The sequence below is a fragment of the Cannabis sativa genome, chromosome 5 (assembly GCF_029168945.1).
Source record: "Cannabis sativa cultivar Pink pepper isolate KNU-18-1 chromosome 5, ASM2916894v1, whole genome shotgun sequence".
Classification (NCBI taxonomy): domain Eukaryota; kingdom Viridiplantae; phylum Streptophyta; class Magnoliopsida; order Rosales; family Cannabaceae; genus Cannabis; species Cannabis sativa.
In genome coordinates, this window is record NC_083605.1 from 47,090,358 (window position 1) to 47,162,446 (window position 72,089).

Below are 72,089 nucleotides of genomic sequence, written 5' to 3' on the forward strand. Positions count from 1 at the left end.
TTGCATCTGTCAACAAGTTAATCATGGCAATTTAGATCAAGCAATAATAGGTTTTATAAAACTTACACACAAGCTAAAACACATACTCCTGCAACAAGATGAATTGGATAGCTGGATGTAGGAATTATTTACTTTTAAATAAAAATTTTCGAAAATAATTAAATAATTAAAAAATATTTTTGGTATTTAAATATAAAATAAAATAATAAAAAAAAATTAAAATTAAACCTACAACTTTTGAAAAAATAGGTTTCAACTAACCTAAATATCATTCAAAAATAATTGCTAACCACCTTTTAAATTTTTAAAGTTATTTTATAAATTAAATATAAAATAAAAAAATAAATATTTTTTCAGATTTTATAATTTAATTTAAATAAAAATAATAAAATTTAAAAAATTAGCAAAATATCTTACTTCTATTTAAAATTACATGATTATAGTAATCTTATTTTAAATTTAAATAATGTCAAATAATTTTAAAAAAAAAATTAATTTAAAAAATATTTAATATCTGACCTTTAAATTTAAAAAATAAGACAAAATAATCAAATTTAAAAAATTAAGATATAAAATCAAGCAAAAAGATAGATTTTTACTTGTTTTCAAATTCAAATTACACTAATATCTAAAATTAAGTTTAAATTTATTTCTGATATTAGATTTGAAATTTGAAAAGTAAAAATCAAAATACAAAACTACACAAAAAATCGGAAGTTAATTCCATGAAATAGCATGAAAAATTGAAGAAAACGAAAAAATTTGCGAGCTGTACGGACAGAATGCATTGCATACTGTCCATGGGCGTGCACGGGAGGACCTGACCGAGAAACCTCAGCGTAGGAGGCTGCATGCAGCCTCTCCGCGTGCGCGAGGCTCAGTTTCAGACACAAAATCGTGTCCGTGCGCGTTATGTCCGAGGGAAGCCCCTCATACGCGCACGTGGGGTAGTTGCACCATCCCGATATTTTTTCGATTTCAAAAAATCATAACTAATTCAAATAAAATCGAAATTGAGTTCTGTAAAAAAGTAAATTGCTTAATTTTTTCCAAACTATCTAATAAAAATAATTCTAGAAACAGATTTTCAATTATGTTTCACGAAAATTCACAAACATCAATCAATCATCATACAAGACACAAAACAACATGATACCATCCAAAACACAAACAAATTGTTTTAAGTCCAAATTTCTTGCAAGCAAATCAATTACCATGGCTCTGAGGCCAGTTTTTGGAAATTATTTTACCAGGATCTTAGATCTACTCACAAGTATGTTGATTAACACCCTAAATATGAACTTCTAAAACTATTATAATTTTTTTTTTGAACAAATGGAAACTTTTTATTCAAAAGAATAAACAGGATACAAAACAAAGGCCGGAGGCAAAAACCAACCGCCACACAAGGAGAAGGGCAGCTACCAACTATTCACTACCCTCCATATATAACTGTCTTTTCCTTTAACATTGATACAATAAAACCCAACAACTCTTGCCTTAACCATACATTTAATCTCTTTACTAAGAAAGGAAGCTGAGTGACAAATAGCGTTAAAGAGACAATCATTTTTGTTTCTCCACAACTGGTATAGAGTAGCTGAATATATAGCATTCAAAACCAGCTCAGGCAGATCGGGCTTGGCTGGGCACTTTCTCTCCTGCAGCTCCCTGAAGCACTTCGGCCAACTCAAACAGCCAGCCCAATTTTCCACACTATCAACAAGCTTTCTGGTATAAATGCAGTCCACAAACAAGTAATTATGAGATTCCAAAGCATTCTCACAAACCACACAAAGATCCGAAGGGATGGTCAGAATTCTGCTCAAATGATCTCGGGTGAGCAATTGTTCATTGATGATTTGCCAGAAAATGAACCTGTGTTTAGGAATAATAAACTTGTGCCAAACAGTAGCAGCATAGTCAATCTTCGCTGCCCCAATGAGTTCAATATAAAATCTACAAACTTTGAACCTACCCCCTTTTATCGCCTGGTTCAGCAAGCCCATGTTTGTCACATTTCGGATCTTCAAAAGTTTCTTGAAATACCAGTTGAGGTCTGATTTTATAGGACAAGACCAAATATCCTGGGTCTTTAAGTAAATGGAGTTGATCCATTTAACCCAAAGGTTATCTTGTTTGCTCGAGAGTGCCCATAAGTGTTTAGCTACCATGGCCAAGTTCCACTTCTTCCCTTCTCTGAACCCAATGCCACCAAACTGTTTTGGAAGACAAACTTTCTCCCATGATGGGAGATGAAGTTTGCTTCTATTTCCACTCATACCCCAAAGAAAATCTTGACACTTCTTGTCTATAGCTACAACAACTTTTTGAGGTAAGATGAAAAGGCTCATCCAAAAATTCCGAATTCCAAGAAGAACCGAGTGGATTAGCTGAGCTCGGCCAGCAAAGGACAAGTTTCGACTAGCCCACCCACTTTGTTTCATACTAAGCTTATCTAAGATTACACCACAATCCGAAGCCCTCCATTTAGTAGGTCTTAGAGACACACCCAAATATTTGAGCGGAAAAGACCCCTCTTCCATTTGAATCACCTCCAAGATTTTGCTTTTAATCTCCTCTTTCACTCCCCCAAAGTAGACATGGGATTTCTTCTTATTGGCTGCCAAACCTGTAGCATGACAAAACTCCTGGAAAGCATCATTAACAAACTCCACAGACTTTAAGTTCCCTTTACAGAAAATTATGAGGTCATCAGCAAAGCATAGGTTTGTTAATCTCATGTTCTTACAAAGCGGGTGGAATCCAAACCCTTTTTTGTTTGCATAATGAGAAAGCAACCTAGACAGATATTCCATTATCATGACAAAAACAAGGGGGGATAAAGGGTCTCCTTGACGCAGACCTTTCTTGCCTTTAAAAGAACCTTGGATTCTACCATTAAGCAAAAGATAGTAAGTTGTACCTCTTAAGAAGATGAGTAACCAATGGACAAATCTCGAAGGAAAGCACAAATCGTTGAGAAGGTCTTCAACAAATTGCCAGTCAATAGTGTCGTAGGCCTTGCTCAAGTCGATCTTCATTATACAGCGAGCTGAGACATTTCTTCTAGTGTAGCCTTTGAGAAGATCTTGGAAAATCATAATATTGCGGGCTAGGAGTCTGTTCTTGACAAAAGCTCCTTGATTGTCACTCACTAGACTAGGGAGAACTTCAGTCAATCTAGAGCAAATCATCTTCGAGATACACTTATACAAAGTGTTACAACAGGCAATTGGGCGAAAATCACTAGCTTCTTTTGGGTCTAAAGTCTTTGGAATTAATGTAATGACAGCATCCTTCATAGAAATTGGCATAGTGCCCTCCTCGAAAAAACGAAGGATAGCCTTAGAAACATCAGCCCCTATGTCTTTCCATAAACTTTTGAAAAAACCTGAACCAAACCCATCTCGGCCAGGGCTCTTTGTTACATGAATCCCAAACATAGCCTTCTTAACATCCTTCACATTGAACGGACGAATAAGTCTCACCTGTTGATCTATTGTTAGAACCGGACCCTGAGAAAGAACATGACAATCAAGCCTCTTTGTAGCAGTACTTTGCCTTCCCATGAAGTTTCTAAAATGGTTGAGGAAATGCTCCACAACTTGGGTATAATCATCCACAACTCTTCCATTCATCTCGAATGTAGTGATCCTGTTCTCCAGCTTCCTCTTCTTCATCACAGAGTGAAAAAATCTGGTATTGTCTTCACCATTTCGAAGCCACGAAATCTTACTTTGCTGCCTAAGAAAGCAGGAATAGTGTTTCACAGCTGTAGCAAATTCAAGGCCTTTGTTATTTTCGATCTGATGCAGGATGCTATTGTTAGGATTTTTAGCCAGGTTCTCTTGAGCCAAAATGTACTCAGCTTTGCTTTGCTCATAAAGCTGCACAACATCACCAATCTCCTCCCTATTAAATCTCTTTAACACATGCTTCAATCTCACCAATTTACTAATCAAACCAGCTACAGTATTAGCATCTGAGTATCTGTTCCAACAGTTGAGAACAACCTCTCGAAATTTTTCATGTAACGCCCAATGGTTGCAGTACCTGAACGGTCTTATGCCCACATTACCAACTCTATTGCTCTTAACAATGCAGTAGCTATGATCCGAGATACAGTCCCATTTAAAACAAGCCTCTGTGTGAGGGAATTGATCCATTCAGTCTTCATTAATGAGGACCCTATCAAGCTTAGAATAAACTCTAGTACCCATGTCATGCTTGTTAGACCAAGTGAAATAGGCCCCGGAGCTTTTCAACTCTTCCACTTGGCCTAGGGAAAGCCAGTTTTGAGCATCTTCAATATCTTTAGGCATGATCTGCTTACCTCCATTCCTATCTTGAAAACAAAACATCGTGTTAAAGTCTCCAAGAATTACCCAAGGCTTGTTAACTACCCCAATACCAGCTAACTTCTCAAAAAGGACTTTCCTTTCTGATAACATATTGCTGCCATAAGCTGTAGTAAAGCAGAACTCCTCCATCAAGCCTATCACTTTGACCCTACAATGAATGAACTGGGCATCTTCCAACAATACTTCAACACGAACAAACTTCGATTGCCAAATCAACATTATTCTATTGCTAATAGTAGTACTCGAGTAATACTCCCAGTTCGGGAAGCTAGTGTCAACTATTTCCCTCACTTTTTCATGTTTTATTTTAGTTTCAAAGAGGGCACCAAGCCCAACTTTATTTTCTCTGCACACTTCCAACATTGATCTCTGCTTATCCCTCTTATTCATTCCCCTGACATTCCATCCCATTATGTTGCAGACTTCCATGGAATTTCATTGGAATTCATGCCCAAGTCCCCATCCCTAGCTTTGGATAGAACCTCATAACCATTTTTCATTGAAGCTTCTAAACCAGGTGTAACAGCCTGTTTGGAGCTTCTCTTCCTAGGAGTAATCTAGCTTGAATCTTCAGTTTCAACTGAATCTCTAACCTGCTTCTCATTCCCTCTTTGCTCATGTTCTGCTTCGGGTTTACTGCTGTTGGTTTTGTATTCTCAGTATTGGGGATATCATTCATAGCATCCTTTGCCTTATATTTCTGATCTATCACCCCTTTTTTCCTCCAAACCACTGGCCCCTTCTCTTTATTACAGTTAGCTATAATATGTCTTAAGAGATCACACGCCCCACATTTAGATGGAAGCCATTCGTACTCAATCGTCTGTTTCGCTAACTGCTTTCTTTCGTTAATATAGGCTATAGTTTTTGGTGGACAATCAGAGATCTCAATATCAACCAAAACTCTAGCATATTTAATCATAGTCCTACTCAATGTGACCTTATCAACCATTATTGGTTTGCCTATAGTACTCACTATCTATTTATAGCATGCCACATAGGGTTAGGTTTGAATTATTTGGCATTAAAATAATGAAAATATCAGATGATAAACCCTACAAAGGTGGCCGCCATGGCTTATTGGATTTGGGCCTCACTTTTGCAATTTTGCTGTTTTATCATTTCTCAATCTCATTTTCTCAAAAATACCAATTTTCAAATTCAACCATGTAAATGCCAATTCTAACTATTTAATAACTATAAATAATTATTAAATAATATTTTCATTTATCATATTTATTAATTGGACCATACAAAGTATCTTAATTAACAAATATGCCCTAAAACCTCTTTCTTTACGATTTCGCCCTTACTTAATGGAAAATTCACAAATAGACATAGTCTAATTTGAGAATTATAATTGATAAATCAAAACCAATTAAATGAGTCTTAGAAGTAATATTGTCTCAACTAGTGGGGGGACCATGGGTCTATATATCCGAGCTTCCAATAAGCAGATCAAGAATTTATAACCTAAATTCATTGACTTATTAATTATTCGTTGAATCCACGCATAGAACTTAGAATTGCACTCTCAGTATATAGAACGCTCTATATGTTCCACCATATAGACACGTTGTAAAGCCCGCTTAGTTAATTTGGAAATTAGCAGTTGTTTATGTTTAATTATGAAATTATTTATAGCTATTTAAATAATTTATGATACTGTTATTTATGTTATTCAGTAGCTTGCATATTTTGCATTTCTGGTGTCCGGTATTTTGGAACTCGGCGTTTGGCTCAGTAGAAATCACAACTTAGTATGTTAGTAATTTGGGGACGGGTTTTAGACATTGGGAATGTCGGGAATGGCCGGGAATTTAGAATTTTCCAAAAATACCCCTTTAGTATGATTTTTGTGATTTTATGGTGGAGGGGCAAAATGGTCTTTTTGCCCCAATGACTTTTTGTCTTTTAGTGACTTGATTATTTGAAAATTAAAATGTTTATTTCATTGTATATTTGGCTGAAATGGAATTGGTTTATATTACTTAACTTTATTCATTTTTTCACAAAAATATGCTAAGTTAGAAAATAGAAATTTCAAAAGAAAAACTCTCTCTCTTTTCCTCTCATTTTCGGCCAAGCTTGGGGAGCAGCTATGGCTGGATTTCTTTGATTGAATTCAAGTTATTTTAGCAAGATCAAAGTGAATTTGTTGAGGTATTTCTTGGCTTTAGTTTCTTACTTTGTTTTCTTGAAATTTATGATGAAAATGGTTATTGCATGCTTGAGTCTTTGTGGTTGTTGCTGCTGAAATGTTGTTGTGGTTTCTGAGATTGAAGTATGTTGATTTGTGATTAATTAGGTTGTTAGTAATGAGTGTTAAATTGCTTTGCTCAAAGTTGGAAGTTTTAGCTCAAAATATGATTTTCAAAGAATATTGATTGAATCTGTTGCTGGGTTATTGCTGAGGTTTTTGTTTGATTTCAGAAGCTATTTCAAGCATATTTGAGTAGAATTAATTAGGTTTGGATGCATGTTAGTGGATTTAACCAAGTTTGAGTTTTGGAACTCAAAGCTTGGTCTTTAATGGTGAATTTTGTCTCTGTGAGTTCTGGGTGAATTTGTTGCCTTTAAATGGTTATTTGGGGTATATAGAACAGGTCTGGAAGGTTTGGATTGATTTGGGTTAGAATTGAGCAAGTTAGGAATTTTTGAAAAATTCCTGCGAGGAACCGGAATTCCGGTTGTGCAACCGAAATTCCGGATGGGTGTCCAGTAATTCCCAGAACCGGAATTCCGGTTGGGCAACCGGTCTACCGGTTGGGGAATTTTTCCGAACCCTAGTTTTCCTCGTTTTTATGTTTTTAGGGGTATTGCCATGCTTTTTATCGATAGGGAAACTTTTAGTTCCAAGTTTTAGTCCCCGGGAAGTGATTTAGCGTGTCACTTATAGCGTTGTGATTTTTATGGTTTAGGAGCCAGTAATCCGCCGTCAGCTTCGGTTCCACAAGTTGACCGGCACACCCGAAATCGAATCCGTGTAAGATTAGTATAACAAGATGCATATGTAGATTACATGTTTAGCGTGCATGTAGGAAGCCCGCTAGATTACATTAGTCATGTATTTAGGCTTCGAACCATCCAACCCCGTCACGTTTCGCAGACAGCGGAGTATGACCACAGCCGGAGTATGACCGGCTCGACCGATCAGGCTGACATTTGGTTGGTGGTTCAGTGTTATTGACCTATCCCGTCGGTACAGGCTGGAGTATGACCAGCAGCCGGAGTATGACCGGTTCGACCGATCAGGAGGATACCTGTCAATAGTACCGTCCCTATGAACGTTCAAAACTCAGTACCATGTTGGACATGGCAGTAGTAGCTCAGTACCATGTTGGACATGGCAGTAGCGGGACTCAGTATCGTGTTGGACACGGCAGTTAGAATTATGTATGATATTATTATGCTTTTCTTACTGAGTCTGTCGACCCGCGCTTATGTTCATGTGTAGGTAAAGGCAAGGCTATAGCTGATGGACCGTGAGGGAGCTTATGAGATTGTACATGTCTGGGCGGTTAGGCCTGGCGCGTACGATCCTCGGGACGAAGAAGGCCGTAGATTTTTGTAACTGTCGTTAGACGACTTTTATTTTGATGTAATAGTTAAACAGTGAAACTTTTTGTAAATATTTTTATAATCGGGATCCCGAGTCTTTTATAATATGTTTTACAAGTTTAATCAAAAAGCAAAATTTTAATTAATCACGTTTTTCCATAAACCTCGTTGATTAGCAACGAGCTGCACAGTACGTTTAAAAATCACGTAATACGCTTTAGGTAGTTAGGGTGTTACAATTTGGTATCAGAGCCGCCAGGTTGTCTTCCGAAGATCGTCACGACATGTACAATCATCATCAGCAGTTAGCTCGGTTCACGGTTCAGTAAGCCTTTATTGCTTTAGTAGTTTATTTTATTCAGTTATGAAAAGAAAAGCCTGTTAGGAAGCATGTTAGTAGCCTGATAGTAGAATAGGCGCATGTTTCGTTTTTAATTTCCAAATTAAGCGGCATTAGTAAGCTCGCCTTGAATACGACCTGATATGCCAACTCTTGGTTTCGCAGGCGGTTCTAACTAGATGGACGCCAGGCGGACTACCAGGAGTCAGGGCAACTCCGTGGGGTCGAATCAAGGACAGGGAGCTCAGTTTCCCCCACCTGCTAGGGGCCGTGGTAGAGGTCCCCGAGGCAGGGCTCGTGGCCGGGGTGATGAAAACCCGCCACAGGCTGCCCAGGCTCCCCACCGATCGGTGGAGCCCCGAATCCGGGAGTTGCGGCTTGCGGAGATGCAAGCCCGGATCGAAGAACAAGACCTCGAGATCTCGAGGTTGAGACAGCCGGGGTGCTCCTGCAGTTCCAAGGTTCGTAGTTCCGCTGGCACCGCCCCGCCGCCTGTGCCGAGATAGTGGTGGCGGCCCATAGATTGGAACCATTGTATGAGCGGTTCCGGAAGCAAGCACCTCCGGTATTCCTGGGAGGTCCGGATGTAATGAAAGCCGAACAGTGGCTCACGGTGATCACCAAAATTCTGAACTTCATGGGTGTCACCGGTAATGACAGAGTGGTGTGCGCCACGTTTCAGTTCCAGGAGGACGCGCTGGTATGGTGGGACATGGTGTCTCAGATCCATGACGTCACCACCATGACCTGGGAAAGGTTCCAGGAACTCTTCAACGCGAAATATTACAATGAGGCGGTCAGAAGCGCCAAGAGGAAAGAGTTCGTTCACCTGACCCAGCGGGAGAACATGAGCGTCACTGAGTATACTACTCAGTTTGATCGGTTGGCGAGGTTAGCCTCGGGAATTGTGCCGACCGACTTCAGCAAGAAGGAGAAGTATCTGGACGGGTTGAATCCCAAGATCAGGCATGACCTGATGATCACCACAGACGACAGCACCACCTATGCTCAGATGGTGGAGAAGGCACTACGAGCTGAGGGCGCAGTGGGGTGCATGTCAGAATCAGCGAGTACTCCGGTTAGTGGCGGAGCTCCTACCCCTCCTGCATCAGGCTATAGCAGGGGGAGTAGTGGTTCGGCCATTGATCAGAGGAAGAGGGCACCCACTGCTTCCGGCGGCTCGAGTCAGAACAAGAGGTTCCGGGGGAACCAGAACAGTGGGAGTCGTCCTGGTGGTACTGAGACCCGATTCTCCTATCCCGAGTGCCCTAGCTGCAAGAGGCATCATCGGGGCGAATGCAAAGGTCAGGGATGCTTTCATTGTGGCATGCCCGGACACTTCAAGAGGGAATGTCCCCGGCCCGCCAGAGGCACCGAGAGCTCCAGCGATACCCACTCCAGCCAGGGTGTTCGCTATCACGCAGGCTGATGCAGATGCCAGCCCATCAGTTGTTACAGGTCAGCTTTTTATTAACAACTCGCTTTATTCAGTGCTGTTTGATTCTGGGGCTACACATTCTTATGTAGCGGCCAGGGTCTTTAGTAAGTTGGGTAGACCCTTTGATAGATATGAATCAGGGTTTGGAACCCTGTTACCTGGCGGAGAATTGGTTATCTCCAAAAGGTGGATTAGGTCTATGCCGATCAGGATAGATGGTAGAGAGTTAAGCGTTGATCTGATAGAGATGAGCTTAGTCGAATTCGATATTATTTTAGGAATGGATTACCTATCTAAATATTCGGCGAGCATTGACTGTAAGAGGAAGATGGTGGTCTTCCAACCGGAAAGTGAAGAACCGTTTGTATTTGTGGGTTCAGTTCAGGGATCTCGGATCCCGGTGATCTCGGCTATGTCAGCGAGAGAATTATTGCACGGTGGGTGCTTAGGGTTTCTGGCCGTGGTGGTGGACACCACTCGGCCAGACACCATTCGGCCAGAGGACATCAGAGTGGTTCGGGAATTTTTGGACGTCTTTCCCGAAGAACTTCCAGGGTTACCACCTCAGCGGGAGATCGATTTCGTGATTGACTTGGCACCAGGGGTGGATCCGGTTTCCAAAGCCCCGTATAGGATGGCTCCAGCTGAACTTAAGGAACTAAAGATTCAGCTCCAAGGGTTGCTTGACATAGGGTTTATTCGGCCCGGTCAGTCACCGGGGCCGGTTTTGTTCGTCAAGAAGAAGGACGGATCTATGAGGATGTGCATCGACTACGAGAGAGTTGAACAAGCCGACGGTGAAGAATAAATATCCATTACCTAGGATCGATGACTTGTTCGATCGCCCTTCAGGGGAAGACGGTCTTTTCTAAGATTGATCTCCGTTCGGGTTATCATCAGTTGAGGATCCGAGAGGAGGACATTCCAAAGACGGCTTTCCGCACTAGGTATGGACATTACGAATTTCTGGTTATGTCATTCGGACTAACCAATGCTCCTGCAAAGATTCATGGACCCGATGAATAGAGTATTCAAGGATTTCCTCGATATCCGTGTGATTGTGTTTATCGACGACATCCTCGTGTACTCTCAATCGAAGAGGAGCATGAGTTACATCTTCGCATGGTACTGCAACGACTTCGAGAACATAAGCTCTACGCCAAGTTCAAGAAATGTGAGTTCTGGTTGTCTCAGGTGTCCTTCCTAGGGCACATTGTGAGTAAAGATGGGATCAAGGTGGATCCCGGAAAGATTGAATCCGTCAGGGATTGGCCGAGACCGAAGACAGTGACAGAGATCAGAAGCTTCGGGGATTAGCCGGGTACTACCGTAGGTTCGTGGAGGGGTTCTCCAAAATCTCAATGCCCCTAACCGAGCTTACAAAGAAGAATCGGCGATTTATCCGGTCGATAAATGTGAAGCTAGCTTTCAGAGCCGAAGCAGAGATTGATTACCGCTCCGTGCTAGCTTTGCCTTCGACAAGGAGAAGTTCGTAGTCTATCAGGACGCATCCAAACAGGGTTTGGGGTGCGTATTGATGCAAGCCGATCGGGTTATCGCTTATGCCTCCCGTCAGCTAAAGGATTATGAACAGCGATACCCGACTCATGATTTAGAATTGGCCGCAGTGGTTTTTGCACTGAAGATTTGGCGGCATTACCTTTATGGGGAGAAGTGTGAGATCTATACCGACCATAAAAGTCTCAAGTATTTCTTTACTCAGAAAGATTTGAACATGAGACAAAGGCGTTGGTTGGAATTAGTGAAGGATTACGATTGTGAGATCCTCTATCATCCCGAAAAGCCAATGTAGTGGCCGATGCCCCGAGCGTAAAGGGTCCCGGCAAGTAGCTAGCATGGTTCGTATCTCACCTCGCCTAGCCGAGGATATGGTTAGATCCAAGATCGAGTTTGTGGTAGGTCACCTTCACAACTTGACGCCGCAATCCGATCCGTTGGAAAGAATAAAAGTCGCTCGTATGACAGATCCGGAGTTAATGAAGATCCGAGATGAGGTGTTGGCCGAGTCAAGCCAAGGACTTTTCGGTGTCGTATAGTGGGATGCTTTTGTATAAAGCCGTGGTTTGTGTTCGGAGCAGTGCGGAACTTAGAAATGAGATCTTTGAGGAGGCTCATTCTACTCCATATTCTCTGCATCCCGGCACCACCAAGATGTACCAAGATTTGAAACCGTACTTCTGGTGGAACGGTATGAAGATGAATTTGGTAGAATTCGTATCGAGATGCCTCACTTGTCAGCAGATCAAGGCTGAACATCAGAGACCGGCCAGGTTGTTGCAGCCTCTAACCCTACGCGTAATGGAAATGGGAGGATATTACAATGGATTTTGTGGTCGGGTTACCTAGGACCACGGGTATGTATGATTCCATCCGGGTAGTGGTGGACCGATTTACGAAATCGCTCATTTTCTCACGGTCGAACAACATTTACGGTGGATCGGTTGGCAGTTATATGTCGTGGAGATAGTGAGACTTCACGGGGTACCGAAGTCTATAGTTTCGGACAGGGATCCGAAGTTCACCTCCAAATTTTGGCAAAGTTTGCAACGGGCAATGGGTACCAAGCTGAAATTCAGTACAGCATTCCATCCTCAGACAGATGGTCAGTCCGAAAGGACAATTCAGATATTGGAGGATATGTTGAGAGCCTGTGTTATGGACTTTGAGGGTTCATGGAGTAAATATCTACCGTTGATAGAATTTTCGTACAACAACAGTTATCAGAGTACGACATGTGGATGGCTCCCTATGAACTCGTTGTACCAAGAGGAAATGTAGATCCCCTATCCACTGGGATGAGACAGGGGAGAGGAAATACCTAGGTCTCGTAGCCGGCCTACGGACCAATGAGGCAATAGAAAAGATAAAAGCTAGAATGCTTGCCTCACAGAGTGCATTAAGAGTTACGTTGCATCCGAAACGCAGAGATGTTGAGTTCCAAGTAGGGGAACATGTATTTTTACGGGTATCTCCGATGAAGGGGATTAAACGTTTCGGGAAAAGAGGCAAGTTATGCCCTAGATTTACAGGACCTTTCGAGATTCTCGAGAAGATAGGTCAAGTGGCATATCGGTTAGCATTGCCTCCACTTTATCAAGAAAGGCACAACGTATTCCATGTCTCAATGTTGAGAAAATACGTTTCAGACCCCTCTCATATACTCAGTTATGAGAGTCTTCAGCTTCAGCCAGACATGTCATATGAGGAACAGCCAGTGCAGATCCTGGATAGAAAGGATAAAGTCCTTCGGAATAAGACCATAGCATTGGTCAAGGTTCTCTGGAGAAACAGTAAGGTGGAAGAAGCCACCTGGGAGCTAGAGTCAGATATGAGAGCTCAATATCCAGAGTTATTCAGGTTAGATTTCGGGGACGAAATCCTTTTAAGGGGGGAATAGTTGTAAAGCCCGCTTAGTTAATTTGGAAATTAGGAGTTGTTTATGTTTAATTATGAAATTATTTATAGCTATTTAAATAATTTATGATACTGTTATTTATGTTATTCAGTAGCTTGCATATTTTGCATTTCTGGTGTCCGGTATTTTGGAACTCGACGTTTGGCTCAGTAGAAATCACAACTTAGTATGTTAGTAATTTGGGGACGGGTTTTAGACATTGGGAATGTCGGGAATGGCCGGGAATTTAGAATTTCCCAAAAATACCCCTTTAGTATGATTTTTGTGATTTTATGGTGGAGGGGCAAAATGGTCTTTTTGCCCCAATGACTTTTTGTCTTTTAGTGACTTGATTATTTGAAAATTAAAATGTTTATTTCATTGTATATTTGGCTGAAATGGAATTGGTTTATATTACTTAACTTTATTCATTTTTTCACAAAAATATGCTAAGTTAGAAAATAGAAATTTCAAAAGAAAAACTCTCTCTCTTTTCCTCTCATTTTCGGCCAAGCTTGGGGAGCAGCTAGGGCTGGATTTCTTTGATTGAATTCAAGTTATTTTAGCAAGATCAAAGTGAATTTGTTGAGGTATTTCTTGGCTTTAGTTTCTTACTTTGTTTTCTTGAAATTTATGATGAAAATGGTTATTGCATGCTTGAGTCTTTGTGGTTGTTGTCACGAAATGTTGTTGTGGTTTCTGAGATTGAAGTATGTTGATTTGTGATTAATTAGGTTGTTAGTAATGAGTGTTAAATTGCTTTGCTCAAAGTTGGAAGTTTTAGCTCAAAATATGATTTTCAAAGAATATTGATTGAATCTGTTGCTGGGTTATTGCTGAGGTTTTTGTTTGATTTCAGAAGCTATTTCAAGCATATTTGAGTAGAATTAATTAGGTTTGGATGCATGTTAGTGGATTTAACCAAGTTTGAGTTTTGGAACTCAAAGCTTGGTCTTTAATGGTGAATTTTGTCTCCGTGGAGTTCTGGGTGAATTCTGTTGCCTTTAAATGGTTATTTGGGGTATATAGAACAGGTCTGGAAGGTTTGGATTTATTTGGGTTAGAATTGAGCAAGTTAGGAATTTTTGAAAAATTCTGCGAGGAACCTAATTCCGGTTGCCAGCAACCGAAATTCCGGATGGGTGTCCAGTAATTCCCCGAACCTATTCCGGTTGGGCAACCTGGCCTACCGTTGGGGAATTTTTCCGAACCCTAGTTTTCCTCGTTTTTATGTTTTTAGGGGTATTGCCATGCTTTTTATCGATAGGGAAACTTTTAGTTCCAAGTTTTAGTCCCCGGGAAGTGATTTAGCGTGTCACTTATAGCGTTGTGATTTTTATGGTTTAGGAGCCAGTAATCCGCCGCTCAGCTTCAGTTCCAGTCAGGTTGACCGGCACACCTGAAATCGGAATCCAGGTAAGATTAGTATAACAATATGCATATGTAGATTACATGTTTAGCGTGCATGTAGGAAGCCTGCTAGATTACATTAGTCATGTATTTAGGCTTCGAACCATCCAACCCTGTCACGCTCTAAGTACAGCTGGAGTATGACCAAGCGGCCGGAGTATGACCTGGCTCGACCGATCAGGCCGACATTTGGTTGGTGGTTCGGTGCTATTGACCTATCCCGTCGGTACAGCCCGGAGTATGACCAAGCAGCCGGAGTATGACCGGTTCGACCGATCGGAGGATACTCCGTCAATAGTACCGTCCCTATGAACGTTCAAAACCCGCACCATGTTGGACATGGCAAGTAGTAGCTCGCACCATGTTGGACATGGCAAGAGCGGGATCTCGCATCGTGTTGGACACGGCAGTTAGAATTATGTATGATATTATTATGCTTTTCTTACTGAGTCTGTCGACTCACAGTTTATGTTCATGTGTAGGTAAAGGCAAGGCTATAGCTGATGGACCGTGAGCGAGCTTATGAGATTGTACATGTCGGGGCGGTTAGGCCTGGAGCGTACGATCCTCGGGACAGCAAGGCTGAGATTTTTGTAACTGTCGTTAGACGACTTTTATTTTGATGTAATAGTTAAACAGTGAAACTTTTGTAAATATTTTTATAATCGGGATCCCGAGTCTTTTATAATATGTTTTACAAGTTTAATCAAAAAGCAAAATTTTAATTAATCACGTTTTTCCATAAACCTCGTTGATTAGCAACGAGCTGCACAGTACGTTTAAAAATCACGTAATACGCCTAAGGTAGTTAGGGTGTTACACACGTCATTAGTTATCCATTGTTATAATCCTAATTTGATCAATGATCCTCTATATAGATGATCTACACTGTAAAGGGATTAAATTATTGTGACACCCTACAATGTACTTTATCCTTAAAACACTTAATCCCGTATAAATGATATTTCAGCTATGTGAAATGAGTACTCCACCATTTATTTTCGTTTGGTCAAGCTCGAAGGAAATCATCCTTTACTTTCTATTCGCCTGATAGAAGCTATAGATTCCATATTTATGTTAGCGCTCCCACTCAATTGCACAACTGTGTTCCCAAAATGTACGTATCACCCTGACCCAAAAGTAGGCTTAACTAACAAATCAAAGAACACGAATAACACTCTTGAGATTGAGCCTAATCATATCAGGATTGAGATCATTTGATCTAGGATCAACTAGGCGATATTGACTTGAATAGATATTACGGTAAGTTTAATAAATCTATGTCAAAGTTCAATATCGGTCATTTCCGATGCATACTCCATGCACCCAACACAAGCTTTACTTTAACCAATGCTCTGGAAAGAACATAGTATTTTACCAAATACAAGTAAACTCTGTTGTAGATTATCATATCAGTAAAACCCCGTGTTCTGATAAATCTAGGAATCTTTATTCACATAGTCATATTTACTTTCCACTGTGTTGATAACACAATAAATAGGATCAAGTATGTGAAAAGGGTTTTGGATGAATTTATAAATCAAATAGACAAGAAATTGATAACATTAACCAAAACATACAAATGAGTGAAAAATACTTATGTTTCTTTATTGATATTGAATAAAATGGATTACGTTGAAATGGAGTTTTATTTAGGGCATAAAAAATATGTTGTATGCCTTTATGTTAGTTTTGTCCATTATTACAGTTAGCTACTTTTACTGGTTTAGTCGGTTAGGTGGTTTGGTATATAAGTTCCTCTGTTCTCTTGTATCTAATTGATTAATCAATAACAGAATTCTCATTCATTCAAATCTCTTTTTCTTTCCCCATCAGAAAGGTAGTAAGCATTACATAAAGTAACAGTGTTATGGCCGGGGCTGCCCTAACCCTAGCTCCAAGGATCACAATTTTGGAGACCCCTAAATTAAAATTTATACATTAATATATATGAAAAAAAAATATATGTATATAACATATATAAACGTTTAATTCATTCATTTCAATAAAGAAGTAATAATACAATTAGTTTGTATGGGAATATTGATAGCAAGTTGATAGGTTCGATCCTCCAACCAATCCCTTTTAATTATTTTATGAAATAGCATTACATGCATATATTTTTACAGAATTAAAATCAAAGGTATTATATTTTTTTTATAAAAAAAAAGTCAAAGATACTATTAATAATACATAAAAATATTTATTATGTATTTTTTACATTATTTTTAATACTCTATTTTATATTTTTCTACAAAAATACTAAATATATAGCACTTTATGAAATACTCTTAATAATTAAATATTACTTTATCAAGATAGTTTACATAATAAAAATTAACTCTTATATATATTATATAAAAAAACTAAATTGATAGTGTCAATTTAATTAATATTTAAATTTTTATAAAAGGAAAAAGCCTCATTTTTAATTTTGCTTTATTAGGCTCTCAACATCTTAATAGGTGTATTTTAATACAAAGTCTAACACATTGTAATTTAATAAATAATATAAAAAACAAGAACTTTTTAAAATATTAAATGGCAATGCTCATACAAATATATTGCATGTGTTCTCAAATATTGTATATATATTGCGTGAAGCTTATTGCACCACTAATCAATCCAAAATATTGATATATAAATGTATAGTATATGAGTAATTAGATAAAATGTGATTAAAATTAGAAGAAAGGAATTATATTATTAATTTCTTCGGCAAACATTAATCCGCAATACAACTTATGAATTATTATTCATTGATCGAACAGTACATATAAAAATATAAACATAAAATTGGTTGTATGTAGGTAGTTAAAAATAATAAGTGAAATTAGGCCCATTTGTAAATAATATCAGGTTTGGTGCCACCAATAAAGTAAGTATATCTGCCACTAATAGAGTTCTCGTATAATAACAGTTATCAAAGTACAATAGAGATGGCTCCCTATGAATTGTTATATGGCAGAAAGTGTAGATCTCCCATTCACTGGGATGAAACAGGGGAGAAGAAATATCTAGGTCTGTAATCAGTACAACGGACTAATGAAGCAATAGAGATGATTAAAGCCAGAATGCTTGCCTCTCTGAGTAGGCAAAAGAGTTATGCAGATCTGAAAGGTAGAAATGTAGAGTTTCAGGTAGGAGATCATGTATTCCTACGGGTATCTCCAATGAAGGGAGTCAAGAGTTTCGGGAAAAAAGGCAAATTATGCCCTAGATTTACAAGACCTTTCGAGATTCTCGAGAAGGTTGGACAAGTGGCATATCGTTTAGCTTTGCCTCCAACTCTTTCAGCAGTTCACAATGTATTCCATGTTTTCATGCTACGGAAGTACGTTTCAGACCCTGCTCATGTACTAAGTTATGAAAATCTTGAGCTGCAACCAGACTTGTCATATGAAGAACAACCAATTCAGACAGAAATGATAAGGTTCTTCGGAACAAGACCATAGGGTTGGTCAAGGTACTCTGGAGAAACAGCAAGGTGGAGGAAGCCACCTGGGAGTTAGAGTCCGACATGAGGGCTCAGTATCCAGAGTTGCAAAGACCGCTTGACTTTAATTTAGGAATTAGCAGATAATTAGGGTTTAATTATGAAACTTGTGTATTAGTTATGAATTACTAGTTTACGGAGATTTATTTAAATTCAAAATGCATTTTATATGTTAGGTAAGATAACAGACTATAACAAAAAACTGTTATATATGTAACTAACTGACAAGACAATAACTAATATTAACCAATAACCGACTATATCTAAGAAAAACTAGTAGTTTTATTGAAATAGACTAACACATATATCAATATACTTTAGTGACTCTCTTCTAGGCTTCAGCGCCTACACATGTTTTTGTTTTTGTTTTTATCTTTATGTGTCTCATGACATATACAGCAAAGTTATTTTTTTTAATAATGATGATAAACTTGTCAAAGATTCTCTTTCTTCTTCTTGTTCTTTTTTTAATTAAATATTTTAGGTTTTTTATTTTTCATATTTTGTTAATAAATAAATAAATAATATTTAAATTTAAATAAAGTTTAATGTATCAAACAACTTAATAAGTTACTAAAAAGTATTTTTTTTATATTTTTATAATTAGACATTAAAAGTTTAAATAAAAATAAATTTATTTTTATAAAATATTTTAATAGGTTTATAATTTATAAATAAATTGAATAGTATCTGAATATCATATGAGTTACATTAAAAAAAGGTAACCTCAAGGTATATTAAACAATAAAATAACATAATATAGCCTAAAAATATGTAAAAAAAAAGTTACTTTAAATATTAATTGTCATTTTTTGGAGACAGAAAAATATATGTTCCTCACATATTAAGATAATTATTTATTATTTTCATATGTAAATTCTGAAATAAATTTTTTAATGGAAAAGTAACTAAATGATTACTTTTTTTAAAACTCCCAAAAAAACGAAAGTTTTTAGAAATGAGATTTTCTAACTTTTTCTATTTTCGGTAACTTTTTTAATTTCGATATGTGTGCTGAAGTGGCACATTGATATGTGTGCAAATAATTTTTTAAAAGTATTTTTATAAATAAAGTTAATTTTAGGTATAATATGTCGAAAAAAAATTACACCCCCCTCGCTTATCAAAAAAATTATATTCTCCCTCATTTTAAATTTGAGTTTGCCAATATATAAAAGGGATTATTTCACAAAAACATAAAAACAACAAAAAAATTACAAAAATATGGTTTCAAACATTTTTTACGATTTTTTTATTTTATTTACAGAAAATATGGTCTTTTTATGTTGTAATCTTGTTAATTTGTTGTTATATGTATGTTATTTTTATTTTACTTTTATGTAGTTTTCTTGTTGATTTTATGTTGTTTACGTGTTATTTTTTAGAAAACCATAAAAATGTAAAAAAAATATTCTTTGAACGTAAAAATATAACTATTTTACAAAAAATAATTGTAATTATTCCTACATAAAATATGACTATATATTTATACCGATGTAAAATTTAAATATGGTATGAACTTATTCATATTTTTCAAAAACAAAAATCATATATATTAATATCAATCTTTTCATTATTTACATATTATGAACAAAAAAGGTTTACATAAATTAAAATTTAATAAAGTGTCAATATAATACTTTAAAATTTTCATAAAACAAAGGCAAATATATAGAATTATAAGTGATAAGCAAGAGAGTTGTGTCCGATTTAGATTGTAATTGAATCGAAACAAGCATTAATTATTTTAATTTTTAGACTTTAATAAGTAATTAAATCAATCATGACCAATTTAAATAAAATTAAAATATTTAATTTTGAATTAACATATACAGTAGAACCTCTATCCAAGAATACACTTGGGACCAAATAAATTATATTCTAATTGAGAGGTTATAACTAAATAGAGTTATACTAAAAAAAAAAATAAAAAACCAAAAAATATTAATGTAATAATAATAACAATAAATAATCATTAATGCTATATCATAATAGAAATATTTTAGAGTAAATATAATTTCATACATGTATTATAATTTAAAATAAAATTATTAATTTTACATAACTAAATTTACAAAATACATTTATATATTTTATTAAGATATAATTATTCTTATATAGAGGTATACTTTGTTAATACGGGACTTAGAAAATGTATAACTAATTACAATTTAAAGGTTATTCTTATTTATAACTGGCCCAAATCGAGACTTAATTTTTTTATAACAAATTATTGGTTATTCTTGAATAGAGTATTTTTAAATAGAAGTTCTACTGTATATATATAGATCCATAAAATAAAAAATGGTAGTAAGCATTACATAACGTAATAGTGTTATGGCTAGGTAGGGCTGCCCTAACCCTAGCCCCAAGGATCACAATTTTGGAGGCTCCAGAATTAGAATTTATTTATTTATATATATGAAAAAAAAAATATGTATATAATATATATATATATAAACGTTTAATTCATTAATTTCAATAAAGAAGTTATAATACAATTAGTTTGTATATTGATAGCAAGTTGATAGGTTCGATCCTCCAAAATATCTCTTTTAATTATTTTAAGAATCAAATAGCATTACATTTATTTTTATAGAATTAAAGTCAAAGGTACTATGTTTTTTTTTTTAAAAAAAAAGTCAAAGATACTATTAATAATAAATAAAAAATATTTATTATGTATTTTTTATATTATTTTTAGGCTAATTAATAATTTTTCTCTCCGAATTTTGACATATACTAAATTATGTCTCCTGAACATTTTTGGCCGTTAAAATTTTCCCCTCAATTATTGAGATTGTTAGATTTAATGATTTTTATCTAATTTCATTCAATTTTACTGTTTGAGTGATTGTTTATGTACTAAACCATAATCTCCAGACTTTGATATCTACCAAATCATGCCCCTCAAACTTTGATATGTACTAAATCATGCCCCCTGAACTTTCATCCATGTTAGAATTTTACTAAAATTAGACAAAAGTCCTTAAATCTAACAATCTTAATAGTTGGGGAATTCTTTACGGCTAAAAAAGTTTAGGGGCATGATTTAGTACATGTTAAAGTTAAAAATAACTAATTAGCCTTATTTTTAATATTCTATTTTTTATTTTTCTACAAAAATACTAAAATATATAGCACTTTATGAAATACTCTTAATAATTAAATATTACTTTATGAAGATAGTTTACATATATAATAAAAAATTAACTGTTATATTAAAAAAAATTAGATTGATAATGTCAAAATTTAATTAATATTTAAATTTTTATAAAAGGAAAAAGCCTCATTTTTTATTTTGCTTAAGGCTCTCAACACCTAATTAATGGGTGTATTTTAATTAATGGGTGTATTTTGCTTGTCTTCTCAAATATTGTATATATATTGCGTGAAGCTTATTGCACCACCAATCAATCTAAAATATTGATATATAAATGTATAGTATATGAGTGATTAATTAGATAAAAGTTGAGCAAAATTAGAAGAAAGGAATTATATTATTAATTTCTTGGGCAAACATTAATCAGCAATACAACTTATTAATTATTATTCATTGATGGAACAGTACATATAAAAATATAAACAATCATGAATTGGTTGTATGTTGGTAGTTAAAAATAATAAGTGAAATTAGACCCATTTGTAAATAATATCAGGTTTGGTGCTATCCTCTTTGAAGCCATAAACACCATCATTATGAGCCCTCCAAACACACGTGTTAGCACATCTTAAGGAATCTCTGCTTGCCCTAAACAAATCAAAAGATCCAGTCGCCCCAATCCATGTAAGACCACAGTTATACAACGTAGTACCTGCGAAATTGATTCTAAATTTGAACTCGTATTCTCCATTGTTGGCCACAACATGAGCTCCCAAATCATCATCAGCAGACTTGCAATGAACTGTAAGTTGGACCCCATCCTTCAAGTTATTAAAGATTTTTACCGTTGTTTTGTATACAAATACTCCTCCGATTTTCTCATCATAATTATTATTCACTACTACAAAAGGCCAAATTCGCGACGGTCCCAAAAACGCTTTTTTTGGAGACCCGTCGCTAAAAAAATTATCTGAGTGTTTAAAACCGTCGCCTATATTGTACTATAGGCGACAGTTTTGAACACTCGTAAACAATAGGCGACAGTTAATAAATGTAGAGAAAAAATTAAAAAAAAAATTGATGCACTATTCGCCACGGTTTAGAACCGTCGGGGAAAGTATTCGCCACAGTTTTAAAATGTGGCTCATTCTTTGCCCGACGGTTCAAAACCGTCGGGTATAAGGTTAAAGTAAAATTATATAATTTTTGCTTTCCCCCCATTTTGCCTTATTATTCCCTCCATTTATTTCCATCTCTCACCCACTCACTCACTCTATCTCCCTCTCTTGATCTCACTCACTCTATCTCCCTCTCTTGATCTCACTCACTCTATCTCACTCATCTATCTCCCTCTCTCTCTCTCTCTCTAACGGTGACGGAAATCACACCACCGGCGACGCAGCTCCGCCACCCCTCCACTGCCGAGAGCCCCTCCTTCAACCTCAGATCCGATCATCGATTCTGCTTCAGCTCTTGATACTCTGGTATGCTTCAGCTCTTGCCTTTTGTAAGTTTTATCTTTCTAGATTTTTGTTTATCATTTTTTTATTGGGCTATCTCAGAAAGCTGATATGTACAACTTTGGTGTCTTGCTTTTTGAAGTTCTTACGGGAAGAGCACCTTCACAATACCCTTCTCTGGCCAGTACTTGGCCTAATCGCGTTGAGGATGAAGAACAGATTTTGGACCTCCCGAAATGGGTTCGATCAGTTGTGAAGGAAGAGTGGACAGGTAATGAATAATGCTCTGTTTTATTTATTTATAAATATCATTTTTTGTTGTTTTAAAATTCTGGATTATTGAATTGAATCAAGGTTGTTTGGATGCCGAGAAAACAGAGAACCATTGAGAATAATGACATGTTCAATTAGTTTTTGTTTTTAGTCATTTTATATATGAATTATAAAGATGAAGAATGAATCAAATCTGTATGTGAGTAATTTTTGTCAAAAAAAGAAAACTTGGAATTGTTTCTTATTGTTAATCCATTGGTTCGTAGCTGAGAAATTAGAAGAATCTATAACTGAGACTATATAATTTTGTCTTTACAATTGTTCTTTCTATCTCTTATGCTAAGTTTAATTATGATTGATAAAATTGTGTTTTATGATTACTTTTGAAATTAATAATAATAATAATAATAAGAAAGATTTTCATTTTGAAATTAACTTATCAACTCTGAAAATAAGAGCCCCAATTAGTATTTTATCTTAATAAAACATGACATGTTGATCAAAACGACAACAATTAATGCAAAACGACATATTCTGAATCTGATTTATGATATTCTGAAACAAAAAATTAAGAAAAGAAAAAACAGTGGAAATCAGATACATTTACATATGATTCATGTATAATAGAACTAAAACTAAAATATTTTAACAAGAACAATTTGTGTATTAAACTTACTAATTAATTTAGGAGAGACTCTGGAAGAAGAAGCTTTGGATTAAGAGCTCAGCAGGTCAGGCCATTGGAATCAGATTCGATGAGCTTTAAGGGCTTCAAAATATGAAGCAAATTTACACAAACTTTTTTTATGGCATAAGCAAACTTGTTTCTGCACTAGTTTCAAAATTTATATATAATATTTACACCAACCAATAGGATCATATTCTTGACTCATAAACAGATTTAAGAAGTAATAGGAATCCGAAGTAATTGGCCAAACTAGGTAGTTAGTTTGTAGATTAGGACAATTTGCATCTGAATGATCAAGTTTTTCTCTTCTTTTTCACATGAACAGGTAAGTTAAGTTTCTTCTTTTTTTTTTTTTGAATTAACTAGTTTTCTTCTAAGTAATTAATATTTGTGATCAAGTTTTGATTTTGTTATCTGTTTTGTATTGATTGCTTTGAGGGTTTTTGTTATACGTGATACCTAAGTTTGAATATTGGCACTCTTTTTTTCGTCTCAAGTCAACTTCCGAATTTGGCCGTTAGCAATTTTAATGGCTAGTGATCTATTAATGCTATTTCAGTTGCGATTTTCAACTGTATTCTTTTGTTTATTGCTGGAATTTTTTCATGGGTTTTCCAGTGCATCGATTATACAAAGAGAATTTACTTTGTTATGAATTTTTTATTGTTCATCAGAGTTTTTGATCCATGAAGATCCGATTCAATAAGTCTAAGATTCTGTTTGACTCTTCCTTTTCTTACTTCTTGATAATATTTCATGTTAAATCTCGGGGTTTCTGTTTTCTATTTTTTCAGAAATAGTTTTAGTTATTATATATCACCGATAGTAGAATACAAAATCAATGCTTGTTTCAATTGTGGCTAAAGTTCTTGAAATTTTAATGGATGAATGACTTATTATTATTATTATTATTAATTTTTATTGGCAACAAAGATAAATCAAAATTACATTGTGTTGTAGCAGAACCTCCATCAGAAGGATTAAGATGAGCAACACGATCAACTAAGATTCTTTCTGCTTCTACTGTATATGAAAGAGGTCCAACAAAAAAAAAGTGTAAGTAACTCTGATCAATAATAGCTAAAAGAGTTAATAGCCCATGAAAAAGCAAATATTATTGATGCATATTTTAAATTTAATTTTTAGGTATCGAGTGGTTTGTGTTGATTGAAGAGTACACAAGTAGCTAACTTTATCGGAGAAAGGTATAATCACTAAAACTTTAAATTCTTAATTTAGTGGAGTTTGAATATCTTAGATATTCATCCGTAGTGAAGTAGGTTCTGTGAATATACATGTACTGCGGTCGGATGGGTGGATAGTTTTAATATTGTTTTGTTAGTTTTGTATTATTTTGTGTGTTTGTTTTTTGTTTTTTGCATGTTTAAAATTTTTGGGAACGTCCAATTACAGTTGTTATGCTGTCGAAATTTCGGTCGAATTAGGATAAATTTCATTAAAAATACATAAATTTTAGATAAAAAATGTAAGAACTTAGTGAAAATTTATATGTGTGGTGATTAATAAATACACATTCAAACAAATAATTTAATAAAGTTTTTTTTTTCTTTTTTAGAAGTTGCAAAATGGATAGAAATTGGATGAGTGCGAATAGATTATCAGCAGAGTATAAGGAAGGTGTTGACTTTTTTTTGGATTTTTGTCATAAGCACGCAAAAAATCCAAAGTTGATTCTTTGTCCTTGTCTTAAATGTGGTAACATGGAGCGTATGAATACTAGTAAAATAAAGGAGCATTTATTTAGGAACGGAATAGACAAGAGTTATAAGGTTTGGTGTTACCACGGGGAAAATATTAGATTTCATGGCGAGGAAACATCTAAGTCTAAGAAGGTTAAGAATGTTAACTTGGATTATCAGGATGATCACATTCCAGAAATGATAGGAGATGCACAATTTCAATCAAATGTCGATCCATTGGAATTTCAAAATTTTGTAGAGGATGCTGAGAAACCTATTTACCCTAATTGTAATAGGTTTACTAAATTGTCTACGCTTGTTAGATTATACAATATAAAAGCGAAACATGGGTGGAGTGATAAAAGTTTTACGGATTTACTAGCTTTTCTAGTAGAGTTATTACCTGAAGGTAATGAGATGCCTTTGTCTTTCTACGAGGCAAAGAAGACACTGTCTTCCATAGGTATGCAATATGAAAAGATACATGCATGTCCTAATGATTGCATTCTATATCGTAAGAGTTTTGTGGATGCAATATCGTGTCCCACGTGCGGTGAGTCTAGGTGGCAAAAGAAAAAGAATTCTGATGAGGTAAAGATTGGTGTCCCTGCAAAGGTATTATGGTACTTACCCCCAATACCTCGTTTGGTTCGATTCTTTCGAAATGTCAATCATGCAAAAAATTTGACCTGGCATGCCACCGATAGAAAACTAGATGGTAAGATGAGACATCCAGCTGACTCCCCTGCTTGGAAAACAATCGATGCTAGGTGGCCTGAATTTGCAAATGAACCTAGGAATATCCGTCTTGGTCTTTCTGCAGATGGAATTAATCCACATACCACCCTTAGTAGTAAGTATAGTTGTTGGCCAGTTTTGCTTGTGATGTATAATTTACCGCCTTGGTTGGTAATGAAGAGAAAGTTCACTATGCTCACATTGTTGATAGCCGGCCACTTCACATTTTCGGTAATAACATTGATGTGTATTTAGCTCCTCTAGTTGATGATTTTAGTCAATTATGGTATGATGGTGTTCCCCGCATACGATGCCTTTAGGAATGAAGACTTTAATCTTAAGGCTTTATGACTGTGGACCATAAATGATTTTCCAGCTTTTGGAAATCTTTCTGGATACAAAAGGTGAAAGTGGTACAATGCATGCCCGATTTGTGAGGAGAGAACATGTTCTATGTGGTTAAAACACTAGAAGAAAATGAGTTATATGGGACACCGAAAGTTTTTGCCTACAGGACATGTATTTAGGACTTGGAAAAAAGCATTCGATGGTAAGCAAGAATTAGAAATGCCGCCGTCACCTTTGCAAGGAGAAGAATTGTTAGAAAAGTTGAATAAAGTTCAATTCCACCTTGGAAAGCGAAAATTGACTTCGAAGAAAAGAAAAGGTCAGCGTGAGAAAAGTGACGTTGCTTCAAGTGAACATCAGGGGCCATGGAAAAAGAAGTCAATATTTTTTGAGCTCGAATATTGGAAGCATTTGGCGTTGCGTCATAATCTAGACGTGATGCATATTGAGAAGAATGTGTCAGACAGCTTGCTTAATACCTTGTTCAATATTCCCGGGCGGAGTAAAGATGGAATTAAATCTCGCCTAGATTTGAAAGAATTAGGAATACGGGCCAATTTACACCCACAAGTTGTTGGTGGACGTACATTTTTACCACCGGCTTGTCATGCTCTGACTAAAGTAGAAAAACAATCTTTGTGTAGTTCTATCTCCAATGTGAAGGTACCGGAAGGGTACTCCTCAAATGTCTCTGACTGGGTAGATATGAGTAAGTTAATTTTGAGTGGTCTGAAATCTCATGATCATCATATATTAATTCAACACATTCTACCAGTGAGTATCCGTTCTGTGTTGCCTAAAAAAGTTCGATATGCAATCACAAGGTTGTGTTTGTTCTTCAAATCTCTTTGTTGTAAAGTGATTGATGTCACAAAGTTAGAGAACCTCGGGTTAGAAATCGTAGAAGTGTTGTGTTATTTGGAGCAATTTTTTCCGCCTTCTTTTTTTGACATAATGGTTCACCTAACAGTGCATTTGGTGAGAGAGGTAAAGTTGTGTGGACCAGTGTACATGAGGTGGATGTACCCATTTGAACGATACATGAAAATCTTAAAGGGTTATGTGAGAAATAGAAGTAGGCCCGAGGGTTGTATTGTTGAATCATACATTGTTGAAGAGACGATTGAATTCTGTTCAGACTACTTGTCAGAGGTTACAACTATTGGCGCTTGTCCTACTCGGGTCAATAGTGAAATAAGTAAAGGGAGTAGGGGTGTTTCTGTTTGCGGTGTAAGTCGAGCTGATCGTGAAGAAGCGCATCGTCTCGTCTTGCAAAATATTGACGAGGTCCAACCATACATTGAGTAAGATTAAATCAACTATTCATACTTAAAACAAATTAATAATATTCAATTGAAACTAAAATCAATCGAATGCTTTATTATGTTGAAGGGAACATTTTAATTGGATTAAGAGTAATAATCCGACTAAGGCAAGGAATCAAAAATGGGTACAAGATGAACATTATCGAAATTTCAGTACATGGTTAAAAAAAAAGGTATTATATATTAACATTATTGTTTTGTTTCATATCTTATATATACACATGTGCTCACTATTTCATTGGTGCATATTAGGTATATGCTGAAAATTGTGAATCCCCAAGCAATGTATCCAACACACTGCTTTGCATATCACGAGGTCCTTCGTGTGATGTACTCAAGTACCAATCGTACTATATAAATAGTACTAAATTTTGTACCAAAGATCGTGATAAATCTAGAAAAACACAAAATAGCGGTGTCATGATAGTTGCTAGAGCTTTCCAAATATCTAGTTCAAAAGATAAAAACCCAATTGAATGTAATATGTCTTTTTACGGTGTAATTCAAGAAATTTGGGAATTAGATTACAGTAGTTTTCAAATTCCTGTTTTTCTTTGTGATTGGGTTAGGAGTGATAATGGGGTTAAAGACGATGAACTTGGATTCAAATTAGTGGACTTGAATCGAATAGGCCACAAGTCTGATAGGTTTGTAATGGCGTCTCAAGCCACTCAGGTGTTTTACATGAGTGACCCATTAGATGCACGCTGGTCAGTTGTCATGACAACGCAAGCAAAAGACTATGCTAACCAAGAGCATAATGGCGATGATCTTATGATAAGTGAGCAAATTCATCAAATCACTCCACCACCTATTGATGTCACCGTTGGGGACGATGTCGTATCATCTCGTGATGATGGGGAGGGGTTATGGGTGAATGAAACTATCAAGCCATGAGTTTTTCAACATGTGTTGGTATTCTTTTTAACATGTATTCTTTTGTGGCTATCAATTTGTATATTATTGTATATTCTAATGTAGATTTTTAAATTTGTGTAGGACTATTTATTATGGAACCAGCACCAAATGACGATGATGAGTGGGCTCAATATGAAGAATCATTCATGCCTGAAGAACATAATAATGAAGTTGAAGAACCTAATATTGAAGTTGAAGAACCTAATATTGAAGTTGAAGAACCCCCACCAAAGCAGAAAAATACTAGGGGTAGAACCAAAAGACTAGATATAACGAGGCTGGCAAGCGAGGGCAAAAAATTAGAAATTGAGTACAACAACCTCGGACAACAATGGGGAAAAGCAGCAACTGATTTAGTTTCCCGGATTGGGGTGTGGGTTCGAATTAACATACCACTTGTGAATAAAAAGTGGCCACAAATTGATAAGGAGCTGAAGAACAGATTATGGAATGATGTTAAGCTTAGTGAGAATGTCTGCGGTCTGAGATATTAAAATCTGTCTGTGGAGAGAGGCTTAGAGAGGCTTATTAAAATATGACTATATATTTATACCCATCTAAAATTTAAATATGGTATGAACTTATTCATATTTTCCAATAACAAAAATCATATATATTAATATCAATCTTTTCATTATTTACATATTATGAACAAAAAAAGGTTTACATAAATTAAAATTTAATAAAGTGTCAATATAATAGTTTAAAATTTTCATAAAACAAAGGCTAATATATAGAATTATAAGTGATAAGCAAGAGAGTTGTGTCTGATTTAGATTGTAATTGCATCGAAACAAGCCATTAATTATTTTAATTTTTAGACTTTAATAAGTAATTGAATCAATCATGACCAATTTTAATAAAATTAAAATATTTAATTTTTAATTAACATATATATATATATAGATCCATAAAATAGAAAATGGTAGTAAGTATTACATAACGTAACAGTGTTATGGCTAGGGCTGCCCTAACCCTAGCCTCAAGGATCACAATTTTGGAGGCTCCAAAATTAGAATTTATTTATTTATATATATGAAAAAAAAATATGTATATAATATATATATATATATAAACGTTTAATTTATTAATTTCAATAAAGAAGTTATAATACAATTAGTTTGTATGGGAATATTGATAGCAAGTTGATAGGTTCGATCCTCTAAAATATCTCTTTTAATTATTTTAAGAATCAAATAGCATTACATTTATTTTTACAGAATTAAAGTCAAAGGTACTATGTTTTTCTTAAAAAACAAAGTCAAAGATACTATTAATAATAAATAAAAAAAAAATTAGTATGTATTTTTATATTATTTTAGGTTAATTAGTAATTTTTCTCCCCGAATTTTGACATATACCAAATTATGTCTCCTGAACATTTTTGGTCGTTAAAATTTCCCCCTGAATTATTGAGATTGTTAGATTTAAGGACTTTTATCTAATTTCATTCAATTTTACTGTTTGAGTGATTGTTTATGTACTAAACCATATACTCCCTAGACTTTGATATCTACCAAATCATGCCCCTCAAACTTTGATATGTACTAAATCATGCCCCCTGAACTTTCATCCATGTTAGAATTTTACTAAAATTGGACAAAAGTCCTTAAATCTAATAATTTTAATAGTTCATGGGGAATTCTTTACGGCTAAAAAAGTTTAGGGGACATGATTTAGTACATATTAAAGTTCAGAGGAAAAAATGACTAATTAGCCTTATTTTTAATACTCTATTTTTTATTTTTCTACAAAAAAATACTAAAATATATAGCATTTTATGAAATACTCTTAATAATTAAATATTAGTTTATGAAGATAGTTTACATAATAAAAAATTAACTGTTATATTAAAAAAAATTAGATTGATAGTGTCAAATTTTAACTAATATTTAAATTTTTATAAAAGAAAAAAGCCTTATTTTTAATTTTGCTTAAGGCTCTCAACACCTAATTAATGGGTGTATTTTAATATGAAATCTAACACATTTTAATTTAATAAATAATAATAAAAAAAAGGAGAACCTCTTAAAATATCAAATGGCAATACTCATACAAATATATTGCATGTGTTCTCAAATATTGTATATATATTGCGTACTGAAGCTTATTGCACCACCAATCAATCTAAAATATTGATATATAAATGTATAGTATATGAGTGATTAATTAGATAAAAGTTGATCAAAATTAGAAGAAAGGAATTATATTATTAATTTCTTGGGCAAACATTAATCGGCAATACAACGTATTAATTATTATTCATTGATCGAACAGTACATTTAAAAATATAAACAATGAATTGGTTGTATGTTGGTAGTTAAAAATAATAAGTGAAATTAGGCCCATTTGTAAATAATATCAGGTTTGGTGCTATCCTCTTTGAAGCCATAAACACCATCATTATGAGCCCTCCAAACACACGTGTTAGCACATCTTAAGGAATCTCTGCTTGCCTTAAACAAATCAAAAGATCCAGTCGCCCCAATCCATGTAAGACCACAGTTATACAACGTAGTACCTGCGAAATTGATTCTAAATTTGAACTCGTATTCTCCATTGTTGGCCACAACATGAGCTCCCAAATCATCATCAGCAGACTTGCAATGAACTGTAAGTTGGACCCCATCCTTCAAGTTATTAAAGATTTTTACCGTTGTTTTGTATACAAATACTCCTCCGATTTTCTCATCATAATTATTATTATTATCATTATTATTAGATAATACTATCGATGATGATGATGATGAAATCATATTGACCATCATCATCAGTAGTACTGAGCAAATCAAAGCTTTTTCCATGGTTAATAATTAATAGTACGTGTTTGTACAAGCAATATAGTAGAGAGATAGTGTTTTTGATCATATATCGTGTGTCTTCTGTACATATTTATATAGACAATATTGTGATGAGGGGTGGTTTGTAAAAGATAAGAAGATAATCATGAAATGAATGCATATCTCACTATAATCTATATATTTAGGATATGGAATTATAATTAATGGGTTACAAGATTTTTTCTTTCTTTCCCGTTATTATAACAGATATTAGTTTTTATATTTATAGTATTCTTTGATAAAGGACTTTAATCTCTAAGTTGATTGCTTTTTATTTTCTGTATCTGTATTTTATATATATATCTCTTTATATATATATATATATATATATATATATATATATTTAGTGTTTTTCGCCAATTGAGAGAGGTTAAAGAATGTGGGTGTTTCACAATCTCGCTAGATTGATGATTAATATGATAGATTTTTATGACATGATTAGCAAAATTTTATTTAGGGTAAATTGCGCCATAAATACTTAATGTTTTAGATTTTATACACTTAAATACCTAATGTTTATTTTTGGAGACAAAAATCCCTAATTAATGTTACAATTCTCTTACACTAGTAAACATCCCGCGCTTCACGGCGGATATATAAAATATTTTAACTTATATATAAAAAATAAATTATATATTTAAATTAATAATAATTACCTAATAACATTATATTAAAATTTTAGCTTTACTATTAAAAAATTTGTGACATAAATACTTAAAATATTAAATTTATTGCTAATAAATACTGAAATTTGAAAAATAGTATAATAAATTTTCATTTATGGTTTAATTTTTATTCTAATGTGTGTGTTAAGTTCTCGGTTCGAATTTTATTGAGTGTGTTTTAAATGTTTGAGTTTTAGTATTTTACTGGAGTTTTAATGTTTGAGTTTATGTTTATGAGATCAATTTTTATTTATTTATTTATTTATTTTTTATAGATTTTGAGAACTTGAAATTTGATGTTGTTTTTATTGATTATTGGGATTGAAAGTTTGATTTTTCATACAGGAATTAAAGTTTACCTTTTCGTTTCATTTATTGAAAAATATTAGTAGAAAGTTTATGGAATGAGAATAAATACTTAATAAAAAAATTAGAAAAATAGAGAAAAAAGAATGAGTACTTTAAAGCATTTTTAGACCGTCACTCATACTTTTCCTTTATATAGATATATAGATTTTGTAAGAGCTTATCTATGCTAAGAACTATGAGAATTCAATCTATGAGATTGCAATTCAAGACTTGCAAAAGCTGCAGAGTCTTTGGAGGAGTTTCATTTATATAGGCAGTGTACAGTGAAAATAACTGAAAAAACAGAAAACTAAAAACTGTTACAACCAAAACAGAGACAACTGTTTTAACTAATTTTCTGTTACAACATGAGTTGTATCATCCCCCCTCAAGCGAAAGGGTGTTGAACACACTTGTAGCTTGTGTTTGAGATATTAAAATCTGTCTGTGGAGAGAGGCTTAGTGAGAATGTCTGCGGTCTGATCACAAGAAGGGACATAACGAATTTCGAGTTGTTTGGCAATGATCTGATCTCGGATGAAGTGCAAGTCGATTTCGATGTGTTTAGATCGAGCATGGAATATAGGATTAGCAGGTAAGGATGCAGCTCCCAAGTTGTCAGCCCAAATAATTGGTGTAGTTGATATAGGAACATTCAGTTCACTGAGAACAGAGCGAATCCAGCGAACTTCAGCAGCTGTATTGGCAAGCGCTCTAAATTCGCTTTCTGTACTCGATCGAGCAACAACAGGTTGCTTTTTTGAAGACCAAGACACTAAGTTTCCCCCAAAAAATATAGCATAGCCACCTGTGGAACGTCTGTCATCAGGGCAGCTGGCCCAATCCGCATCCGAGTAAGCTTGGAGTGAAAGTTGAGGTGCTGGTTTGATCAGAAGTCCCTCAGTAATGGTACCTTTGAGATATCTGAATAGTCGTTTACATGCCTCCCAGTGAGTGGTTGTTGGAGCATGAATAAATTGACTTAACTTGTTGACAATGAATGCCACATCAGGCCTAGTTAAAGTCAAATATTGTAAGACTCCAAGGGTGCTTCTGTATAAAGTTTGGTCCATAAATGGTTCACATTCTGTAAGAGACAACTTGTGTGTAGAGGATGTAGGATTGGGACAAGGTTTGGCACCTTCCATATGTACTTTAACCAATAAATCCGAGATGTATTTGGTCTGTGATAGATAGATGCCAGATGTGTTTCTCACAATTTCAACTCCAAGAAAGTAGTGAAGTGGACCGAGGTCATTGATGGAGAAAACTGTGTTTAACTCAGAGATGAGCGTGTTGATGAGCATCTTGTTAGGCCCTGTTACTATGATATCATCAACGTATACGAGAAGCACAATTAGATCACTGCCAGATCCTTTGATAAAGAGAGAAGTATCAGACCGTGATGCTGTGAAGCCTTTGTGAAACAGAGTCTGTTTCAATTTATCATTCCAAGCACGAGGTGCTTGCTTTAGTCCATACAATGCTTTATGGAGTTTGCACACATAGGTAGGTTTGTCATTATCAACAAAGCCAGGAGGCCGTGGCATATACACGGTTTCTTGAAGAGTGCCATTCAAAAAGGCATTTGACACATCAAGTTGGTTTAGGGACCAGTTGTTTGAGATAGCAAGTGTGAGGAGGATTCGAACAGTTGCTGGCTTAACAACTGGACTAAAAGTGTCTGTGAAATCAATGCCTAGAGTTTGAAGGTATCCTTTTGCAACAAGTCGTGACTTAAGTTTGTTTACAGAGCCATCTGAGTTAAGTTTGATGCGATGGACCCACTTGTTATCTACTAGAGTCATGCTTGAATCATATGGAACTAAAGTCCAAGTTCCATTTCGTTTAAGTGCCAAATACTCATCTTACATAGCCTTGAACCATTTGGGATCAGCAAGGGCTTGCTTAAGGGTTTTGGGTTCTTTAGGAGTAAGGGATTCTGGGAGAGGATAATTGGTTGAGAGGTATGCTTTTGGCTTATAGACACCATTTTTGGATCTAGTGGTCATAGGATGAGTGTTTCGAGATGGTTGAGATGATGATGGTTGGGATTCGGGTATTGCAATACTTGTACTATGGTGGGGAGGTTGAGGTGAGGATTGTGGCACAGTATTTGGGATAGGGGGCATGACTGGTGGTTGAGAGGATAGTGTCTCGGGTGTTGGTAAAACAGGCAGTGTAGTAGCAGGTTGGGAATCATGGGCATCTTGATGCAAAGCTCGAGTTGGAGTTGTGCATGGACCAGTTGCACCAGCAGTTGTTGTGTCAACAGAAGCAGGAGGTATGTTAGAAAAAAGATTTTCCATGGGATTAGTTGGAAAACTAAGTGATGGAAAAGTAAGATTAGAAGATGTATGTACCTGCTGTTGTGTTGGTGCAGATTTGGTGGGAAAATCTTGCTCATTAAATGTAACATTCCTTGCAATATAGGTTCGACCTGTGGAGCTTCTGCAAAGATAGCCTTTATGCTGTAAGGAATATCCCACAAAAGTGCATTTTTTAGATCGAAGTTCGAGCTTGTGTGTTTGGTAGGGCCTCAGATGTGGATAACAGGAGCATCCAAATGGCTTAAAGAATGTATAATCTGGTGACTTATGAAACAAAACTTCATATGGTGAAATATTACCAAGAACTGTTGTTGGTAGTCTGTTAATTACAAAGACAGTGTGCTGAAATGCAAGCCACCAATTGTTGAGATCAAGACCAGATTCAGCTAGAAGTGTCAAACCAGATTCTGTAATATGCCTATGTTTTCTCTCCACTCTCCCATTTTGTTCATGGTCATGAGGACATGGGTGTTGGAATTGAATGCCATGTTGGGTAAGAAACTTAGAGAATGACCTATACTCTCCTCCCCAGTCTGACTGAACAGTTTTGATAGGGAGATCAAACTGTTTTTCAACAAGTTTTTTAAATTCAAGAAATAAAGTGTATGCTTGAGATTTGAGAGAGAGGGGAAAATTCCAGGTATACCTGCTATAATCATCTATGAAAATGATGTAATACCTGTGACCTTCAAGAGAGGGAATGTGTGATGGACCCCAAAGATCAGTGTGGAGTAATTCAAGGGGCTGAGATGCTCTTGAATTTGACAGATAGTAAGGCAGTTTGTGACTCTTTCCTATTTTACATGCTTCACAAAATCTAAGAGCTTTTAAACTATGTGGAATATTTATACTTGACAGAATTTGTGCTAAAATTCGTGGGGATGGATGACATAGTTTAGAGTGCCAAATATTGATATCTGAATTTGTAGAAGAAGTAGCATAAAGACAGATAGTAGAGTCATTTTTATTAATATCAGTATTGTTACAATGGATAGCAGCTGGTGTAACAGTTGGAGTACAATGCAATTGACAACACTTAGACTCTGAAGAAGGAACATTAGATTGTGTGCAATCTGAGGTGGAAGCCATTGTGGTGGCCACATGACACTGAAGCTCTAGATCAGATTCTGATGTAGGCTGTTGGGGAAGCATGTAAAGACCATTTTTAACTCTCCCTTTGAGTAGGACATTCCCTGTGAGTTTGTCCTTAACAAACCAACATTTGGAGTGAAATTCAAGAAAGACATTATTATCATTGGTTAGTTTTAAAACACTAACAAGATTTTTCTTTATGTCAGGGACTTTTAGAACAGAATTAAGTTTCAAAGGTTGAGAAGTAGTAGGAATAGAGTGAGTACCAAAATGAGTTATGGGAAGTTTCTTACCATTTCCAACTGTGAGAGTGTCAGGACCAGCATAGGGATATTCATTTTCAAGATTTTCCATGCCAAGGGCAATGTGGTTTGTGGCTCCTGTATCGGCATACCATTCTTGGTCAATGGCAAAATCAGGGATAATTGAGGAAGAGTAGGCTTGATGTTCCTCAGAGTCATCAAGTTCTGTGAGAAATGCTCGAGATTCTCCAATTTTAGGGGTGACAAAACCTTTGTCAAACCTATAATGACAAATAGAGCAGTGTGGCCAAGTTTATGGCGAACTTGACAAATCAACCGTTGATTAGTAGGAGCACCTCTACCAAAGCCTTTTGGGGGAAGACGATTGTTGTAAGGTTGATTTGAACTGCGACCTGGAGCAGAGTAACGATTTGCAGCAGGATTTCCATAGCGATTGGGTCCAACTGCAAGATTGGCTGTGATTTTGTTGCTGGTATCTGCAATAGTACAGTGCCTTTCTAACCTACTCTCATGTGTTAGAAGTAGGGATTGGATAGATTCAAAGGAAAGATCATCAACAAGACTAGTTACATGAACAACAACCGGATCAAATTCTGGGCCTAAACCATTTAGGATATGCATGATTAAGTCATTTTCATCCATGGGACTACCAGCAACAGAGAGAGAGTCAGCAAGAATCTTTACCTTGTCAAGGTAATCAGAGATTGAAAGATTGCCTTTTTGAATGGTAGAGAGCTGAGATTTAATTTGGAGAAGACGAGCTTTAGATTGACTAGCATACCGTTGTTCAAGAGCGCGCCAGGCAGTGTGCGAGCTTTGAAATTGAGCCAAAGATCCAAGAACGGATTCAGACATGGAGGATCGAAGCCAACTGAGCAAGAGTTGATCTTTTCGCTTCCAGGCAGTGTATTCAGGATTTGTTTGGCCATTGACCAATCTTTCAGGTGGAGAAATTCCTCCGAGGAGGATATGATCAATTCCATTGTCGATAACAGTGGGTATTACCTGTGATTTCCAGGCAAGAAAGTTGGAACGATCTAACTTGATGGTGAGAGATGAGTGAAGAGAATTTTGGAACGGATTCCATGGATGAGTAGCAGGAGCAGAAGCAGTATTGGTGGGTGTGGGAGCTGAGGAACGAGGTGGATTTTCTGGGTTTCGAGGATCCATTAGAGACGGAGGTCAAGGGCAATCTGATACCATGTAAGAGCTTATCTATGCTAAGAACTATGAGAATTCAATCTATGAGATTGCAATTCAAGACTTGCAAAAGCTGCAGAGTCTTTGGAGGAGTTTCATTTATATAGGCAGTGTACAGTGAAAATAACTGAAAAAACAGAAAACTAAAAACTGTTACAACCAAAACAGAGACAACTGTTTTAACTAATTTTCTGTTACAACATGAGTTGTATCAGATTTAATATTCTTAATATCAGAAACTAAATGCTACTTGTTTTAAAAAAAAATATCATTCTCATAACAATTTTCACATAATATGGGCACTTCAATTCGATAATTTGTTCCATATACTGCATTGGTTCACTCAGCTATGATAATTTAGTATTGCATCTCTCTCTTATTTTTTTTAACGGTGTGAGAGAATTGTAACATTAGGTATTTTTGCCTCTAAAAATAAACATTAGGTATTTAAGTGTATAAAATCTAAAACATTAAGTATTTATGCCGTAATTTACCCTTTTCTTTATTATTTAATTTGCCATATATAATTAATACCTATTTAATTTAATTATGAAACCTTTACTTTTTTTTCAACTAATTTTCCTACACTTTCATTTTATAAAATTTGAGAGATATTCAGTATTATTTTTATTTATTTATTTATTTATTAACCTTCTTTATTTTATGTAGTCTAACATTAATGGTTTTTTATTTTTGGTATTTATTTAGTTTTGACTTTTTGGTTTTAATGTCGTTTTTATTTCATTTAATAATAAAAGTTTTATTTATTGAGTTTTCCTTTTGATTGTATATTTTTAGAAGATACATTGGGCTGTTTTTTCATGCTTATTTTTATCTTAATTTTAAAGGAAATCTCGGCATAATATATATATGTATATATATATATATTAATATTTGGGTAAATACCATTTTGGACCCTGTATTTTGCAAAAGTTAATAATTGGACCATCTGTTTTGTTAAATGACAAAATGAACCATGTATTTTCTAAAATGGTACAAATAGGACTCTGAATTAATTTTTTGTCAAAATAAAATTTAATTATAATCCGATCTAAAAGAGTTATGACAAAATTGTTTACATTTTTTGTATCTCTGTTCGCATAAGGAATTGTTTTCAAGTTAATTATATTAAAAAAAAAAGTTGTTAAAAATTAAGCTCAGGGTCCTATTTTTACTATTTTAGAAAATACATGGTCCATTTTTACATTTAACAAAACACAGGGTCCAATTAGTAACTTTTGCAAAACACAGGGTCTAAAATGGTATTTATCCTTAATGTTTTAATAATATTTATATTTTATTACTTTTTATCATATATATAGTATTTTTTATGTTTCATTTATCTTATATTTTGTGTCATTTTATTTATTAATTACATTATTACAGTATATTTTATATTAATTTTTTTTTGGGTTTTTTTTCAATATTATACATAAAAATAATTTTATTTACAAAAATACTTTTAATAAAATTATTTATACAAATACCAAAGTGCCACTTCAACATCAATACTGAAATTCAAAAAAATTACCAAAAATAGAAAAAACTGGAAAAATCTTGTTTCTGTTATAAAATAATATAAAATAGATGAGAAGAAAGAAGAAGAAGAAGAAGAAGTGAGAAAGAGAAAGTGAATGAGAATTTCTCAGTTGCTTGTTCCAATGTGGTGAACCCCTATTTATACAAATACAAGAGTCAAATATTAAGAAACTAAGAAAAAGGGAAACTAAGAAAAGAGGAATGATGATTACAATTAATGGTAATAAATAAAAGATTTGGACATCCAAATTATTAATATTTCCCCCTTGGATGTCCATAATATCTGTCTTATTAAAAATCTTGCTGAAAACTTGATCAAATGAAAAAGAGTATAGTGTAAACTAACTCCCCCTCATTTAGGCATTCGTGGAGATTTTCTAATCGACGAATTTCGATCTTGTCTGCTGTCTTCTCAAATGTTGATGTTGGTAATAACTCTGTGCATAAGTTTGCAAGATTAATTGACACTTGATTGAATTTGTCGAACACCAATATGCATTTTCTTGAAACGTATAAAGAAAAGTTTGGTGAAATGTGTTCTAATTCTATCTCATTCAATGCACTCTCCTTTTAGTTGAACGATGCAAACAGTATTACCTTCATAGAGAACTGGTTGTGTTGATACTTCTTTATTGAGTGCAATCCATATATTTCCAGAATATGCTATGTCAATGATCTCACTCTCACACATTCTCTACTTGCTTCATAAAATGCAAGTATGTTAACATGATTTATAGTTGTCTCGTTAAAAACCTTGCCAGAAAAACTCAATGGGACAAAATCTGAGCGAGGGAAAAAAAGTGCAACATGAATATGTCTCCCCCTCATGCACATATATCCATAATTCTTTTGGTGATAATATATCTCATATCACTTTTAAAATATCACCATATACAATCTTTGATCATATATTTTCTATAACTCTTTCAGAGTATGTATGGACTTCTAAATTATAGATGAGGGGTTTGTGGAACATTAATCTTTATCCAACTAATTGTATCATTCATGTGTATATACAATCTTGTTCATACTAAAATTTAACATTTCAAGTAGATATGAACATAACACATTTAAGATAATATAAATTTTCATTTGTGACAATGATGGTACTCCAAGACCATATATTTGTTCCATCTTGTTGTATGATCTTAATTTCCATATCAAATGATCATATATCTATAATTCTTGATGCATATGAAGTACTTCAGGACTTCTCTACTAATGAACAAACTTTTTACATTTAATATTTCTCAATATACAAAAGAAATAAAAGTTTGTTCTTCAATTAATCAAAATCTCTTCAAGAGTCTATCACAACGTATAATTTACGAATTTATACTGCATAGACAACCATACGTATTTTTTAAATAATAATTTACTTACATGTCTTTATTTCATACAAAAATATTTGTCATATAGTGCGTGCGACTTTGAATTTATATCACTTAAGACATGTATTAAATTCTTCTAGAATTTTTAGATAAGGCTTATTTCCAATTCTCACTATATTAGGAGCTCCAAATAAATAACATTTTGTTGCAACATTTATGTGACGTTTATAAATCCTCATAAAATATATTCCAAGCTATAATCAAATCATGATTATATATTTTCTCAATATTTAAGCCTTATTTTAATTAATCTCATGTCTATGCAAACTTTGTACAACAATTCATTATGTACAAATACATATATGCAAATTTCTCATTAGAAATATTTATTTGCACACCTTACAGGTCTTACTTCACTTTGTGCGAGTAAACTTGCCTGGACTGCGTCATACACTACTAAAATTTGGGCTTTTAGTGACACTCTTTAGTAACACGCATAAAAGTGCTTGTCACTAAAGAGCTAGGAAGGATTTTTAGTGACACACACAATTAGACTCTAAACTTTCAATGTTAGCCTCATGTAATGTTGGTCACTAAAAACATAAAGTGTCACTAAAGAGTAATATCCGTAATTTTTCTATTTATTTTTTTTATAAAAAATATTGACCAATAGAATCACGCCAGGAGAGACTGGGAAAGTGTGTCCCCACATGCCTGGCGTGTCACTATATGTACTCAACCCTAATTAAAAAAACACATATATTATTAATTTTTTATTAATAATGACATTAATAAAGAATAATTAAAAGGCACTTATGTAATTGTTGGGGTGTCACTATACGCTGGAAAAATTAAGGACATTTTAAAAAATAATTACTGAAAAGAAAAAAAAAAGCACTTATGTTAAAAATAATTTTAGGGTTTTAAATTAATAGCCTTTTCATCTGTGCGCCTCCTCTCTCTTTCTTTCATCTCTTTGCCTACTGCTCCTTCCTCTCTTTTTCCTTCTACCTAGATCCAACCTTAACTACAGCAACCCATTGTACAAAAAAACAAACGAAGGGCTGTTCATGGACGATGAAGCTTGAGAGCTTCAAGGTTCTCAGTCGACGAAGGTTTGTGTCGATGAAGCTTCGAGTTTGTGTTCTTCGTCCCAGTGCAGATCTCTCTTTCTCTATTTCCTCAGGTCGATGAATGTTTGTGTCGATGAAGCTTCGAGTTTGAAGGCGGTTCGTTGAAGATGGGGCTTCGAAGCATCAAGTTTCAGGGTTGTTCACGGACGATGAAGCATCAGAGCTTCAAGATTCTCAGCTGTTAGAACTCGACCGAGATTTTGGGTTCATGGTGGTTCATTATCGATGGAGGATTGGGGTTCGTCGTGGTCATTGAAAGAAACTGATTGTGAATTTTTTTTTTATTTGTTTTAAAATTGGTCTGTAATTTTTTAGGTTCAATTCATGGTGGTTCATTGTCAATGGAGGATTGGGGTTCGTCAGTCTCGATCAAAGAAATTGATTGTGATTTTTTTTTTGTAACTGATTGTAATTATTTTAGGTATTTTTTAGATTCAAATATGTTCATAACAGTATTGTAAGATTTTTTAGCTAATATTTACGTGTTCTGAAATTAGTTTTGTTTGAATAATCTATGTATAGTAAGATTGTGTATATGGTATAATTTATATATATATATATATAGAAAGACTGCTTAATATTATATATTTACTTTGATTAATTATTTTTGTAATATTTTGTATAACATTTTGCTATTTATTTATTAAAGAATATATTATTTAATATTATAGCCTAAAAAGTTAAATATAGCCAGAATAATTATAAACAAATAGTAAAAATATATATAAAAAATTAAATTAAAAATTTAGATATAGTGACACACCTTTAGGGTGGCTGTTACTTTTTTAGTCTGACAAGGTATGAATCTAAAACCCTATAGTGACGCGCGGTGAGTGATTCTAAAAGGGTTTAGTGACTCATCCTGAAGTGTCACTAAATCTCGCATTTCCAGTCACCCACATTAGTGACACGCAGTGAAGTGTCACTAAAAGATTTTAGAGTCTTTCCATGTGCATCACTAAAGTCTATTTTTCTAGTAGTGATAATATTTTGGCCAAAAATCAATATGTATGTCGATAATTCTCGACAAATCTAATACCATGATCCTTGCTATCTCATGTTAGTTAATTGCATATGCAAACATTCAACATCTATTGTCGACAAAAATTTCATTATATGATAATTTCCTCCCATGTTGACATAACTTATAGAGATCTCTTTAAATTACATATTTTTCAAATATGATTATCATTTATAGGTACCTATATAGAACCACCTCAGGGATTCAATTATAATCAAATGTGTTATGCCTAACTTCTCTTCGGAGTCTATTCTAGAGTACCGTTTCCATCACGGTTATTATTTTTAAATCATCAATACTTTATAACATTAATGTATCTCCATGAGTACTTCTAGATTTAATAACTTCAGGATAAATCAAATGAACATTTATTAATAATTTTTACATTGTTCATTTACGCTTCAGGCGTTTTCAACTCATTCTATCTCAACTTTGAATAATATTGATTTGCAGTTTGTATATATCATTTTGAACTATATCGTTCTTATATACTTTGTGCAAGGATCATTTTTCAAAAATTATCATCGATCCCAACTGCTTCCCTCCCCCTGATCGAGAGAATTTTTAAAAACTGTGATATCTAATAATATTAATACACTTGTAGGGATTTTAATATATCACAATGAATCAATATCTATTTAAACTCATATATACAATATGACATTAAACTTCAGGTTAAATAAACTTCTGTTTCAAGTTCAATACTTATGAACTTAATTCATTTCTAAGAATTAGTCATACGTGTATAATTAGAAATATATAAATTTACACATTTTGTAAATGCATGATCATATAATCTTATCACATCTGTAACACCCTGATTTCCCGAGATGTCACATAGGATAGTCCGTATAAAATAATTTAATAAGATAAAGACAATAAAATACTTCTTTATTGAAAAATATCTAAGCATGAGATCTCACTGTTTAAAACAAAGTACTTTTAGTACCGTAAACTTAAATAATAACTAGTTAAATCAAAATAATGGTTCCACAATGTTTAACATTTAAAAACATTAAAAACAAAATACTGCGCAAGCCCCTAACATGCAGTCCATGCCTTGAGCTCTTCAATCTCACTGCTTAGCCTTATCCTTACCTGCACACAGAGTACCCGTGAGCTAACGCCCAGTAAGAAGAGCTATGTAGGACATAACCCTCCTAAATAGATACTTGACATAAGTTACTCTTAATATTAATCAACAATAATTCACATTCCATAAATATATTCACAACACATGTTGTTCGCACATGCATAAATCAAGTCTCATACCGCACATTATACTCACATACGATAATCAACTATGCACTCATGTTGATCAGACATGAGGTAACCTGCCCTGCCTTGTGTTATTCTCACACTTGGTATCCAACAGGGCAATCAATTACCATAAGTTGTACTCATCCATGATAAAGTTATAACCTGCAAGTGGTATGCTCACACAAGCAGCAAGACCCTAATACTATTCTCATGCTAATGATGCTAACAAAATGTAAGGAGATCATCACAACACATATAATTTAAATAGCCAACCAACCTAAGTTGTATGCATAAATTGTTGGGTTTTGTGCCCTAAATAAAACCCATTTCAATATAATCAGATTTACTAGTTAATAAAGATCAGAAATAATATTTTATGTTGCATGGTTCACATGATTTATTTCATGATTATAAATTCTGTTAAGTCCAGAACATATGTATTTGTTAATGATTATAGTGTTGTCAGCACAGAGGAATATAATCTTGATTATATGTTCGAAAGTTTAATTCCTTGATTAGTCAGTTCACTGGATTTAGACTGGCATGATAATCTGCGATAGGTATGCTTACACCTTGGATAAGTGTTATGTCCTTTCCAGGGCATTGGCAAAGTTTACCAGTATTGGATGTATAGAATATACGTTGGAAGGGACCGACATTGAACTTTGATTAGATATGTTAAATTTACCGTATTATCTATTCAATTTAATATCACCTAGTTGATCCTAGATCAAATGATCTTAATCCTGACATGATTATGTTCGATCTCAAGAGTTTTATTCGTATTCTTTGATTTTTTAGTCAAGCCTACTTTTGGGTCAGGGTGATACGTACATTTTGAGAACATGGTAGTACAATTGAGTGGGAGCGCTAAACATAGATATGGAATCTATAGCTTCTATAGGTATTTAGAAGTGAAACGATGATTTCCTTCGAGCTTGGCTAAATAGAGATAAATGGTTGAGTACTCATTTCACTTCGCTGAAATATCATTTATACAGAGCTAAGTGTTTTAAGGATAAAATACATTGAAGGGTGTAGCAATAATTTAATCCCTATACAATGTAGATCATCTATTAGAGGATCATTGATCAAATTGGGATTATAACAATGGATAATTTATAGCGTATCTATATCGTGGAACATATAGAGCGTTCTATATGACTGAGAGTGCAATTCTAAGTTCTATGCGTTGATGCAACAAGGAATTGATAAGTGAGTGAATTTACTTGGTAAATTCTTGGTCTGCTTATTGGAAGCTCGGTTATATAGGCCCATGGTCCCCATACTAGTTGAGACCATACTGCTTGTAAGACTCAGTTAATTGATTTTGATTAATCAGTTATAATTCTAAAATTAGACTATGTCTAGTTTATGAATTTTTCACTAAGCAAGGGCATAATTGTGAAGAAAAGAGATTCTAAGTTTTATTTGTTAATTAAGAGAATTTATATGTCTAATTAATAAATATATTAAATGACAATATTATTTAATAATTAATTTTTAGTTATTAAATAATTGGAATCGACATTTAAGTGGTTAAATTGGAAAATTGGCTTTTTTGAGAAAATAGGATGGAAAAATGACAAAATGGCAAAATTACAAAGTGGGGCCCAATCCATACCCTATGGCCGGCCACTTAGTGTGAATTTTACTATTTATTTTTCTATTATTTTAATGCCAAATAATTCTAACCTAAACCTAGGTGGTTACCTATAAATAGATAGTGATGGCTCACACTTAAAGTTGATGAAATTTCTTGCCTTCAGGAAAATTGAGCCATCTTACCTATACCATAGTCGAACCTTCATTCTCTCTTTTCTTCTTCAATTTTCAAACCTTGAGTGATAAAGTGAGTGCCCACACACATCAAGTGGTATCTCAATCATAGTGTGTAAGACTGTGAAGAATCCAATCAACATGAAGGAGAATCAGGCTTAGGAAGGAGAGAAAGAGATCCAGGTTTAGATTTTGATAATGCTCTGCTACAGAAAGGAATCAAGGGCTAGAGATCTGAACGGAAGGAATCATTAGATTCCACTGCATCCAATGTAAGGTTTCCTAAACTTTATATGTGTTTATTTCATTGTTTTAGAATTCATATTAGGATGTTAATAAAACATATTTGTTAGTAAATCTAGATCCTGGTAAATATTTCTAACATAAACATACACCCTGTGCACAGATATCTACTCTTCTTACCTCAGTTGTTAAGACCACACTTGCTACCTCGAGCACGTCAACGAATTTCCTTGTTGAGAACAAGATCCAAAATATTCATTAACACAACAATACACTCAAAATACATTCAAGTATGAATCTTTAAACTCATACAGAAACTTACGTAAAAATACGTAACATATAAGTCCATTTCACTTGCATGACACACCATACATAAGCATTTATTATTTTGATTTACACCAACATATTTCATGCACTCAAATAAACATTTTTAACGTAAAACATGAATTCATACAATACCTTTTTACGTAAAATTTTACTAAAATACTATTTATTCTAATTAAAACCCAAATAAATAGTTAATTAATAACAAATACTTATAATAAATACCTATAGAAACTAATTAATTATAAAACCTATTTCATTTTATATCGTAGACAGTAAATGGTATTACAAAAATATATTTTACTATTTTAACAACACTTAACTATTTTTTCATAATTAATTTAAGCATTAACTAAGTAAATTTATGAAAGATACCAAAAATGATTAAAAATTGAATCTAACTATTCTAACACAGTTTATATTCTGTACTAAGCCACAAATAATTTACATTAAATTTTCCAAGCAACCTAGGTATTTTTCATAATCAAAATAAGAAATAACATCAATAATTCATGAAAAATACACAATCGCTTGAAAATTCAATCTATCAATTTTATAACAGTTTATATATTATAGCCCATCATATAAAATAAATCTAGATTTTTCTAAGCATCCTAAGTATTTTTCATAATTAATTTTTGAAATAAACTAAATAATTCATAATAATTCCAAAAAAAATCAAAAAATTATGAAACTTCACCAAGCACATTAGAATAAAATAAGGAATCAAAATCTACAAAAATATTTAAGAAAAACACCTCAGAAATGTTCAAAACGTGATCACCGACGTTCTCGTCGGTTTCGTCGACGACAAAGTGTAACTTTGTCCCCGATTGCTCTTCACACGTCCTTTTGATTGGGGAAGCTCTCCACAGTGCTCAAGACCTCAAAACGATCAAGATCAACCCAAGAAAAGAGGTCCAAGTTGGCAGATCGGAGTCGTCTCCTTCGTTGGCGGTGTACCGTCTTTAATGGAGTCAAAATATTGGTCCTTCATTTTGGACGTTAAAACTTTGTTTTCTTACATCAAAAACAATCCTTAGGGTCCCATGCACTCATATATAACCTCCCTTGACCCAAGAACAAGCTTAAACACGTTCGAATTTGTGTCTGCTTAAAGCTGCACCTTCGAAGCCTCAATAATGGCGAAACTCGAAGCAAGGACTTTCGACCCTTATACCACGTTAAAAAGCTTCCTTAGGTCATATATAAGTGATCCCAAACCCCCACTTTCACCCAAGTTGCAGTCCACTTGAAGAACGAAAAATTTTCGGTATCGTATACGCCGTATACGTTCTCTCTCTCTCTCTCTCTCTCTCTCTCTCTCTCTCTCTCTCTCTCTCCCTCTCTCTCTCTCTTTCTCTCTCGTTCACTCTCTGTTTTGGTGTACAAAATTAGAACTCAAAAACCTAATTTCTATTGTGATTAAACCCAAGCAAAAAGATCACTTTCAACCGAAGTGGAATGATTTTCATTCCACAAAAATCTCGGTTGTTACGGCACGGTTATACATACTCGTATATATGCATATATGCATATATACAAAACAACAACAACGATATTCTAATGCTCTGATGCTTAGGCGCGCTACAGTGATTTTTCAAATAATATACTACGTTGCTAATCAAGGGTTTTCTTCGAAAATTGTGTCAAATCAAAACTTGAATAAAATTAATAAACTTTATAAGCATACATATGTATATATATTATATAACCGAGATCCCGTGCTAAAAACTTTTATAAACATTTTGAATATATTTTTTTTTCAAACTTGTCGCATAGCGACTACAAAATATATCCCCAGCTGTCCCGAGACCAAACACTCCAGATTTCTTCGCCTTGACATGTACAATCATTACCCGAGCTCGGAACTCACTCCTATTCAGCTTCAGCCTTTCTTTTACCTACACAGAAAAGTAGAATCTATGAGCCAATAGACTCAGTAAGAATAGCATACAACAAAATATAAATAATCGACCTGTGTCTAGGCGCCCATACACTATTCAAAAGGCTTACCAAATGATCAAGAACGTTCTTAATGGTTGGTGCTATTGACCATGATATCACCCACTACCAGCACTATGATCGCACTGCGGGACCGGCACTATGTTCGTACCGCTATGATAGCATCAATAGCACCCAAGAGTATAATTGGCCATGATATCACTCTTAACTAGTACTGTGCTCGTACTGCCGAATCGACACAATGATTGTGCCGCTATGATAGCGCCAATTAATACTCTCTGGGGTGAATATCACTCTTAACCAGTACGATACCTGTACTGCCGAACTGACACAATGATTGTGCCGCTATGATATCACCCAAAACATATATAGTCACAAACACAGCATGCATATATATAATGTGTTCTATGCTAGTCTAACGTCATTACCGAATTTAAGTGTGCCAGACAATCTGAATGGAAAATTACGCGTTGAATGGAGGCCCTATGTCACAACATAAAATTCATAAGTGTTTACCCTAGAACACTTCTTTAATGCCTGAAAAGAACCTAGGATTTTCTACTCAACTTTGTAGTGAAGAGACCCGAAAATAAAATACATAATTTGACTCTGATTTCTATACCATATTGTAGAGCTCGTTATAAGCTTTAAAACGGTATATAGAACGTCTAAAATGGATGCCCGAGTGAAAAGTTATGGCCAAAATACGAAAATCGGCCTTCCCTGATACTGTCAACCGGAATTCCGGTTGTCTGGGCAGATTTAACACGAAAATTCTCAAACTTTAAGCCCCCCAAAACCTACTCAAATCTTCCCCAATCACCACCAAATTTTCCAGAACATCTATATACCACATAAAGAACATATACCATAGCTTAAATAAAACAAAAACCACATGAATCAAAATCCACCATTTGAGAGCAAAGCTTGAGTTCACAAATTCAAACTTTCTCTAGACTTGCTTCAGCTACAAAAGAAATCCAAAACCAGCTACTACAGCCAAAATTCAACCTATAAAATAACTTCTAACTAAAACCAAAATATACAAAACCTAATCCCCCAATTTGAACCTAAAAATCCAAAAAATCCTCAAATAACTTAGTAGAACTTGATATAATTAAATTAAGGTGTTACCTTGAGGTTAAGCTCCTAGATTTTAGCTAGATAATCGCTAAAAACCAAAGATATTGCACTAAAATTCTGCTGGTCTTCCTTGGCCGAAAATAGAGAGAGGACAAACAAAAATGGAGTTTGCTCTTCATTTGATTTTTCATAATTATCACTTCGTTTAAATGAATTAATGATAAAAATTAAATTATATTTTATCTAGACCAGCTACCAAGAAGAGGACATGCCACCTATCCATAACACCACAATGACCAAAATACCCTCACTAACATGCTTAAATGGTAAAGTGGTTTAAGGGTAAAATGGTCCAACACCATAATCCCGCCTAATCTCGATATTCAAAATATCTCAAATATTATTTCCCTTTAAGAATTAGGCTCTAAACTTACCCATGTGACCCTAATGGCCATCCATTGCATATTCTATCGTCACCGAGCAAAAATTATAAAAATTGCATAATTTATATCTAGGATAAATAATACTATTAGAGTTTAATAAAATCTCCAATATTGAGAAATTATAACTCTAATGCCCACTTCTAAAAATGAAGTCCACAACACTACAAAATTATATATAATTATAAAATATCAATAATTAATGCTAATTGTCTCTACTAATCCATAATTTCACATGCGATCATTACAGATATAATAATAATAATTATTGTAATAATAATAATAATAATAATAATAATAATAATAATAATAATAATTGTGTTAAATATACTCTTTTAACACTATAATAATATTTACCAATATTATTATACTAAAAGTAATAATCACAATCATTATTATTACTATTCTCACTAATAATAATATGTACCAAAATCAAACCAAATCACATATTCATTTAATAATATCCAGATATATATATTTATTAGGCATTATGCACATGCTAATAAAAATCAAATATTATATCATCACAAAAACCTCATACATATTTAAACCCATAAATATGTAAAATAATAAATACTCTCAGCTAAAAAAAAATTACAAAAATACCCTTTCTGAGTTAGAGGATATTACAATTATTCCCCTCTAAAAGAAAATTTCGTCCTGAAATTTTACTCAAATAATTCTGGATATTGTTCTCTCATTTCAGACTCTAGCTCCCAAGTAGCTTCCTCAACCACACTGTTTCTCCGTAGGGCTTTCACCAAGGTAATTGTCTTATTTCTCAAAATTCTATTTTTTTGATCTAGAATCTTTACCGGACGTTCATTGCTAGACAAGTCTTCCTGTAAAACCCGTGTTTCATAGCTCAAAACATGCGATGAGTTTGACACATATTTCTGGAGTTGAGATACATGAAATACATTGTGCACCCCAGATAATGATGGCGGTAAAGTTATTCTATAAGCTACACTGCCTACTCTATCCAATATCTGAAATGGACCAACATATCTGGGACTTAGTTTCCCTCTCTTGCCAAATCTTTTCACTGAGAGTCCTTTTCGTGGTGTCACTCGAAGAAACACATGATCACCGACTTCGAACAAAATGTCTCTTCGCTTCAAGTCTGCATAAGATTTCTGTCAGCTCTTAGTTATGATCATTCTAGCCATGATCTTCTGAATAACTTCGTTGGTGTGCTGAACTACATCTAGCCCTAGGAGCTTGTTCTCCCCCAACTCATCCCAATGCAGTGGAGACTTGCATTTTCTTCCATACAACATCTCATAGGATGCTACCCCAATAGTAGACTGATAACTGTTGTTGTAAGAAAATTCAATCAAAGGCAGGTATTTGCTCCATGATCCTTGGAAATCTATCACACATGCCCTCAACATGTCTTCCAAGATCTGATTTGTTCTCTCAGTCTGACCATCTGTCTCTGGATGATATGACGTACTAAACTTCAATCGAGTTCCCATCGCTCTCTGTAAGCTTTCCCAAAAAGATGAAGTAAACCGGGCATCTCGATCACAAACAATAGAATACGGTGCTCCATGTAATCTCACAATCTCATTCACATAAAGTTCAGCAAGTTGGTCCATGGAGTAAGTCATGCGTACTGGTAGAAATGGGCAGACTTTGTATACCTATTTACAACTACCCAAATGGCATCATGCTGCTTTATAGTCTTGGGTAACCCAGTCACAAAATCCATGGAAATCTCTTCCCACTTCCACTCAGGGAGTTTCAGTGGCTGTAGTAATCCTGTTGGTCTTTGATGCTCTGCTTTAACTTGTTGACATGTTAAGCATTTGGCCACAAATTTAACTACATCCTTTTTCATACCAGACCACCAATACAATGCTTTCAGGTCATGGTACATTTTAGTGGTCCCGAGGTGAACTGAATAAGGTGTAGTATGAGCATCTACCAATATCCCCTTCTTGAGCTCATCATTATCGGGCACATAAATTCGTCCCTTGAACCGAATTAATCTCGTGTCTGATATTTCATAATCTTTGGCGTTACTATTCAAAATTTCTTGCTTTAGTTCACTGAGCTTTTGATCTGTCGTCTACTCCTCCTTAATTCTTTCTAACAAGGTTGATTGAAGTGTGACCTTTGCAAGCTGCCCTGTGATAAACTCTATACCAGCTCGTTCCATGTCTTCTAATAATTCCCTTGATACTCCTTGTAAAGTGGAAACTAGTCCTGGACCTCTACAACTGAGTGCATCCGCTACCATATTAGCTTTACCGGGATGGTACATTATCTCGCAGTCGTAGTCTTTGACCAACTCCAACCACCTCCTCTGCCTCATGTTTAACTCCTCTGGGTGAAAAAGTACTTTAAAGTCTTATGATCGGTGTAGATTTCACATTTCACTCCATAGAGATAATGACGCCAACTTTTTAGTGCAAAAACCACTGCGGCTAATTCTATGTCATGTGTCGGGTATCTCTGTTCGTATTCTTTTAATTGCCTTGAAGTGTAAGCAATTACCTTCCCTTCTTGCATTAGAACACAACCCAATCCTTGTTTGGATGCATCACAATATACCGCAAATTGTCCCTCTTCTGTTGGTAAACTGAGGATTGGTGCCGAAATAAGCCTATTCTTCAACTCTTTTAAGCTTTGCTCACACTTGTCTGACCAGGAAAATTTTAGATGCTTCCTAGTTAATTCTGTTAAGGGTGTGGCTATTTTTGAGAACCTTTCAACAAACCTTCTATAATAGCTAGCTAAACCCAAAAAGCTTCGAACCTCTGAGGATGTCTTTGGTCTAGGCCATTCTTTCACTGCAGCAACCTTGGCAGGATCTACTTTATTCCCCCATTAGTGACAATGTGGCCCAAAAATGCAACCTCGGACAACCAGAACTCACATTTTTTGTACTTGGCATACAATTGATGTTCTCTCAGTCGCTGCAAGGTCAAGCGTAGGTCTTAGAATAAATCAATATATCATCTATGAGTAAAATGACAAACTGATCCAGATATTCCTTGAAGACTCGGTTCATAAGGTCCATAAAAGCTGTTGGGGCATTTGTAAGTCCAAATGACATCACCATGAACTCATAGTGCCCGTATCTCGTTCTGAAGGCTGTCTTCGGTATGTCTTCATTTTTGATTCTTAGTTGATGATATCCTGAACGAAGATCAATCTTAGAAAACACCTTTTTCCCTTGAAGCTAGTCAAACAAGTCGTCAATCCTCGGTAATGGGTATCGATTCTTAATAGTCACCTTGTTCAGTTCTCGGTAGTCTATGCACATTCTCGTAGTATCGTCTTTCTTTTTAACAAATAGAACTGGTGCGCCCCACGGAGAGTAGCTAGGTCTGATAAACCCTAACTTAAGCAATTCTTCCAACTGTATTTTGAGTTCTTTCAATTCAGATGGTGCCATTATATATGGTGCGCGGGAAACTGGTGTTGTCCCGGGCACTAATTCTATCACAAACTCAATTTCTCTGTGTGGTGGTAACCCAGGTAACTCCTCTGGAAACACATCAAGGAACTCAGTGACTACCCGTGTTTCCTCCAGCTTTCTTTCAATTTTCTTGGTGTCATCAACCACATTAACTAGATACCTTAAGCATCCACGCGGCAAAAGTTGCCCAGCCTTCATTGCCGAAATAATAGGGGTGCGGGGTTTCTTTCCTACCCCCTGAACTCGAATGTCTCTCCATCTTCTGGTGTGAAAACAACTTTCTTTTGCTTGCAGTTAATTGATGCTCCATATTTGTGTTGGGTTTTATGCCCTAAATAAAACTCCATTTCAATGTAATTCTTTTTATTCAACATCAATAAAGAAACAGAAGTATTTTTCATTCATTTGTGTATGTTTTGGTTCATGTTATCAATTGCTTGTCTATTTGAATTATAAATTCATCTGAAACCCTTTCACATGCTTGATCCTGTTTATTATGTTGTCAACACATAGGAAAGTAAACATGACTATGTGAATAAAGTTTCCTAGATTTATCAGACACAGGGTTTTACTGATATGATAATCTACAACAGAGTTTACTTGCATTTGGAGAAATGCTATGTTCTTTCCAGAGCATTGGTTAAAGTAAAGCTCAGGTTAGGTGCATGGAGTATGCATCGGAAGGGACCGATATTGAACTTTGACTTAGATTTATTAAACTTACTGTAATATCTATTCAAGTCAATATCGCCTAGTTGATCCTAGATCAAATGATCTTAATCCTATTATGATTAGCCTCAATCTCAAGAGGTTATTCATGTTCTTTGATTTGTTAGTTACGCCTACTTTTGGGTCAGGGTGATACGTACATTTTGGGAACACAGTAGTGCAATTGAGTGGGAGCGCTAACATAAACATGGAATCTATAGCTTCTATCTAGCGAATAGTAAGTAACGGATGATCTCCTTCGAGCTTGACCAAACGAAAATAAATGGTGGAGTACTCATTTCACATAAGTTGAAATATCATTTATACGGGGTTAAATGTTTTAAGGATAAAATACATTGTAGGGTGTAACGGTAATCTAATCCCTTTACAGTGTAGATCATTCATATAAAGGATCATTGATCAAATTAGGATTATAACAATGGATAACTAATGATGTGTCTATATGGTGGAACATATAGAGCATTCTATATACTGAGAGTGCAATTCTAAGTTCTATGTGTGGATTCAACGAAGAATTAATAAGTCAGTGAATTTAGGTTATAAATTCTTGATCTGCTTATTGGAAGCTCGGTTATATAGACCCATGGTCCCCCCACTAGTTGAGATAATATTGCTTGTAAGACTCATATAATTAGTTTTGATTAATCAATTATAATTCTCAAATTAGACTATGTCTATTTGTTAATTTTTCACTAAGTAAGGGTGAAATTGTAAAGAAAGAGTTTTTAGGGCATATTTGTTAATTATGATACTTTATATGGTTCAATTAATAAATATGATAAATGACAATATTATTTAATAATTATTTATAGTTATTAAATAGTTAGAATTGGCATTTAAATGGTTGAATTTGAAAATTGGCGTTTTTGAGAAAATGAGATGCAGAAATGATAAAACTGCAAAATTACAAAAGTGAGGCCCAAATCCACATTGCCTAGGCTGGCCACTTTTATAGGGTTTATCATCTGATATTTTCATTATTTTAATGCCAAATAATTCTAACCTAACCCTAGTGGAATGCTATAAATAGATAGTGAAGGCTTTAGGAAAATTACACTTACCTTTCACACTTTCCTTCAGAGAAAACCATGAGCCTTCTCTTTCTAAACCCTAGCCGCCACCTATACACTCTTCTTCTCTCTTGAATTTCGAACCACTTAGTGTTAGAGTAGTGCCCACACACAGCAAGTGATACCTCAATCATAGTGAGGAAGATCGTGAAGAAAGACATTCAACAAGAAGGAGTTTCAGCACTAAGGAAGGAGAGAAAGAGATCCAGGTTCAGATCTTGATAATACTCTGCGACAGAAAGGATACAAGGGTTAGAGATCTGAACGGAAGGAGACATAATATTCCGCTGCACCCAATGTAAGGTTTCTCATACTTTATATGTGTTTATTTCATAATCGTTTTAAAAGTTCATATTTAGGGTGTTAATCAACATACTTGTGAGTAGATGTAAGATCCTGGTAAAATAATTCCCAACAACTGGCCTCAGAGCCATGGTAATTTATTTTCTTGCAAGAAATTTGGACTTAAAACGATTTGTTTGATGTTTTGGATGGTATCATGTTGTTTAGAGTGTTGTTTGATGTTTGTTAATTTTCGTGAAAAATAATTGAATATCTGTTTCTGGAATTATTTTTATTGGATAGTATGAAAAAAATTAAGCAATTTACTTTTTTATAGAACTCAATTTCAATTTAATTTGAATTAGTTATGATTTTTTGAAGTTTCGAAAAATATTAGGAGTCGTGCATCTACCCACGCGCGCGCACTAGGGCTTGTCTCTCGGACAGCACGCGTACAGACAAGATTTTGTTTGAAAACCGAGCCTCGCGCGCGCGGAGAGGCTGCATGCAGCCTCCTGCGCCGAGGACTCTCGATCATGCACTCTGATACGCGCGCACGGACAGTATGCAATGCATACTGTCCGTACAGCTTGCAATTTTTTCATTTTTCTTCGTTTTTTCATGCTATTTCATGGAATTAACTTCCGATTTTTTGTATAGTTTTGTATTTTGATTTTTACTTTTCAATTTTCAAATGTAATATCAGAAATAAATTAATTTGAATTTTTTAAATCTAATTTTAGATATTAGTGTAATTTGAATTTGAAAACAAGTAAATATCTATCTTTTCGCTTGATTTTATATCTTATTTTTAAATTTGATTATTTTATCTTATCTTTTAAATTTAAAGGTCAGATATTAAATGTTTTCTAAATTAATTTTTTTTAAATATTTGACCTTATTTAAATTTAAAATAAGATTATTATAATCGTGTAATTTTAAATAGAAGTAAGATATTTTGCTAATTTTTTTAAAATTTTGTTATTTTATATAAATTAGGTTATAAAATCTGAAAAATATTTATTTTTTTTATTTTATATTTAATTTATAAAATAATTTTAAAAATTTAAAAGGTAGTTAGGAATTATTTTTGAAATGATATTTAGGTTAGTTGAAACCTAATTTTTCAAAAATTGTAGGTTTAATTTTAAATATTTTTTATTTTTTATTTTTATTTTTAAAAACCGAAATATTTTATTTATTATTTAAATATTTTCAAAAATAATAATTTAAAATTAAATAAATTCTACATCCAACTATCCAATTCATCTTGTTGCAGGAGTATGTGTTTTAGCTTGTATGTAAGTTTTATAAAACCTATTATTGCTTGATTGCAAAGAGCCATGGTTAACTTGTTGACAGATCCAATGATCTGATTTTAACACATGGTTCAATTGGTCAAGTAAATAATTTGTAACAGGTAAATTTTACAATCTTCTTCATCTGTGTATGACCTAGCAACATGATAGGATCCATCCAAATGTGTGCCTGTGTGAGCCTATATGTTTAATTTTTGTTATAGATGCATATAGGTTGTTGCTGCTAAATAAAATATCATAGTTTTTGATAGATTTTATTTAGGCCCATTTAGTTTTTGGGCCTATTCAATTAATAACAGTTATTCATTTTAAGCTTAAATTCCTCTCTTTTGGGCCTTGTGTGAGAGTTGGGAGCCATAGTAGTGGGTACGACATACTGAACCCAGCACCCCCTCACATGAACTACCCCAATTGTGAAGGCCCATTTGCCTGATTGGGACAACTGTACTAGGTTAATTAAATTAGTTTAACCTAATAAAATTGATTAGCAACATAATTAATTTCATTTATTTTGAAATTAATTTAAGAAAACCATAGTTTAAAGAATTTTATTCTAAGCTAAACTATATGTATTTTCTTGTATTTAATTAAATATAGAATTATAACCAACTAGATTCTTTCTGAAGCTTAATTTAGATTTTTCATTAAATATTCCTATTTAAGTTGAAAATTAGTTATCTCTAACTACTCAACTTAAATCTGAATATCTTTTGAATTTCAAATTCCAGAATTAAGTTGAGGAATTTTAGGAATTGGTTATTAAGATTCTTTAGATATTTTTAAGTTGATATTTTTTCAAATATTAACTTAAAATGGAATATTTTCAAATTAAGTGGTTACAACTTAATTTTATATTTAATTAAATCTAATTTGAAAGATATTTAAGTTGATTTTTTAGATTCTTCTAAAACAACTTAAACAAGATATTTTCAAATTTGTTCCATTAAATTTCGAATTTATTTTTCGAATTTAAATAATAATTGAAATTTAATTAAAGTTGGATATTTTTTAAAAAAAAAATTCAAAACCAGCTTTAATTTGTAATTTTTCATTATTATAATACGGAATAAATGATTAAATAAAATACATATTTTAAAATAATGAGCTTTAATCAAGAGACATTCGATCTCCATTGTTGGTTTTACATAGCGTTTGTTTTAGCGAGTAATCCTCCCTAATGGAGGAACGTTCATTAGCAAGTTCGCACCGTTTAATCTCGAAAGATAAGTAGCTTTGTAAGTGTTTTATATGGTATGGATCACCCTAATGGTGGCGACCATATTTGACTTACAAAATATGAAATAATGGTGGAAGCTCATAAGATAGAATTTCCTTGACTCTCGCCTAAACGGGACAACGCTGAATTCCAATCTTGTTCGAATAAAAGGTTGCTAGAATGATTGTCATTTTAGATGAGTTGACAACTCTATTCAATGGATGATGCTTTGACTCTCGCCTAAACGGGACACTGTATCAGTTTGTTGAAAACCTTGGAAAATAAACTATATTAGATTTAGTATTTTTATAACATATGTGATTATTTGTTATTTTCTGAACATGTGTATGAATTTATGAACCAAAACCTTACTTCTGTTTTATTGATGTGTTGTAGTTCCAATATGAATAACCCTCACCCCGATCCTCTCCTAGTTAATATCTTAGCAAAAGAACTCTATAGTGTGAAATGCATCCTAGTAGTTCCATAAACTCGCACCTGTTGATTATGAATCTGAAGTTCCAAAAGGCAAATCTACTAGGAATTGATTTATCAAGAGAACAATGGGTCCAATTCATTCTTAATAGTCTTCCTCCGGATAATGAATTTGTTGTTTCTTACATGATCAACAATTTCAACTCCTCCGACATGGACAAGCTCGAAGCAGAATTACGAGCCCATGAACGGACGCTGATTGCAATGGATCCTCCTGGGTTTGCAAATCTTAAACAGATGAAAAAGATTAAGCATGAAGGCTCCAGCAAAGCTGCTTCTTCAAGTACAATTATCAGACATAATCTTCTATGTTCGAATTGTAATGAAAAGGGACATCAAGAAGAACGATCTCCCCGGCTTCTAAACAATTCAAACAAAGGTAATGCTTTTGTCTTTGAATCATGTATTTTAGAGAACGACAAATCCGCTTGGATTGTTTATTCTGGGTCTACTAACTATGTATGTTCTTCACTGCAGCTGCTTGAAGCTTGGGAAAATCTGCCTCGAGAAGAGTTAAAGCTTAAAATTGGTAATGGCGAGTTAGTGTCGGTCAAGGCTAGAGGAAAAGCCCGCATCAAGTTTCAACAAAGATTTTTAATTTTAGAAAATGTTTTATTTATTCCAAACTTTAGTAGAAACTTGATTAGTGTCTCATGTTTGCAAACACAATCTTATATATTGAATTTTTTAAGTTCTCATTGTTCAATTTCTCGTAATGGATTTCAAATATGTGTTTCTTCCATGGAACAAGGGTTTTATGTTTTAAGACCAAATACACAAATTTCACTAAACAGTGAACTTTTCAATGTAACTAAACCTAGAAACCTCACAAGAAAAGAGATTGATAATGATGATCAAACTTATCTATGGCATTTACGTTTAGGTGATATAGGCTTTGATAGACTCAATAGGCTAACCAAAGACGGTCCATTGAAAAATGTCGTCTTAGGTGAATTGCCAGTATGCGAGTCCTGCCTGGAAGGAAAAATGACTAAACGTTCTTTCTCTGCAAAGGGAGAGCGTGCCAAACAACCCCTAGGGTTAGTGCATTCCGATGTCTGCGGACCTTTGAATGTAAAAGCCCGAGGTGGTTATGAGTATTTTGTCACTTTCATGGACGATTACTCTAGATATAGTTTTCTTTACCTAATGCAAAAGAAATCTGAAATGTTTGAAAAGTTTCAAGAATTTCATGCTTTGGCTCAAAACCAATTAGGTAAAACATTAAAGATCTTGCGAACTGATAGGGGTGGAGAATATATGGATGTGCAGTTCAAAGATCATTTAATTGAACTTGGAATCGAATCCCAATACACTACCCCAGGCACTCCACAAAAAAATGGAGTTGCAGAAAGAAGAAATCGCACTCTTTTGGAAATGGTTAGGTCTATGCTGAGTTATTCAGTCATTCAACTCTGTCTACGTTCTTCTGGGGATATGCTATACAGATGACTAATGACATTTTAAATGTTGTTCCGTCTAAAGCAGTCCCTAAGACACCCGTCGAACTTTAGAATGGTCATACACCTAGTTTACGCCACTACAGAATTTGGGGGTGCCCTGCTCATGTCTTGAGAAAGAAAGAAGGCAAACTTGAATCACGAATTGAAGTGTGCATGTTTGTCGGAAATTCTAAAGAGACTAGGGGTGGACTATTTTATAGTCACAAGGATAACAAAGTGTTTATTTCTACAAATGCTACTTTTCTTGAAGAAAACTATATTAAAGACAACAAACCAAAAAGTAAAGTTGTTTTAGAGGAAATACTTTCAGATATAACTCCTTCCAATGTTCCGTCCCCTTCCACTCGAGAAGAGGACAATCCCACTCCCTCAGTCGAACCTACTGCGAAAACTACTACCAATGTTCCTGTTCAGGAGATCACCGCTCCTCGTCGTAGTGGGAGGGTTTCAACAAAACCAGCTCGTTATGGCTTGGATGGTGAAATCAATATGTTCGTTGGTGACGGTATTGAAGACGACCCATTAACCTATAAACAGGCAATGGTTAGTCTGCAACGGAAACGATGGTCAGCCGGCATGGATTCAAAAATGGATTCCATGAAAAAGAACAAAGTCTGGTTATATGTAGACGCACCTGATGACTATCATCAGATAGGATGCAAGTGGGTTTACAAGAAGAAAAGAGGAGCTGGAGGCGAAGTCGAAACTTTTAAAGCTAGACTTGTAGCCAAGGGTTATACCCAAAGAGAAGGCGTGGACTATGAGGAAACTTTTAGTCCTGTTGCCATGCTCAAATCCATCCAAATTCTTCTCTCCATAGTTGCTGCTTTCGATTATGAAATCTGGCAGATGGATGTCAAGACTGCCTTCCTTAATGGGGTACTTGAAGAAACCATCTATATGGAGCAACCAGAAGGCTATGTTCTTCCAGGGCAGGAAAAGAAAGTTTGCAAATTAAATAGGTCTATCTATGGACTTAAGCAAGCCTCTCGCTCATGGAACAAAAGGTTTGATGAAATCATCAAGACCTACGGCTTTCTTCAGAATGAAGATGAACCTTGTGTTTACCAACTAAAGGAAGACCAAGTAGTAGTATTCCTGGTCCTTTATGTTGAGGACATTTTGATTATTGGAAACAATATCAAGAAAATTACTCAGATCAAGGAATGGCTTAACACTCAATTCGATATGAAAGATTTGGGTGAAGCAGCCTATGTTCTTGGTATTCAGATTATCAGAAATTGGAAGAACAGATCTCTTGCTCTCTCTCAAACAACCTATATTGACAAAGTTTTAGAGAGATTTTCCATGAACAACACCAATGGGGACAACATGCCTTCTAGATATGGTATCTGTCTATCTAAGGAACAGTCTCCTACCGATCCTCAAGAGATAGAGGACATGGCGAAAATTCCTTATGCTTCTGCAGTTGGAAGTTGGAAGTCTAATGTATGCAATGTTATGCACTAGACCTGACATCTGCTATGCAGTTAGAATCGTGAGCAGGTATCAGTCTAATCCAGGACAGGAACATTGGAATGCAGTTAAGTATATTCTGAAATACTTAAAGAGTACAAGGAATCTTGTGTTAGTCTACAAGGGTGGTGCTTTAAATCCCATAGGCTATACTGATTCAGATTTCCAGGCAAGTCTTGAAGACTGGAAATCTACATCTGGGATGGTGTTTACTCTTAGGGGTGGAGCAGTGGTTTAGAGAAGTGCTAAACAAACCGCGATATCGGACTCGACGATGGAAGTCGAATCCATAGCTGCAGCAGAAGCTGCTAAAGAGCTTGTCTGGCTAAGAAAGTTCTTCACCAGTATCGGTGTCGTGCCTGGAATGGAAAAGTCTCTGGTCCTACTTTGTGATAATAATGGAGCAATAGCTAACAGTAAGGAACCTCGAAGCAACAAGAGAAGCAAACACATAGAAAGAAAGTATCACATCATCAGAGAATATGTGGCAAGAGGGGATGTACAGGTTGAGAAAGTGGACAAAAAGACAACTTAGCTGATCCATTCACCAAAGTCTTGGGCGTGACTGCATTTGAAAAGCACCGTCAGAATTTAGGATTAATTGATATGTACAGATTAGTTTTATATTAGTGCAAGTGGGAGTTTTTTGGGTTTTATGCCCTAAATAAAACTCCATTTCGATGTAATCCATTTTATTCAACATCAATAAAGAAACAGAAGTATTTTTCATTCATTTGTGTATGTTTTGGTTCATGTTATCAATTGCTTGTCTATTTGATTTATAAATTCATCTGAAACCCTTTTCCCATACTTGATCCTGTTTATTGTGTTGTCAACACATTGGAAAGTAAACATGACTATGTGAACAAAGTTTCCTAGATTTATCAAACACAGGGTTTTACTGATATGATAATCTACAACAGAGTTTACTTGCATTTGGAGAAATGCTATGTTCTTTCAAGAGCATTGGTTAAAGTAAAGCTCAGGTTGGGTACATGGAGTATGCATCGGAAGGGACCGATATTGAACTTTGACTTAGATTTATTAAACTTACCGTAATATCTATTCAAGTCAATATCGCCTAGTTGATCCTAGATCAAATGATCTTAATCCTGTTATGATTAGGCTCAATCTCAAGAGGTTATTCGTGTTCTTTGATTTGTTAGTTAAGCCTACTTTTGGGTCAGGGTGATACGTACATTTTGGGAACACGGTAGTGCAATTGAGTGGGAGCGCTAACATAAACATGGAATCTATAGCTTCTATCTAGCGAATAGTAAGTAACGGATGATCTCCTTCGAGCTTGACCAAACGAAAATAAATGGTGGAGTACTCATTTCACATAAGTTGAAATATCATTTATACGGGGTTAAATGTTTTAAGGATAAAATACATTGTAGGGTGTAACAGTAATCTAATCCCTTTACAGTGTAGATCATTCATATAGAGGATCATTGATCAAATTAGGATTATAACAATGGATAACTAATGATGTGTCTATATGGTGGAACATATAGAGCATTCTATATACTGAGAGTGCAATTCTAAGTTCTATGCGTGGATTCAACGAAGAATTAATAAGTCAGTGAATTTAGGTTATAAATTCTTGATCTGCTTATTGGAAGCTCGGTTATATAGACCCATGGTCCCCCCACTAGTTGAGATAATATTGCTTGTAAGACTCATATAATTGGTTTTGATTAATCAATTATAATTCTCAAATTAGACTATGTCTATTTGTGAATTTTTCACTAAGTAAGGGCGAAATTGTAAAGAAAGAGTTTTTAGGGCATATTTGTTAATTATGATACTTTGTATGGTTCAATTAATATATATGATAAATGACAATATTATTTAATAATTATTTATAGTTATTAAATAGTTAGAATTGGTATTTAAATGGTTGAATTTTAAAATTGGCATTTTTGAGAAAATGAGATGCAGAAATGATAAAACTGCAAAATTGCAAAAGTGAGACCCAAATCCACATTGCCTAGGCCGGCCAGTTTTATAGGGTTTATCATCTGATATTTTCATTATTTTAATGCCAAATAATTCAAACCTAACCCTAGTGGAATGCTATAAATAGATAGTGAAGCCTTCAGGAAAATTACACTTAACTTTCACACTTTCCTTCAGAGAAAAACCTGAGCCTTCTCTTTCTAAACCCTAGCCGCCACCTATACACTCTTCTTCTCTCTTGAATTTTGAACCACTTAGTGTTAGAGTAGTGCCCACACACAGCAAGTGATACCTCAATCATAGTGAGGAAGATCGTGAAGAAAGACATTCAACAAGAAGGAGTTTCAGCACTAAGGAAGGAGAGAAAGAGATCCAGGTTCAGATCTTGATAATACTCTGCGACAGAAAGGATACAAGGGTTAGAGATCTGAACGGAAGGAGACATAATATTCCGCTGCACCCAATGTAAGGTTTCTCATACTTTATATGTGTTTATTTCATAATCGTTTTAGAAGTTCATATTTAGGTGTTAATCATCATACTTGTGAGTAGATCTAAGATCCTGGTAAAATAATTCCCAACAATTTGGTAAGAAAATCCATGCCCAAAATTACATCAAAATCAAATAAATCTAAAACAATCAGGTCTACAAATAATTCCTTACCATCTATCCTAACAGGTATACCCCTAAGCCAGTTTCTAGAGATTACAACCTCCCCAGATGGTAACATGGTCCCAAACCCCAGAGTAAATAATTCACTTGGTGCATTTATACGATTAACAATTGTGCTACCAATAAAAGAATGAGTTGCACCAGAATCAAACAAAACTTTACAAGTGGTGTTGGCCATAGGAATCTGACCTGATACAACCGAAGGACTGGCCTCAGCTTCTGCTTGAGTGATGGCAAAAACTCTGGCTGGAACATACTTGTCATCTTTCTTGGGTTCTGCTTTGTTCCCAGTCTGTCCCCACAGTGGGTAATTGCGTTTGACATGTCCTTCCTTTCCACATTTGTAGCATGCTTTTACGCGACACTCGCCGAGATGACGTTTGGTACATTTAAGGCATTCTGGAATGTTTCGCCCACTCCTACCATTAAATCGTTGGTCGTTATCAGTTTTGTACCTCTTGTCTTGACTTGAATGCCCGGACTGATCCTGTCCCCTTTTCTTGTGGTCATTCGAATTGGCTCCACCTTTCTTAGATTCTCTCCTGGCAGCATTTTCCTATCGAATTTTGTTTTCACCCCGCTCAGCCGTAAGAGCCATTTCGACAACTTGAGCATGGCTGAATTGACCCCTTGACACAATTTCCACATCTCGAGCAACCATTGGTTTCAGGCCTTCCACAAATTGATGTGCTCGCACTCTATCAGTAGGTACCAGATCTGGAGCGAATTTCGCCAATCTATCAAATTTTTGTGCATACTCTGTCACAGTAAGGCTCCCTTGGACTAATCCAGTAAATTCATCGACCTTTGCTGCTAGAACTGCTGAGTTACAATATTTCTCATTAAAGACCCTTTTGAAATCATCCCAGTTCATGGTATCTACATCATTTGTTTGCTCCACCACCTCCTACCAGATACGAGCATCTTTCCTCAGCATTTATGATGCACACTTCACTCGGTCATTCCCATCGACCCTTAGCATCTGCAAAATACTTTCTATGCGACTCATCCACTCTTCAGCCACCACTGGGTTTATGCCTCCCTCAAACTCAGGTGGGTGTTGTTTTCGAAATCTCTTTGCTAGTGCTAACATCTCATGTCTAGCCTCTGTAGTAGGATATACCACCGCAGCTGGTGGGTCTCTATTTTCTGGCTCTGGCGGCCTTATTTGGACTGGCAGCTCTGGTTGATGTCTCAGCTGACGAAGTTCTTCATCCTGCCTATGAATGATTCCTTCCAGTGCGGCAAGGCGCTCTTCCCATCCCTGTGGTGCTTGAGGCAGTTCATTAATCCCTCCATCATCTTGGCCTCTATCTCGGCCTTGGCCTTGGCCTCGACCTCGACCTCGACCCAATCTGATTGAACTTCTAGGAGGCATTTTTAAACTCCTGAACTACACAGACCAAAACACATCAAGAAAGATCATTTTTATCATCAATTTTATATGAAAAGAATGTTACACTCCCGCATGCAGAAATTAAAGGCAACTTAATTTAAGTAATAACCACTTACAGTATAGTGAGTCGATCTCGTCTCATGGCAGTGAACTTTACATGTTAGGGCTAACCACATTCTTTAGGATCGTATTGCTCTCATACCATATTGTAACACCCTGATTTCCCGAGATGTCACATAGGATAGTCCGTATAAAATAATTTAATAAGCTAAAGACAATAAAATACTTTTTTATTGAAAAATATCTAAGCATGAGATCTCACTGTTTAAAAAAAAATACTTTTAGTACCGTAAACTTAAATAAGAACTAGTTAAATCAAAATAACGGTTCCACAATGTTTAACATTTAAAAGCATTAAAAACAAAATACTGCACCAGCCCCCTAACATGCAGTCCACGCCTCGAGCTCTTCAATCTCACTGCTTAGCCTTACCCTTACCTGCACACAGAGTACCCTTGAGCTAACGCCCAGTAAGAAGAGCTATGTAGGACATAACCCTCCTAACTAGATACTTGACATAAGTTACTCTTAATATTAATCAACAATAATTCACATTCCATAAATATATTCACAACGCATGTTGTTCTCACATGCATAAATCAAGTCTCATATTGAACATTATACTCGCATTCGATAATTGATAACTCTATGAAAATATAGTTATTTATATCTTTTTGGGCATTAAATTAGCTTTGTTCTCAAGTATTTTTAGTTTATTTTAGTGACTTTTATTTGGTTTGATTTAGTTTTGCATAAATATTAATTTTAGTATTTTTAGATTAAATTTTAATTAATTTTGTAATATTTTATCAATTTAGTTTAGTTTCCCATTTTATAAGTGTTAATCTCAATGTTGTGTATTTTTGTACAAAGATTAAATGTACATTTTGGACTTATTATCCAAATTGAGAGAAATGATGTTAAAGTCCATAAACTCACTAAAGCGCAAATATTCTACACTTAATTCACTAATGGATGTTATGTCTATTGGGCCTTACTTTACTAGTTGAAAAGTAAAAAAAAAAGTGAGAAAAGACAAATGAAAATAATGGGCTGATCATTATTTTTCTTTGGCATAATGGAAGGGTTTTTTGGAATTTGATGGAGGCCTTGATTTATATATGTATATGGTGAAAAGAGGTAAGTGACGTGAATTACATTGAAAAGAGGCTGCTGGTCTACTCCAACAAAAAGAAGAAAATGAAGAAAAAGAAAAAAAAAAGAAAAAGAGAGTTTTATTTAGGGTTTTAATTTAGCATTTTTATTTTAGAGATTGGCAAAAATCATGAGGAAGAAGAAGAGGATTTTGGCAAAGAAAGCTTGGAGTATTGTGACAACTCCAATATGGATTTTTCTTTTCATCTTTCTCTTATTTGGAATTTTGTAATTTTTGCACCAATCTATTATGAGTTAATTTTTCTTTTGCTAGAATTATTCTATTGGCTTGAATTGTGATTTGATATTTTCTTGCTATGTTTTAGTGAATTGATTTTATTCATTCAAGTGTGTTTATTGTGCAATTGCTTACTTTTGCTTGATCACCATTAGTAGGTACTAGCTAATCTTAATTTTAGAAAAAATAGGGTTAGTGGAATTGCTTGAATTGTAACGTCCCCGCTTGAAGCCTCCGTTGGGCCCTTTCACCCACGGACTAATGGCTCTTATACACGAGTATGCCACACTCTGGCTGCTTCCTTGATCGATGACTGACCCTACAGACCAACACGAGTGTTTTCAGCGTGCTTTGTCCTCACTCACACGCATCCTGGGAAAACTTCCCAGGAGGTCACCCATCCTTGAAATTGCTCCAGGCTAAGCACGCTTAACTGTGGAGTTCTTTCGAGATGGGCTACCGAAAAACAAGATGCACCTTGTTGATATAGGTAGTACCAATCAATCCATTTAAGCCATCTTCAACTGTGTAGTCCCATACCTACACAGTCTCAGAATCATCCGACTTGACCTTCCCCAAGCGGTGTGGGATTGCACAGCTTACCCGGTGTTTCCCCTTACGGATCACGGGACTACTGACTGTCACAATCACCCCCCTTACGGGGTCCGACATCCTCGTCGACCACACTTCCGGCTGGGTCAAGGCTCTGATACCATTTGTAACGTCCCCGCTTCAAGCCTCCGTTAGGCCCTTACACCCACGGACTAATGGCTCTTATACACGAGTACGCCACACTCTGGCTGCTTCTTGGATCGATGACTGACCCTACAGACCAACACGAGTGTTTTCAGCGTGCTTTGTCCTCACTCACACGCATCCTGGGAAAACTTCCCAGGAGGTCACCCATCCTTGAAATTGCTCCAGACTAAGCACACTTAACTGTGGAGTTCTTTCGAGATGGGCTACCGAAAAACAAGATGCACCTTGTTGATATAGGTAGTACCAATCAATCCATTTAAGCCCTCTTCAACTGTGTAGTCCCATACCTACACAGTCTCAGAATCATCCCACTTGACCTTCCCAGGCGGTGTGGGATTGCACAGCTTACCCGGTGTTTCCCCTTACGGATCATGGGACTACTGACTGTCACATGAATAATGCATGAATATCAACTTGGAAAATTGTGATTTGTAAATAGCATAGGAATGTGTTATTTACCTTGTATGACTTGAAGGAATTGTGCTTAAATTAGTATTCTTAAAATTAATTGGGCATAGGAATATGCTAATTAATTATAGAATTCAAACCATAAATACTTTGGAAAAAGGATTATGACATTTTAAATTCCTCGTTGACATCATCATTTTACAACAATACTCATTTGCACAATTATATCAACTGTGCATTTTTAGGCCAATTTAATAATTCTAGCTTGTTTTCTTCATAGTCTGCGTTTATTAAGTTTTACATACTCTCAACAATTTATTTTATTTTTGTTTGAACCAATTTGGGAGTAATTAGTTTTATAAATTAATTTCTAATTTTCAATCCCTGTGGAGACGATACTCGACTTATCACTTTATTACTTGTTACGATTGCGTATACTTGCGTACACAATTTTCAGAACAATAATCAATTATCTCTTTCTCTCCTTCTTGAGCCCGATTCTCCTTCTTGTTGATTGGATTCTTCACAATCTTCCACACTATGATTGAGATACCACTTGATGTGTGTGGGCACTCACTCTATCACTAATGGCTGAAAAATATTTGTGAAGATAGGCTATAGTGTTTTCGAAATTGAAGAAGAAAGAAGAAGGAAGAGGTCTCATCAAAAGTTAGGTTATTAGCTTTGGAGGCATTAGTTTGATGAAGAGACCATAGCCTTCCTTTTATACTATTCTTCAATAGGGTTAGGGTTGAATCATATGGATTAAAAAAGAATAAAATATTAGGCAAAAATGCCTCTTCGTCGTACACAATAAGTGTACCAATCTCTAGTTACAATTTGGCCACTTTATTTCAACCACTTATTCTTCTTTTCAATAATACCATATTTTCCAATTCAAACCTATATATACCAAAACTATTTATTTAAAAATTAAAATAATTATCAAATAAAATTGTCATTTATGATATTTATTAATTAGACTCCATAAAGTCTCTTAATTAACAAATAAACCCCAAAACACTATTTCTTCACAATCAAGCCATAACATAGTGAATATTCATAAACTAGACGTAGTATAATTTTAGAATTATAATTGATTAATTAAAATCAATTAACTGAGTCTTACAAGCAGTATGGTCTCAACTAGTATGGGGACCATGGGCCTATATTACCGAGCTTCCAATAAGCAAACCCAGAATTTACGAAGTAAATTCACCGACTTATTAATTCCTTGTTGCATCCACGTATAGAACTTGAAATTGCACTACATGTTCTACGATATAGATACGCTATTAATTATCCATTGTTATAATCACAATAATCAATGATCCTCTATAGATGATCTACATTGCGTAGGGATAAAATTACCGTTACACCCTTTTAATGTATTTTATTCTTAAAACACTTGCCACCTATAAATGATATTATAGTGAACTAATATAGTCACTAAAATGAGCGCTCTATCATTTATCTCTATTTAGCAAGCTCAAAGGAAATCATTGTTTCACTTCTAAATACATATAGAAGCTATAGATTCCATATCTATGATTAGCGCTCCCACTCAATTGCACTACCATGTTCCCAAAATGTACGTATCACCCAGACAAAAAAGTAGGCTTAACTAACAAATCAAAGAACACGAATAACACTCTTGAGATCGAATCTAATCATGTCAGGATTAAGATCATTTGATCTAGGATCAACTAGGTGATATTGAATTGAATAGATATTACGATAAATTATCATATCTAATCAAAGTTCAATATCGGTCCCTTCCAATGTATACTCCATACATCCGATACTGGTAAACTTTGCCAATGCCCTGGAAAGGACATAACACTTATCCAAGGTGTAAGCATACCTATCGCTGATTATCATGCCAGTCTAAATTCAGTGGAACTGACAAATCAGGGAATTAAACTTTCGAACATATAATCAAGATTATATTCCTCTGTGGTGACAACACTATAATCATGAACAAATACATATGTTCTGAATGAGTACCTTTCCTGCAACTTTAACATTCAGTCTCTCTCTGGTAGACTTAGAGACTTCAGATAGGTTTTTACACTTCTCCAAAATCGCTACTCCACCCCAAGAGTAATCACCATCTCATTAGCAGACTTTCTAGCACTAAGGCAAGTCTAGAAGTTTGATTTGGTGTAGTCTTAGAGTATTAAATACACCCTTATCGACTAACATATAGTTCATCTTCTTGATCTTAAGATTCATTTGATTGTCTTCCAATGTTCCTTTCCTGGATTAATCTGATACCTAATCATTACTCCCACTCAACAGCAGGTGTCTGGTCTAATGCATAGGAAAGCATATTTGAGACCACTTACTGTTGATTCAAGGAATTCCTTCATGGCTTTATCTTTTGTGGAATAGTTGAGACTTTTCCTTAGATGAATAAAATCTATGTCTAGAAGTCGAGAAGCTTCTATAGATTGCCATTAGAAAAGAAAATGCTTTAGCATCTTACTAAAGTAAGTTGCTTGCATTGGAGTAAGTAAATTACCAGACATACCACAAGGCATAGGTTTAGATAAACTCAAACCTATAATACTAGGAACAGGAAGTTTGGTTAAGTCCATTAAATAGACTTACTTACGAAATTTCCTCTCATGTCCTTGTAATAGAAAACTTTTGTTTGTTCCATATGAATGATTTAACCATAGTTCTCTTTGCTTTTCTTCTTAGTTTCTTATTCTGACAATCCATTACTTATTTAAACTAACAATGGATTTTCATCATTGGTGTCTTCCAAGTCATAACAAGGTGAGTTCCTTGAAACCCTCCCACTACGACAAAGTATAGTGACTTTTGTCTAAGAATCTAAATGGTATTGTCCTCTTCGGTTGTGTTAAAACAACAGATTTATTTCGAATAAGATGATAAAACACTTTTAGAATCAAGAAAAAATTATCTCCTTTATTTGCTACTTTGTTTTCAGACTTAGTCATTTTCTTAGAAGAGTAGTAATTGTTGAAACAAACACTTTCTTATCTAATGACTATTGGATGGTCCACCCCTAATCACTTAGAATAGCTTACAAACATGCAAACCTTGGTTAATAGTTCTAGCTTTTCTTAAGATTACGATTAGGTCATCCATGAATCTAGTAATGGTTTATACTAAGTACACAACCATTCCATCATTTTGAAATTTTCCTTTCACTAGGGTATTTCCTTAGAAGGACTTAGGCAACGACTAGTAACTAATCATCAATATGCAAATCGAATTTCTGGGGAGGTAAGTTTGGATACAATTCAAAAAATCAACTTAATGATCTTTGAATTGCATAGCTACTAAATATTTCTCCACCCCTATCAGTTCGCAAGATCTTTAACCACTTACCTTAATGATTTTCACCATTGCCCGAAATTCATGAAATTTATCAAACATTTCAAATTTCTTTGCATAAGGTAAAATCTAGAGTGATCGTCTGAAGAACACAACGAAAACTCATATCCACCCCTGAATGTATATCCATCTGCGAATGAGATGATTATACTTTCAGTGGATATAGGCATAATGACTCTTTGCAAAGAATGATCTTGTCAAAACCACTATGAACAAGATACAAATGCCATAGATACTTAAATGTGGTTGTGTCTTTTGATGACTTAGGTTTAGTTACAACAAAGAGTTTTTAGAATAGTCCAAGTGGATCCTGGTCACAGAATACTAAACTCATATCCATACTTTAACATACAGTTTGAATCCATTGATAGAAAATGGATATTAATAAATTGTGAAAGTTTCACTGTATTGTATTCTGGAAATAGAAATATAAAATTTCTATTTGGAATCTAAAATTTAAAGTCAAAGACTTAAATTTACACTAAATATACATGAGTAATTCTTCTTTCTTGGACCACCACTACTAATCTAACTCTAAGTCTGATTTGCCTAAAGTATACATATACAAGTAGGAGATTCTAAGATTGAGGATTTATATCATTTCAGGATAGAATGTCGGGAATATAATCATACGCGTCATTCAATTTCTTAAGAGAAAATATCGAATGACATAATATGATTTGTAAACCATTCATCCAATGATATATTATTTAAGCTAATTCGAAATGAATAAGCTATAAGGAATAAGGATAATTTCAAATTTAAAATAAGAATCCAACGATGTCCCGGTAGGCGAGAGTCAAAGTTATTCTTATTTGTATAATCTTCTTGTTTCATATTGTAAATACTTGTGTAAGGTGTCATCAATTGATGAACAACTAGATGTTGCATTTACAAATATTTATCTATCGAGATCTAACACTGTTATGTTTATCTAATGGATGACAATTCATTAGGATTTGTCCCATTAAAAACAACAAGCTAAGTTAGACCAACAATGAAGATTCGAAATTAAACTACAATTAATAACAGAAAACAACATGGTTCAATATAAATTCACAGACAATTCAGAAATTATCAAGCATTTAGCAAATAAAAAAGACATGTGAAAATACAAAACAGGCACATCTTAAATAATTTCCAAGGTTTCTAACAA

At 34.6% G+C, this 72,089-nt stretch overlaps 3 protein-coding genes across 3 annotated transcripts; 2 read left to right on the top strand and 1 right to left on the bottom strand.

Moving 5' to 3' along the window:
* The first annotated feature begins 23,897 nt into the window (after positions 1-23,897).
* On the top strand, positions 23,898-26,449 carry LOC133038366 (uncharacterized). The gene is made up of 3 exons (XM_061116490.1): positions 23,898-24,604; positions 24,695-26,217; positions 26,363-26,449. Exons 2-3 carry the CDS (start codon positions 25,135-25,137, stop codon positions 26,447-26,449), a joined length of 1,170 nt encoding a protein of 389 aa, XP_060972473.1. The 5' UTR covers positions 23,898-24,604; positions 24,695-25,134.
* On the top strand, positions 26,426-29,218 carry LOC115715631 (uncharacterized). The gene is made up of 4 exons (XM_030644290.2): positions 26,426-27,638; positions 27,727-27,832; positions 27,912-28,574; positions 28,659-29,218. Exons 1-3 carry the CDS (start codon positions 26,464-26,466, stop codon positions 28,554-28,556), a joined length of 1,926 nt encoding a protein of 641 aa, XP_030500150.2. The 5' UTR covers positions 26,426-26,463; the 3' UTR covers positions 28,557-28,574; positions 28,659-29,218.
* A 1,698-nt stretch (positions 29,219-30,916) lies between these two features.
* LOC115717211 (S-protein homolog 6-like) lies at positions 30,917-31,381 on the bottom strand. The gene has a single exon (XM_061116491.1). It carries the CDS (start codon positions 31,379-31,381, stop codon positions 30,917-30,919), a length of 465 nt encoding a protein of 154 aa, XP_060972474.1.
* Between the last annotated feature and the right edge of the window lie 40,708 nt (positions 31,382-72,089).

Bases quoted from the DNA above. Each gene is read 5' to 3' on its own strand.
- LOC133038366 (XM_061116490.1), top strand. From the start codon at position 25,135: ATGGATAGAAATTGGATGAGTGCGAATAGATTATCAGCAGAGTATAAG. The intron at 26,218-26,362 runs GTAATAACATTG...ATGATTTTCCAG, and splicing joins CCGGCCACTTCACATTTTCG to CTTTTGGAAATCTTTCTGGA.
- LOC115715631 (XM_030644290.2), top strand. From the start codon at position 26,464: ATGAGTTATATGGGACACCGAAAGTTTTTGCCTACAGGACATGTATTT. The intron at 27,639-27,726 runs GTAAGATTAAAT...ATTATGTTGAAG, and splicing joins GAGGTCCAACCATACATTGA to GGAACATTTTAATTGGATTA. The intron at 27,833-27,911 runs GTATTATATATT...GGTGCATATTAG, and splicing joins GTACATGGTTAAAAAAAAAG to GTATATGCTGAAAATTGTGA.
- LOC115717211 (XM_061116491.1), bottom strand. From the start codon at position 31,381: ATGGAAAAAGCTTTGATTTGCTCAGTACTACTGATGATGATGGTCAAT.